Raw genomic sequence first — 72089 nt, 5'->3', positions numbered from 1 at the left:
TTGTTTGGTTATGATGTGAAGATGCAAATGCAAACATAAGATAGACAAAAATAAGATAAAACAAAAGAAATTGTTAGTACCACTTCACAACAAAAACATAAAAGTATTCATGAAAAGAAAAAATCCTACCCAATCATGGTATCTACCCTGACATGCTTTGATAGTAGTTCCACTGAGACATATTTTCTAACCCCATGTTCGTTTAACATATAAATCCCAACCTCATGCCATTTAGTTCGCATGCTTGTTTTAAAAAATGAACCTAACCGCATACTCTTCTAATTCTTATGCTTTTTGCAAAATAAATAAATAAATTCAAGGAAAATGTTAGATTGAGTTTCCCCTTTGTGATTGTTGAAGAACAATGGACAAAATATCAATATGAAACGGTCAAAGTTTCGGTATTAATAACAGGGTCCTCGAATTGTCCTTTGTTGGTGCCCCCTTTGGCATGCCAGACCCTTGATCCTCACCCATTATAGTCTTAAACAGGTCGAGTTCAATTCGAGAGGATGCATTTTCCCATGTCCATGCGAGGGCTCTTAATGTTTCACTCATAAACACAAGGCATATGTACCCCAGAGGTTACTTGCTAAAGCCCATACGGAGAAAAATAATTTTTCTCACATAAGCGTAGCGTTCATTCCTACCTAACAGGAGAGAGCACAATTAGAAGACTCTAACTATTCAAATGGTTATAGTTGTGTGAGGGGGAACTCACAATCCTTTGCCTCTATTAAAAAATAATCAAACTAAAAAAAGTCAGAAAACTAAAAAATGTAAATCACACATTAGTACAACTAATAAATAAACAATGTATGATGCGATGTGATGCAAACAAAACGTAATGATCAAAATTTAAATATCATTCCAATTTATCATTTTTAACTAAAAATATGATGTATAATCGATTATAGCCTGACTCTCTAATATCCCTAGTGGAGTCACCAAGTTGTCGAAATGATCCTTAAATTTTTTAGGGCTATGGCGGGGAAACGGTCCAACTTAATTTTAGGAAAATTGAGTTTTAAAATAAAGAACAAATAAATAGATTAAGAGTCACCATCGACCTTTGGGTTAGGTAGGTCGAATACCTAAAAATATCTTTTAAAATAATTTTAAGAAGAATAATTTTAAAAGATAAAAAGTGATTTGTGTTTAACCATAAACATATTTTGAAAAGGGTTCGGGAGTCGACTATGCGTGGGGAAGGTTTAGCACCCCCACAAAGCCTGAAATCAGTACCTAAACGATTATACATCATCTGAATATTGAAATTGGAAAATTTGAATATACATTTAAATTATGATCCTATTTTATACGAATTAAAAGGAGTGTTATATTGTACAAATAATTCTCAAAAATACCTTCCTTGTCAGTTAAGGGGCATTTCCATGGATTCTCCATACGAGATAGTATTGCCCTAATTTTTAATGAATTACATACATTAAATAAATCAATTAAAAAAGCATTGAGATGTAAAAATAATATATGTATTGTTTTATACGAACAATTCTTGGAAATGAACACCATGTTAGTTAAAGTACGCTTCCTTAAATTCCCTGTACAATATGTTATCCCAATACAACATGCATTTACAGTAAAGAGAAACTGACGAGGACTTAAACAAAATACCATGAATACAAGAAGCTTAAATGCAAGTAATAGGAAATTAATCGAAAATGTGAATGAATACCAAAGTGAAAAGATAGTAACTTTAAGGATTAAATTGTAAAACTAACAAAAATCATAGCCATAAACAAAAATATCACGGTAACTAGGTACTAGAATCATAATAAAACCAACATTAACATTAAGGACTAAAATGAACATTATTAAAATAAGGTACTCAGATTGAAACAAGCGTAAAAATAAAGTAACAAGTAGAAATGGGACTAAATTAAATATTCGTCAAAATATAGCATATAATTCGAGTATTTAAACAGTGACCTCAAAGTAAATACATGCTAAAATTAAGAGGGTCGAAGCATAATTTTTCAATTTTCATAAGCCTAAAATATTCTAACATACAAAATCAATAAAATTATAAAATCAGGACACCAAAATTAAACTAACAACGAAATAGTCTCAGTAAGTGATTAAGGTATAAATAGGCCTAAACATTCAGGGACTTACACATAAATAACCAAAAAATTAATATTGGGATACAAATCCGGAAAATAAGGAAATCGGAACAAATAAAAAGGCTAAATCCAAAAATAGTCCCGACAAGTGACCATTATGTAAATAAGGGGCAACAGTTAAGGGACTACTAAAAAATTAACCCCTAAAGTTTGGCTATATAATCCACTTTTTTTAAACCATTCTCATCCTAAAGCTTAAAAAAAACTCTCTCTCAACTGTACATACCTAGGTGAAACTGGGGAAATACTCCACCGTTGACCACCGCACTCTCCACGGCCCCCGACAGTCGTTCGGCACCAAATTTCATGGGAAGTCACAACATGAAGGTAGGAACCCAAATCCAGCCTTAGTTTTGCGAGATTCGACTCCTAACTTTATGAAAAAAAACTTCAAATGATTCGTATTTGGGTATTCTGATCTGCTTCGGTCACCGTTGGATCTGGCTACTCTTGAGGTATGTTGTTCACGTCGCCACTGGGATTCATTTCACCGGTCGAATTAACCATCCAATCACCAGAGTTGCCATCATCGAAAACACAAGAGTAAGACCATTTATATTTTCGTTTTCCCCTTTCCTTTCCCCTTCTTATTTTTTGATTTTTTCTTCTTTTTTTTACTCCTCGCTGCTTTTGTTTCAATTCAATGTCGGCATTATGAACTCCAAATGATGAAAGGGTAAGAGGTCTTTTACTTCTTTTCTCTATTTTGCTTTGCTTTTGAGATTGCTTGCTATATTTGATTGTAGGACTGAATCGGGTCTTGGGTAGAGGTAATGGATATGGATACTTTTGTGTTTCGAATATGGTTTAATGGTGATGAAGGGTGTAGGAAAAATGTTTCGGGTTATGGTGGTAGACAGTGAAGGGTGGTGGCTTGTTGGTTTAGAGGAACTTGGTGATGGAGGAGTTTTGGCCTGGAGACCTAAGCTCCCTTTGTTTTCCTTTCCGTCTTTTGTTCTTTTTCAGTTCATTCTTGAAAGATGCCCCCTGTTTCCTTTTTTTCAAAAATGTTCTTCTGTTGTCTATTTCGAATGAAAATGTTACAAGGAAGAAAATGGAAGAGATGAACCCAATCGGGACCGAGAGAGAAATCTGGGGAGAGACGCCATCTACAATTATTGTCCCCCTATTTTCGAACCCTCTCATATTTTTTATAAAATGAAAGCTACATTTTTTGTTTTGTTGATTTTTTGTAGCTGAGTTGGGATCTGGTGGAGTTGGTGGTGGCGTGTATGGGTTTTTCAGGCCATGGTAAAGGGCTAGTGATTGCCCCGAATATTAAGGAATTTCCCCCTTTTTATTGTATGATTGATTAATTTGGGTTGTTGATGTTTGAACATTGATGATGTGACCGACGGTGTTGGCGTGCTCCAGTGATGGCTTGTCGGTCGACAGTGGCGGCGACAGTCCTTGTTGGCGGCGACGGTGGTTGGAAAATAGGGACTTAGGGTTTCAAACCCTAACTGATTTGGGTCTGTTGGGTTGTTTGGGCCTAATGGCCCTGTGTAATTGGGTTGTAATATAATTTCGGGCTTCGGGTTGGGCTAGTTGGCCTTTTGTACTTTGGGCCTTGTTGGGTTTGAAATTTGGCCTGCCATAGAAATAAAATAAATATAAATAATAAATAATAATAATAATTGTCCGGACGAAAACGGGTGTCGACATACATACTTTTTAATCCCAACATCATCAGCTCCATATTTTTCTTTTAATGTGTTCTATATGGACTTGGCATTGTTATCTTTGAAAAACATATCGAATAATTTGTTAGCCCTATAACTTAACAAATATCCTCTCACCATCCTATTATATTTTTCTAATTTCACCTTGATGGTGGTATCCGTAACGAGGTTAGTTAGATGATCTACAGTGGCTTCATAGGTGGCATTTATGGTATAGCATCTGTGACAACTTCAATGGTGATGATGGATGGATTGAACAATACATAATCCACTTCAATTTGCTCAAAGAAGATGATCATCCTTTGTGACAATCAATGATAATTTGTACCATCAAGTGATTCAAGCTTAGAGAGGTCAGGCACAATCTTATTCAACATTTCCATTTCAACAATAGTAATTATTTTACTCTAAATTGTTGGAAATATATTGTACTAATGCAAGATGAAATATTATCACTAACTGAAAACAAAATAAAGTTTGATCGTGTCGTGGAAGAACCATGACCTTAGAAACAAAAGCGTCCTGATTTTTTTAATCCTCGAAATGGATGCTACCCCTGAAGTTAACAAGATCCTTCAGGATGTTGTAAACCCAAAATCTAAAGTAGAAATCGATGGTACTCTTCTTCTTGAAAAATCTTTGAAGAAAATAAACAATGAGAGAAAAACTCTTTCAGATAATTGTGAGAAATGATTGTGTTTTAGATAAATTGAAATGAACACGAATTCATTTTATTTATAGGTTGAGATAAGCTAAAAAAAGTCCAAGAAATATTTCATTAAATGAAATTAATGGGTTGTCTCCAATCAACTCTAAATCAGATGTAACACTCAAATCAATCACTATGTAATTATAATAACAACCCTAACAAGAATGAAAAACAATAGTTAAAATACAACCCTAATATCATTAACAGACACTAAAACTTTCACACCAAACAACCTATAAATACCAGAGAAGCTCTTCATTCTGAATTTAAAACTTTATAAGAAAAACATCAAGAATTTCTCAAAAAATTTATACATGCTCATTACGTGTCGAAGACACATAATTACCATGAACCACGAACAACAAATCGATCAATTGATGGCAACAATGAGTGCACGCGAGGGACATGTCTATCAATGCTGAACAAAGAAAGGAGAAATGTATAGTAAATAAATCATCATTATTCTCATTTTACTTTCCATGTGAGATTTAACTTTGTATTATTTATCTTTTCTAATATCTTCTAGACCCTTTTCAAAAGGATCAGGGTTTGATTCTTAAAAGTAACATATTGAATTTTTTATTTTATTCTTTTAAGGTGGTGACTCGAGTCACCATCTTACTGGTAGAATGAAATCATTAAAAATACAACATCAGTGTCGTCGTTAATTTTTTAACAGCGAATGATCAAAACAGAAACGTAAAGTTAAGTATGATTTTGAAAAAAATAATAGTTGAATGTCCAAAACAGAAACATGAGATTAAGTGAGTGACTAAATAGTTAGTTTACCCAAGATTATATAAAAGAATGAAAAAAAACACCACTAAAATAATTAGCATACCCCCCTTTTTTTTGGATTAACATAGCATACCCTTAAATCAAGGTAATTGGATAATTCCCAACTAAATGGGACTCGTTTGATTAGTGACACCAAATTCAAAAGACTTTTTTTTTAATACAATGCCTAAATATGATTCCAAATCCTTCTTATCAACTTAATATAATAAATAAAAATATAACTTCCTTCTTATCAACTTAAAAGTATTGAAGTCTTGGGGGGCATGATGAAGAGCTTCATTTTCAGCTTTAATTTCAAAAGGAACACTTAGCTATATTCTTTCATTTTAATATTGAAGTAGGCATGAATATTCAAAGGTATTACGAGCTAGCCTAAGCACATGTTCGAAGTGGTTAAATGTTAATTAAAATAATAATAAATGAATGTTTAAGGTATGCACCTTAAACCAATACCCTTTCGACGTATACTCCAATATTCCGTTTCATGTAATTAAATATTGCATGTAAAGAAAGTGAACTACTGTAAAAAACTCAACAATTACATATATATTATGATGCACTGTTCGATACAAATTTATATTACTACCTATGAACCTCCAGCTTTGTGAACCCTTGTATAAGTAAATATATTTGTGCGAATTTTTGGAGATGCAAATGTAAGATTCATACAAACTCTCAGACATTGCATCCTGTAAGTAATCATGTATCGACCATTTATTATTATCGCGAACACACCCTCGTAACATCACCAATGACCACGTGTTGACACATATGATCTTCTAGTCTAAGCCCTCTCACCCTAAGACGTCTAATCAGTATTAATGACACAACAACTCCTTATTGACACATATCCAGAGCACTATAAATACACATCCAACGGAGAGTAGAAGGGAAATGCACACTTCTTCACTATACATTCAATGATAATGTGACATTACTTTATAGTGACGTATCAACGTCATCTTTAATTTTTTAACTGTTGATGTCCAAAATAAAATCAAAACGTAACAATAAAAGCATTTTAAAATAAAAATTAGTTAAGTAATTAAAATAAAACATATGTGATCATTGAGATACTAAAAATGTAGTTTACCCTTAAGAGGGAATTATCATTTATCAGGCTAACAAAAGTTGCAAAAGTAAGAGAATAATCCCCAAGAGTAAGCTATTGGCTGCACGTAACCCAACGCTATCTACTTAAAACTAACAAACAAGCTTTTAGTCTTGGCATTTACAGACAGCTCCATGTTAGCGCCGATCGATGCGTTTCCCGATACACCTCTCGGCATTTTTGATGCAACCCTCGGTCGAACCATGGTCCCCCCAGCTCCACCACGCTCGGCGTCGGCGCCACACTAAAACTCCACTATGGTTGTTTTGGGGACAAATTATGAATATAATAACAATTAATTGTACTGTACTTCCTTATCATATGAACTAAATTTGAAATTATTTTATAATTAAATCTTGAAACAATTATTACTGATCCAATCAGATAATTCTATCAATCATGTGCTTAGTTTTTGTTATATATCAATTAGTGACATATGTCTACATTTGTTTTTATTTATTTATTTTATAATAATTGTTATTTGACTTATTAGTCGTAGATCAAATACTGTAAAAATATATTATGTTTATGTAGGTTGTAACATTCCTACTTTCGGTTTAGTAATTTCGAGTTGATATGAGTGAGTTTTAGATAAACTAAAGTGTCCATTAAGAAGCTTTGGTTCATCTGGGCTGGTTTGGATTGGGTTTGAGCCTATTAACACTTAAAATGTATTTTTGATCTGAGTTCAAAGCATGAGAGACCAAGAATGCAATTAACCCCTAAAGTATTTTAAAAGCTAAAAATCGATTAATATTGGTGATGTAAACAAGCAGAGGGCCATGTTTTTCCTCACCATTCATTGTCTTGTTTCTGCCTTCTTTCTTCTTCATCTCCCTCGAGTGTGGAAAGAGAAAATGAGAGAACTTTGTAGGCTAACACCTCTAGTCCAAATTTGGAAAGGTAAAAGGAGAAATCTCTACCCTTAGAGCTCTCATTCAAGCTCCCAAACTTAAGGTTTGTTCATGGTGGCCATAGTGAGGGTTTTAAAGGAGGTTTGAGTTTTATAACCTAAGGGTGGTTATGGTCCGTTTTTAATGTTTATAATCACGTGTCTACTTCTCCTAAGCCTTTAGATGAGTTAGTAACTTATTTTTTGCCTTGTGATTAGTGAAAGAGTTAGGTGGAAGTTAAAAAAGCAAGGGCAATGAGAAGTTGGTGCTTGAGTGAACTTGTGGTTGTCCCTCCAGCAACTAGCAGTAAGGTAACACACCTCTAACTCATCTATAATGCTTGTAGATCACTATGTGTGGTTTGCGTGCTTGTTTAAGTGCATGGGGCGTAAAAAGGATGCAATTGTGTTCATAGGGGAAATGAGATGTTTTGATGTTATTCATGCTTAAGAATGGCATATTATGATCTCCTTGATCTTACATAAGCTTTAACTAATGTTTGATGGTCTTGGGGAGGCTTTGGATAAGAGTTGGAGCATTTTACTCGTGAAAATAGAGTTTTTTGGGTTTTGAGTATCGATATTGTTCATCCAGTACATATATTGTTCGTTTGATAGGCCAGAAATAGAGGGTTTTAGGCAGGTAGTATAAGTACTATGTTCATAGGGTATCGATATTGTTCTTGGGGTATCGATACCTAAGGCGAGGGTATTGTTATTAGAGGATGTTTTTAAATTTCATAATGTAAATTTGGTACCGATACTCGAGGTAGTATCGATACCACCAAAGAGAAGTATCGATACTCTAGGTAGGGGTATCAATACTGAGGTATTTTTCTAAACATTGAATTCAAATTTGGTATCAATACTAAAGGGAGTATCAATACCTTAAGAGAGAAGTGCCAATACTCCACATGGGGGCACCGATACTAAAAAATTATCCCAAAACATCGAGCGTAAAAATGGTAACGGTACCCCGGATAGGTATCGATACCCAAGGGTTGGTATCAATACTATTTGTTTTAGTATTAGTATCATTGGATAAAAAAGTGACTTATGCCTTGTTTCGCATAGGGACTCGAGTGAGGGGTCTATGGTGGTGAAACCATATTAATTATTAAAAGCTTGCAAGTGGAACATTAAATAAATTGTGTGTTTTGCATAATAAAATTATGAGATAATAGTCCACAAGACTTATGCTTTTGTTTGATATTTGAGAAACAATGAGAACATCTGAGTTACTTGTGTATAACGATCTTCTAATAGTTTAGGAATATCTGAATATATATGATTCAATGTTGGGGAACTATTAACGCTAGTTGGACGTTGCTATGATATTTCATGACCTAGATACGTCCCAAGTACTTTAGAGGAGTAGGCTAGCTGGGTAAGATACTGATGATATATGACCTATATCTCACCTAAGGTATTTGGCAACGAGTGCCATTTGGGAGTAAGACACTGATGCTAGGTGACCCAGGTCTTACCTAATGTACCTTTCGTAAGAAAATAGGAGTGTGAGTTCCGTGATGCTAATGTGATCCCGAACTACACAGTGATGCTTAAATGTGTTGTTTGTTTGATGTATTTTTGTGCTTATGACAATACATATTAGCACGCTCATATAGTGAATGCATGTAATATAGTATAATTATTTGTGTTGTACTGAGCTTGTAAGCTCAACGTTCAGAATTTGTTTCCGTGCGCAGGTTCTTAGTTGTCGATTCAAGGAGCTCATTGTCAGACCATAGATTCCAGACTTGATCGAGTATCAAAGTACATCTCGGATATTTAGTGGGTATGTATTTTCATAGACCTTATGTATATTGAGTCGTAACTCTTTTTTTATAACTCTTGTATTTTTGGGATGTATTATTGGGAGCTCCCCATTTTTGTAAACATATTACACTTTGGCGTTAAACCACGTTTTAAATGATGGATGTTTATTTACGATTATAATATCGACTTAAAAAATTGGTTAGTCACTTCGGTGGTTTTATGTAACATCTGAATCCTCTAAATTTCGGGTCGGACCGAATTAAGGTGTTACATCGACTAAATATTGTAAAAGAATATTATGAAAATGTATGTCACCATTTGTTCGTAACATATTAGTTTTTATGTTTTTTTATTGACTTATATTATAAATAAGTACTTAAAGTATATCATTTTTTTCCATATAAGTACCTAAAGTATTTTTTGGTCAAAATAAGAACATAAAGTATAAATCAAGATAAGTAACCTAAAGTAGCTTTTTTTTACCAAAATAGGTACATAAAGTATTCAATCTTTTTTATTTAAGTTCTAGAAAAATTGACATGTGATATTAATTAAAGAATAATTTAGGTACTTAGATGTACGAATTGAATACTTTAGGTACTTAGATGAACAAATTGAATACTTTAGATACCTATTTTGACAGAAAAGATAACTTTAGATACTTATTTTGACCAAAAAGTACTTTAGATACTTAGGTAAGAAAATGATATGCATCAAGTACTTATTTTGAATATAAACTTTTTTGTTTACTATTTTCTTCAATACTAACTCCCTAACCATTAGCACCATTAAAAAAATTCTTTAATAAACCAACAATTATTTGGTCTAGTGGTATGAGGTTAATCCTTTAAACAAAGTCAAGAGTTTGAATCTTGACATTTGCGAATAAAGTAAATTGAGTCGGGAGGATCGTCCATGTAGTGAGCCATTGTAAAACTCGATTTAGAATAGTCAATTAATAGATCAGTATAAGATAATATTTGTTCAAAATTCAATAAATTAATCGACAATGAACGCACATACCTTGTAGACATCGTTGCTTGAGCCCGACATCTCTAAAGAAAACAACACTTATTTTAACCACTAAAATCTTGATGAGTTTTGAGCGTATTTCTTCTTTATTATTAATACCACCTTTCTTTCTTCTTTATCTCTATCTTTATCTACTCTCTCTCTCTCTCTTTCTTTTAACTGAAAACTTATGGGCATAATATCAAAAAATATCCTAACATTTGATTAAATAATCATTTTGACTTTTAAATTTATTGGGAGCATTTTGGCCCTTGACATTTCATTTTAAGGCAAAAGACCCTAATGTTTGACTAAATATTGACTTTTGCCCTTATTTTTTTGGAGTATTTTGACTCATCAACGTTTTATTTTAAGGTAAAAGGACATCTATTTTTAGCGTTGATCGTTTGTTGACTAATAATTTTCAAATACGAATGGGCATCTTTGTCCCAAAATTAAACGCTGGGAGCCAAAATACTAAAACAAATATGTGCCAAAGTAAATATTTAGTTAAATATTAGAGACATTTTTGTCATTATGCCAAAACTTTAACTAAAGCGTTACTTTTTAGGCTTAATTAAAAAATAAGTGCCTAAATTATACCTCTTATTAATTTTGTGCCTAAAAATTTTTTTGGTCAAGGTAGGCGCATAAGGTTTCTCTGTTAATATTTTAAGTGCATGATCCATCACATATGTTAAAAAAGCTGTTAATCACTCAAAACGTGACACATATCTCATTTATAATTTTCTTTTAAAAAATTTAGTTAAAAAACTGAAAATAATTAATTTTTGAAATATCCAAAATTCTCTTAAATCTAAAAAACTCTAAATGATTCGTAATCTTAAACCCTTCCACACTGACCGCTACCATCACTGTCGGAACACTCACTACTATCCTGTCATCCCTTGTCATCGTTATAATCTTTTAAAATCTTAAACTTAAATTCCTAAATCTCTTTAAACCTTAAATCTCAAATACTCAAACCATATAAATTACAGTGTGTAAGAAAGGAATTTAACAACGATTAAGAAAACAATTCATGTCTAGTCAGCAATTTAGTTGCTAGGCTGAGGGATACGAATGTATTAAGAAAGTAAGTGAACTCCCTCTAAGCAGTACAAATCCTAAATGTTCACTACCATCGTCATTATCATCGTTGAATTTCATCAATTCGTCGTTAAATCTTTACTGTCGGCCATTTTTTTCGTCGTTCAAATTTCCTACATCTCTAAATTTAATTAGAGTTTTAGAGATTTAAAAATTAAAGTTTTATGAATTTTGAGGTGTTTTGTGTAAAATAGGAAAATTTATGCTTTTTTTTTTAATTTATTAATTTTATTTTTTAAAAATTAGGAAGAAATTAAAATTATGTCAAAGGTCAAACATTGATTGATTAACTATTTTTAACAACCATTAACATATATTGACAAAAAAAAACTTTAGATACTTAAAGTTACCTAGAGATATAGTTTAAATTTTTTAATTAATCCTATTTTTTATATCTTAATAAATAATTTTCTTTTTACCTTCAAATCGTATATATATATATATATTTTAAGTGTATTATATACATGATATTGTAACTATGGGTGTTTAAAAATACTCGATCCGGATGATCTGATCTGTTGACCCGTCGACCCAGTTAAAAATTTTCGAGTATTTATATTGAAAATACTCGAATTTCCAGATCGGATACCCAGCCCGCTATTTTTCCTGGGCTTTCGGGTCGAACCCGGGTCACAAAATACTACTTAATCGGATACCCACTGACCCGATACCCGATACCTTTTTAATTTAATTTTAATATATTTTCATATATTTCTTTAGTTTCATTTTCTTTATACTTTTAATATTTAAGTTTTATATTTGAATTATACAATTTGAATTTTTAAACTAGTGCATAATTTTTTTAATTTGAAAAAAAGGAACCGAGTATCCTATTACCTGAATTAGTGGGTACTCTAATTATGAAAGTACCCGACTTACGTGTACCCTGATGTTATGAGTCGGGTCATGGGCTGATTTTTTGATACCCGGACAACCTAAGTACCTGATACTTCAAGTACCCTGTTTTGAACACCCCTAATTGTAATCATGCTTGTATATCTTTTTTCTTTCCATAAACCATTTTAATTCCTCAAATAAGAGGTAAAAAAGGGAAAGAAATAACAATCTTTTTTCTAAGTGTATATCTTTTAATGTTTTTATATTATAAAGAAGTTACTCATATTATTTTAACTATCAATATCTTTAAACCATTATATTTATTCTTTTTAAAATATATAATAATTATACTTTTTTTTAAAAATAATTTGGGGTGATTAAGATAGTATATATTTATAACTTTCTTAACCTATTGACAACGCACACACACTGCAGATTCAATTATTTAAATATAGAATCTCTAAGGAGAATAATCTTCCCTTTTATCGTTGATGCTACTTGATATGTTATATATTAATTATACTTAATTATATGCTCTAATTAAATGGACATTCTCCTAGAATCTTGACTTTATTATTGCTAATGCTCATGCTTTGCTTCATTGTTTATTACAAAGATGTGGCAAATGCGCGTCTTGGTAAGTATCCACTTTGTGGGCTATACTAAAAGTTTTATGCAAAGCATCTTTATAGATTTGTTTAATGAATGCTATTATTACCGGTGATTCTGAATGCAATACTAAAAATTTAGGTGATGTTTCATTGTTGGGCCTATAGGGTTCTAATGGCTGTGATTAATGAGTTTCCGAGAGGGCCATTGACAACATTTGTTTTATGGGGCTGCATAGAAGTCTTAATATCTTGTTGAGGAGAGGAAGGAGCTTTGTTGCTTTACTGGGGATTAAATTACTGAAAGATCACCTACAAATCATAAATCAAAATCGTACAACGTGAGAAAACTGTCTATAAATGCAAATCGCGTATCCAAATCCGATACGAGGACCCAAAGCAAGGAAGATCACTATGATAACAAATAAGCGCCATCTTGATTAGTCGTGATGATGTCAAATTCAACCTTAAAAATAGATAAATGAAAACAACGATTAATTGAATGCAAACGTAGTAAAAGGCATGGAAAATCAGGGATGTAAAATCGGGTAATCGTTCAGGTTTCAGTTGGATCCTGTCAGGTCGAGTAAAATCGGATACAGGTTAAGTCATGTAAATTTGATACTTCAACTCAGATTAGGTCGGATCCAAGTCAAATCAGGTCGGGTCATTTTTAGGTTGATTTGACACCAGGTATAGTTCAGGTTCAGGTCGGGTTATTTTCAGTTCGGATCGATGACAGTTCAGGTCCGGATCAGTTAAAAAGCAAGTTAATTCAGGTTCGAATGGACTTCAGGCAGATCTCGTTCAGATCGGGTCACATCATTGGCAAATAAAATTCAGGTCAGATCTCTATAAGATACAAATAGAGTTCAAATCGGGTTAATTTTTATTTTTGGTTTAATTATTTTCGTCTTTCGCGAACGTTGAATTGCAATTTGTAATTGTATATAATTTAGAATAAATTACTAAGAATATAAATAATCATGGTTCAATTTTATGAAAAATACAAATTTAAGAACTAAATTGAACAAATATGAAATTACAAAATAAAATTTTAATAAATTAAACAACACACATTATAAGGGATCAAATCGAAATAATTTTAAATTGTGAGGTTGAAATTAATACAAAAAATACTAAATTATTCACATTTAAAAAGTTATGGGCCAATTTTAGATGCAAATATAATTTTAAGGACTAAATTGAACAAATATAAAATTACAAATAAAAATTTAAATAAATTAAACAACACATATTGATGAGGGATCAAATCAAAATAATTTTAAATTGTGAGGTTGAAATTAATACAAAAAAGTACAAAATTATACCCATTTAAAAAGTTATATATAATATAATTTACATATGAACTATATATAAAAACTATATAAATTATAGTTTATATATAAACTATATACTATAGTTGATATTTATATATAAACTATATAAATTATATAGTTGATATATGAACTATAGTTTACATATGATATGAACTATAGTTAAACTATATAGTTTATATACTAACTATAGTTACATATAAACTATAGTTGCATATAAACTATAGTTTACATATGAACTATATATATAATTTATTAGTGAACTATATAAACTATTTATATAGTATATACTATATATAAAAACTATAGTTTATATTTATATACTACATACTATAGTTTATATTTATATACTATATATTATATATATAAACTATATATACTATATAGTATAATTTACATATGAACTATTTATAAAAACCATATAAAGTATATACTATAGTTGATATTTATATATTATATAATATAATTTATACTATATTAATTCAAAATATATATTATATGTATGAATACTATATAGTTGAATACATTAATTAATAAATGATTTATATAGTATATATTACATATATAGTTTATATATACTATATAGTTTACATATGAACTATATAAAAAACTATATATATAAAGTATATGGTATATACAAACTATATATTATATAGTTATTAGTATATATAAACTATATAACATATATAAACTATATATTATATAGTTCATTAGTATATATAACCTATATATTAATTTATTAATATAGACATATATATTAATTGAAAGAATTGGAAAATATATAAGGAATTGAACAAATTTTAAATATGAAGCTTAAATTAATAAATTGTAACATTAAATTTGGACTAAATTGAAGAAATTTGAAATATGAAGCTTAAATTAATATATTGCATCATTAAATTTGGACTAAATTGAACAAATTTAAAACTAGGAGACAACACTACAATGCCAAATAAAGTTAAAAAAACATGCAGATCAAAACCCAAACCCGAAACCCAAACAAACTCGTATAAAAGGCAAACTTTTTCATTTTCAGCCATTTTCCTTTCTTTTTCTCAGTTTGTTATTTTGCTCTCTCTATCTAACTCTCCAATTCTCTCAAAATCCTCTATATTCTCTCTAGAAATCCATCTGTTTTCATAACTTGTTCATCCGTCTTCATCCCAAAAAACCCTCATTTGATCTTCAGAAACACCAAAATCCAAACCATTTCGTGTTTTTTTCGATCAAACACCCAAAAATTATCTCATGTTCATCCGTGTTCATCTCAGTTATTCCCCAACCCATTATTTGATCTTCACAAACACTAAAACCTAAACCCATTCCTATTTTTTTCGATCAAACACCCAAAAGTTCATCCATGTTCTTTCTCAAACCCTTACAAACACACCCAAAACTTTAAACCAACTTGGTTTTTTGGATCAAACACCAAACCCAAACATCCGTTCGTCCTTGTTCATCTCGAAACCCTTCTTTGATCCTTAGAAAACACTAAAAAACTGAAACCCAAATTGTTTGTTTAGATCGAACGAACCACTGTTCATCTTCCCTAACCAAAACCCAAACCAGGACCCTAACCAAAACCCAAACCCAAACTGAAACTGGAACCCAAACCCAAACCCAAACTCGAACTCGAACGAACCCAAATCCAAACTATTTGAAACCTTTATTTTTTCTACGGTTTCATGGATAGTTTGTCTTACGAGTTGAATTATCCAGGTATGTCTCATTCCTTTTTTTTCAATTTTTCAATTTTATTTTAATATTCGAATTAATATATTATTTATTTGTTTTGTAGGAGAAAACCCAACAGATCAGAATGAAGAACATTCTGAAAGAGGTAAACTGCCCATTCATTTTTTTGTATATTCTTTATATATATATATATATATATATATATATATACTGGTATAAAGCTGTTGATGTAAATGATATACTGTCAGAAGCAGTTGATATCAATAAATCATCTAACAGGAAGGATAAATGTTCAATCGAGTTCGGGAGAAGAACTTCTCCTATTTGGGAGCATTACATCTTCATTAAATTTGTCGATGGTTCTGTTTATGTCGAGTGTAAGTATTGCAAAAATAAAAGGTATAAAGTTGATTCTTATATTGGTACATCTAACCCTAGAAGGCATACTGAGAAATTTTAATCTTATAAGGAATATCTTGTTGAAAATCCTGCTTTCGAAAGTTCTTTTGATAAAAAAACAAATAATGTGAATTGTTTACTAAGGCTATTCTGTGTCATGGTTTATGCATATAATATTGCTGAGCATGAAAAACTTAGGGACTTGCATCATTACCTTAATTCCTCTGTTAAGGATATATCTAGGTATACTGTTACTAAGCATTGCATGTTGGAGCATGAAAATCATAAAAAATTGCTTCTTGATTCAATGAATATTGTTTCAAGTCGTGTTTATTTTACATGTGACGGTTGGTATGCCTGCACTTCATGTTCTTATTTTGCCCTTGCTGCTCATTATGTTGATAATAACTGGAAACTTCAGTCTAAAATACTTAATTTTCGTCGTTTTCCTCCTCCTCATGATGGTGAGTCAATATTTAAGTTTGGTAAAAAGATGATATGTAAGTGGGGTCTTGAAAAAAAAAGCATTTACCATTACACTTGATAATGCTTCTGCAAATGATAAAATGGTCAGGAGACTGAAAGATGATTTGAATGTCATTTCTCCTTTTCCCTACAATGGTAAGTACTTTCATATAAGGTGTGATGCCCACATTTTGAACTTGATAGTTCAATAAGGTTTGAAGGCAATTGATTCTTCTGTTATTAAACTACGTGGGATTGTTAAGTTTATTGATTCTTCTGATTCTCTACTTTGTGCATTTGAATTAGTTGTTAAAGACTATGATTCTTCTTTCTCTAGTAAGTTAGTATTGGATGTTCCTACTCGATGAAATTCTACTTACTTGATGGTTTAGAGGGCACTTGAGGCTAGATGCTTGAAGGAGTGAACGATATGATGAGTCTTACATCAATTTGCCTCTTGTCCCTCATAATGGAGAAATTGACTTTGATATTTTGGATTATTGGAAAAATCAAAGTATTTCATATCTGGTACTTTCTCGCATGGCGAGAGATATATTGGTTATTCCAATTACTTCAGTTGCATATGAATCTCCCTTTAGTATGGGGTCGAATTTTGACAAATTAAGAGATAAACTCTTACCTAAAAATGTTGAGATTTTTGTAACAACTCAAAATTGGTTGTATGGTTTTGAGTCGGGGGATAAGGATGAAGAATATCTTACTGTGGTTAACGAGTCTTCTATGTAAAGATAATCCAAATTGTTTTTTTATGTTAATGTCAATAATATTTCAAATTGTTTATTAATTATGTTGAGTTAATCGATCGACGAATCGGCCAAGAGGGGGTGAATTGGCAATAAAAATTTTGGTGGAAGCTTTTGCCGAAAATTGAAAATAATTGCACATCGATTTTAGAGTGGTTCGACTTTCTCAACCAAAGTCTACGTCCACTACCTTAGCTATCCACACTAAGGATTTTCCAAAAAATTCACTAATTTGTTCTTTCTTTTGAGGACAAAGAGTAACCTTACAACTCCCTCAAGAATTATACCCCAAATTCTTGAGAACACTCTCTCCCACAGAGAAATACACAAATTTGCAAACTTACAAGAAAACCTCACAAGGTAAGATGTTTGCATAATTCTAGAACAAAGAAAGAACACTAAAAATAAATACAATTGAGCACAAATGGTGTTCTTGAGAGAGAAATGAATATTGAATGAAAAATAGGCTTGAAATGCTCAAACTTGAGGTTTGATGCTTTCTCTTTGATTCTCTAGCTTCTCTCCTTAATTGTTTTTTATCAATGGATCCTAAGCTTGTTTAAATACTCCTTGGATCACTTATGAACGTTGGGGATCATTAGTGGAGTCAGTAGAGCCGTTATTGTGTGAAAATAATTAATAAAACAATTGGGAGCGTATGGTGCATCGATGCATAGTATATATGCATCAGTACACTATGTGTAAAATTCAAATATTTCGATTGTTGGAAGACTTAGTGCATCGGTACACTAGGGGTGCATCGGTGCACTAATTACATTCAATGTTTCAAATGAGTCTGGAGTGCATCGATGCTTGGTCTATGCATCGGTACACAAAATGCATTCGATGTTCAAAATATTTAAGAGTGCATCGATTCATGGCTTGTGCATCGGTACACAAAATGCATTCGAAATGGGTGTGCATCGATGCATCAATGTAGTGCATCGGTACATCACTTTGTAAATTTGATTTTTGGCTCGAATTTTTGTTCGAAATACATTGTGAAAATTGTTTCAAAAATATTTTAAGTATAAAACACAATTTTACACTTTAGTAAGGATTTGAAATTGATCTTTAAAAGACTTGGAGTAATATTTTTGATATTTGAATAATTAAATCGAATAATCATTTGTAAAATCTTAAAATTCATTTGTACTTAATTTGTTATATCGAAACATCAAAATGTTTTCAACAATCTCACCCTTTTTGATATAACAAAACACTTGAGTAATTTTAAGATTTTCTTTCAAAATAATTTTGAAATCAATTTTGAAAATTACTCCATCTTACTATAACACATCTTTCTCCCCCTTTTTGTTAAATCAAAAAGACTCTATAACGTTCTAAACAAGGTTTTGAAAATTTTGCCAATTGATAATAAAGAAATATGGCTTAAGCTGCTAAGATAAAAGGTAAGAGAAAGGTTAGCCATTAGTTTCATAATTCAATATTCATAAACAAATATGTAATGGTAATTGGTCATAATGCAACTAATATGTAAATGATGCAAAACTAATAAACATTAAGCTCAAAATAAAAATTCAAATTAAACCAAATATATATATAGTAAGTTCAATCATCCAAAACATTCAAGTTTAAAATAACCAATATGACAAATTCAAACATCCAAAATAATCCAAAAACATAAAAAATGTTCAATCCAAGCAAAAACATAACAGGGCAAGGCAAGGTAAGGTTTAATCCATAGAAGGATTGGGAGAAGGAGGAGGATAACGTGCTCATATCTCGAGAGTGAGCACATCTAAACGTTCGTTTATCTCCCATTTTTAGCCCCCATAGCAGTGAGATGGGACTCAATGAATGCAAACCTAATATCAAATGTCTCAAAAAATGATCGAAAATTTGGAGGCATTTGATCCTCTTGCTGTGATGGAGCTGGCTCCTCCTCAGGTACATGTTCATCAATGTCGCGTATAAGAGCTTCAAGCTCTGGATCATCATCCGTTGCTGGTGTCGGTGGAGGTGGAGCTCGTGAAGAACTAGCTCTCGGTGTTAGTTCAGTTGATCGAACCCATTGGCCAGTTTCCTTATCTTTTTTCCATCCCAATTTCTTTAAATAAGTGAGATTAATTTGGTTTTAGAGAGGGATTGGAATATTAAGAGTGACCCTAAGACTGAGTTTGATAAACAAATTACTAAGGAGACAAACATAAACTAAGGTTTCTATATTCTTAAAAGGAACAGTGTTTACGGTATCTACTAACTCACTAAAGATGATCTGTGGCAGATTAATTTTCTTATTATGTTGGATACAATGTATTCACCATATATCTATGTTCCTAATAGATGAGTACCTACCTCTAGATGGCCTAAACCACCAATAGATCATCAAATGTAGAAATCGATCGTGATGAGTTCTTAAGGTGCTAACACCATCTTTAGATTTATAAGGTGATGCCATAATCTTCTTTTCATTGTATAAACCTAAGTTATCTAGTCCAAAATGAGTAGCGATAGTGTCAGATTCAATAAAAACAAATTGACCTAAAAGATAGGAACAAATTCCTATGGTTTTGGATCGACGTTCGTTTTGGACACATTCCGCATTGGAATAGAAAATGCAGACTAATTGATGATAAACAATAGGTTTGAGTTGAAAAAGTGTATCAAACTTCCAAGATTTAAGAGTAGGAAGATATTGGAAATTTATATCTTCAGTAGCTTGGATCGAAGGGATTATTTCTTCCCAGATTTTATATGACTCAAAACAAGTATGATACCTATGGTAGAAATCTTGTCTACGGCCAGGTATATTAAAACATGAGTTTATAATGGTCATATTTAGGTCATTTGGGATTGGATTTGGATTGGGTGGAGGAATAAGAGGTCGGTTTTGACTTGAACTACTCGATGAAGACCTAGGACGTTTAGGATTTGACATGGTTTAAGAAATCGGAATAGGATGAATACCTACAATTTTGAAAAACACAAGTATGCAATATAATCAATCCCAAAACTCAATTGAGTCTGCAATATTCAAGTTCCTCTAAACCGAATCCTAATGGGCAAAGTTTTGAAAACTATTTGGAAAATAATGTTTGAAAATTATAATATGTATAGTTTTCATGAAAACAACATAATATAATCAAAAACATCAATTAATTTATTTTTTTAATTTCTAAATTTTGGAAAATTCTGATTTTTTTTTTACGAAATTAGTTGTAGAATCTAGTTTCTAATCATTATACAATCAATGCCCAATATTTATTTCAATCTAGAACTAATCAAAACTAGACCTAAGTTAAAAAATCAATAAAACAGGGGTTTTAGAAAATATTACCTTGAAAATTCGGATTGAGAGGATTTTGTTTTTGATTGCCCTAGATTAATGATAATAGCAGGATTTGAAGCTGAAATATAACTGGATTCTGACAAAAAATTGTTGTTTTGAAGCAATGAGGAGATATGGAGAGGAAAGGGTCGAACGATGGTAAGAGTTTATGAGTTTAGGGTTTTGAAAAATAAGAAGATTTTAGGGATTTAGTACCCAAAACCCGACGGGTGTATCGATGCACAGCAGAGGGCATCGATGCACTTTCAAGGAGTGCATCGGTGCATCTTCATGATGTATCGATGCACATTCAAGGGATGCATCAATGCATTGTCTAGTGTATCGATGCATTATGCACAAAAATGTCAAAAATCCGTTTTAAGCATTCGAAATGCTAAATTAATTAGTTCTAGTGGTATTGGAAACTCATATATTGAAAATTAACTATGTTCAATCAATCAAATCTATCCTTAAATATTATTTGAACGTATAATTATTTTTCACTAAAAATCATAAACTCCCCCTCACTAATAGCAAAAAATGCAATCAAAAATATTATTTTTATAAGAATTTTTCAAAACTAGTTAAAAGTTCTAAACTTATTTTAAACACTAAGTGAAGATAGGTCAGTTAAACCTAATTCTCTCCTAAGTGTCCAAAATCTTTCTTTATCTAAAGGTTTTGTAAAAATATATGCTAATTGGTGTAAAGTATCAACAAATTCTAGAACTACATCTTCTTTAGCGACATGATCTCTAATGAAATGATGTCTAATTTCAATCTGCTTAGTTCTAGAGTGTTGGATGGGATTTTTAGTGAGACAAATATCACTAGTATTGTCACACTTGATAGGTACGGTACTAACTTCAATTCCATAATCTAAAAGTTGTTGTTTCATCCATAAAACATGTGCACAACAACTACCAGCTGAAATGTATTCCGCTTCAGTGGTAGATAATGCAACACAATTTTGTTTCTTTGAAAACCAAGAAATCAACATATTTCCTAGGAATTGGAAAGTACCGGAGGTGCTTTTCCTATCTATTTTACATCCTCCATAATCCGCATTAGAGAAGGCATGCAAGCTAAAGCTAGAGTCTCTAGGATACCAAAGTCTTAAACTAGAAGTGTCCTTAAGGTACCTAAAGATTCTCTTAACAGCTAGTAAATGGGATTCTTTAGGACATGATTGAAATCTAGCACATAACCAAACACTAAACATAATGTCCGGTCTACTTGCGATTAGATAAAGCAAAGAGCCAATCATTGACCTATATAATTTAACATCCACACATTTACCTCTTTCATCTTTGTCAAGCTTTGTAGAAGAGCTCATTGGAGTGGCATGAGGTTTCCCATTTTCCAATCCAAATTTCTTGAGCATATCCTTGACGTATTTTGCTTGATTGATGAAGATGCCATCTTTTCTTTGCTTGATTTGGAATCCCAAGAAATATGAGAGCTCCCCCATCATGCTCATCTTGAATTCACTCTGCATTAGCTTAGAAAATTCTTGGCAAAGAACATCATTAGTAGAACCAAATATTATATCATCAACATAAATTTGAACTGCTAATAAATCTTTACCTTTTCTCTTTAAAAACAATGTAGTGTCAACCTTCCCATTTGAAAAACTCTTTTCGATTAAAAATTTTAACAATCTTTCATACCAAGCTCTAGGAGCTTGTTTTAAACCATAAAGTGTTTTTGTCAATTTAAAAACATGATCCAGAAATTTTGAATCTTCAAAACCAGGAGGTTATTCCACATACATTTCTTCTTTTATAAAACCATTTAAAATGGACTTTTAACATCCATTTGATATAATTTAAATTCAATGAAACATGAAAATGCTAATAACATTCTAATTGCTCCCATCCTAGGTACAGGAGCGTATGTTTCATCATAGTCTATGCCCTTTTCTTGAGTATAGCCTTGTTCTTTACTATATTACCACCTTCATTAAGCTTATTCCTAAATACCCATCTAGTGCCTACAGTAGATTTATTACTAGGTCTTTCAAATAATGTCCATACTTTACTTCTCTCAAATTGACTTAACTCTTCTTTCATAGCCATAATCCAATGTTCATCATTTAATGCTTCTTTAATATTCTTAGGCTTTATGCATGAGATAAATGCAACATAATTACAAACATTTCTAAGAGAAGATCGAGTTGTTACCCCTTTTGATGGATCACCTATTATTTCACCATCCTTGACATAGTTGTACTCTCTTGGGTAAGAGACTTCTATTTCTTCAATGGTTGGATTCTCAAGAACATCATAAGTTTCCTCATATTTTGTTTCTTCCTTTAATGATGGTTCTCCAACGTCATTTGTGTTTATAATATCTACATCATCATTCACAAAAGAATCCTTTCTCGGAAGGGGATTATCATCGAAAACAACATGTATAGACTCTTCTAAAACTAAAGTTCTTTTATTAATATATGATAAGCTTTAGAATTTAAGGAATAATCGAGAAAAATTCCTTAATCACTTTTAGCATCAAATTTGCCAAGATTTTCTTTTCCGTTGTTTAAAACAAAATATTTACATCCAAAAGGATGAAAATAACTAATGTTAGGCTTTTTATTTTTGAAAAGTTCATATGGAGTTTTCCTTAAAATAGGCCTAATCATTACTCGATTAATAACATAACAAACGATATTTGTGGCTTCTGCCCAAAAATATTTTGGTAAATTGTTTTCATAAAGCATAGTTCTAGCCATTTCTTCTAAAGTTCGATTTTTCCTCTCAACAACGCCATTTTGTTGAGGGGTTCTAGGTGTTGAAAAATTATGGCTAATACCATTAGAATTACAAAATTCAGTAAATCCAAGATTTTCAAATTCAATACCATGATCACTCCTAATACTAGTTATGGAGTAACCTTTTTCATTTTGGATTACTTTTGAAAACGTGATGAATTTTTCTAAAGCTTCATCTTTAATACTTAAGAATAGAACCCAAGTATATCTAGAATAGTCATCTACCAAGACAAATCATATTGTTTTCCACCCAAGCTAGTAATCCTAGATGGCCCAAAAAGATCTATATGGATCAATTGTAATATTCTACTAGTTGATACATCATTAATGGACTTAAAGGAAGTTTTTCTATGTTTTCCTTTAGCACAAGCATCACAGATTTTATCAGTATCAAATTTTAGCTTTGGCAACCCTCGAACTAAATCTCCTTGAATTAGTCGTTGTAAAACACTCATGATAGCATGTCCTAGTCTCCTATGCCATAACCAACTATCATGTTCATCCTTAGCAACTAGGCATAAATCAGTCATGTTTATAGAATCTAAATGCACCATGTATATGTTACTTATTCTATGACCAACAAGCATAATCCGATTAGATGCAATGTCAATGACTTTACAACCATTAGTGTCAAACATGATATTGTATCCCTTATTGCATAATTGACTAATAATCAATAGATTATGCTTTAACCCATTCACATATAAAACATTTTAAATTTGTATGGAAGAGGTATTATCTATAGTACCTATACCTTCAATGTGACCTTTTGAGTTATAGCCAAAAGTCACATCTCCTCCATTTTTATCGTTAAGGTCTATGAACCGGCTCTTGTCTCTGGTCATGTGTCTTGAGCATCCATTATCAAGGTACCATGAGTTTGAACTTGTTTCTTGTGCCTTGTAGCAATGCTCCTTTCCCCACAAACATAGATAATTTTTTTATTTGTGGTACCCAATTTCTTTTGGGTCCATATTCATTAGTCTCCAAAATTCTAGTCCCCTTATGTATCCATTTATGTAGGATATCTTTATCTTTAGTAGTAATGAGTTCTTTAGAAACCCATATACTTCTAATGATTTTTCCATTAGAGGTTCTTAGGGGACCTTTATGATTGTAGTTTTTAAAACTTTTTCTAACAAAATTGTTTTTTGAACTTTCTCCTTTTTCAAAACGTTTTAGATCAACTTTACTAAAAGAAGCTTTAAGATCGTCAATTTTCTTTTGATGATCATCATTTACTCTTGAAAGTAAGTTATGCAAATCGGTATTTTTCTTTTCAAATTCATCTAATTTGATTTGCAATTCTTTGATCTTACTTTCAATATCATTGTTGGTTTTGGACATAAGACTATTTTCATTTTTCAATTTTGAAATATCATTTTTGTATTTTGAAAATAAAGTCTTATAATTCGAAGCCAACCCATTATAATCATTTAATAACTCATTCTAAGATAAATCATCTAAATCAAATGAGTTAGAGGTTACCTGAGACTTTTCCCCGATGGCCATCAAGCACAAATTTGCAACTTCTTGATCCTCTTCATTGGAACCTTCTTCATTGCTCCATGTAGCCACATAAGCCTTGTGCTTATTCTTTGATTGACCCTTTTTCTTCAATTATGGGCAATCATATTTGACATGCCCCAACTTTTTGCATTCGTAGCAAATGATAGGGTCTTTCTCATTCGGTTCATTTTTGAAGCCTTCGTTTCATTTAAATTTTCTTCCTCGGTTAAGCCTCATTAACTTTCTGAACCGTTTGGCAAATAATGCCATTTCCTCGTCATCTTCATCCGAATCACTCTCATCTCTTATGGATTTGAGAGCAACTCCAACGTTCTTCTTCTTTTTCGTCTCCTTCTTTGGTTCCTTAATCTTCTCGAGGTCTACCTGATCTTGAAACATCATTTCATGAGTGAGGAGGGAACCAATTAACTCTTCGAGAGTTAAATACTTTGGGTTCTTAACCTCGATGATTGTCGTCTTCTTTGATTGCCAAGATTTTGGAAGGGAGTAAACTAAATTCCTTACAAGCTTTTCATTTGAAATGATCTCTCCATATGATTTGAAACCATTGACAATCATGAAAAATCTATCCGTCATAGCTTTGATGTCTTTATCCGGTTTCATCCTGAAATTTTCATAGCTATGAGTTAAAAGACTAATTTTAGATTCTTTTACCTCATCTGTCCTTCATGAGTGACTTGAAGTTTATCCCATATCTCCTTGGCGGTTGTACAAGATGAAACTCTCCCGTATTCATCTGGTCCAAGAGCACAAAAATTAATGTGGATAGCCTTTGAGTTGAGCTGGAACATTCTTGTCTCTGCTTCACTCTACAATCTTGAATGAGTGGAAGGAATGAAGTATCCATCTTCTATGATATTTCATGCTCTCATGTCACTTGCTTGAATGAAGCATCTCATTCTATTCTTCCAATAAGCATAATTAGCTCCATTGAAGAAAGGAGGCTTGTTGATAGGCATAGAATCAAGACCAAAGTCGTAGTTTGAAGTGGAGGCCATTGATGACTTGAATATCGATCTAACTCTTCCCGAATCGACTCAAGAGGCGATTAAACCTTCAAATGAGTGAGGCTCTGATACCAATTATTGAGTTAATCGATCGATGAATTGGCCAAGAGGGGGTGAATCGGTAATAAAAATTTTGGTGGAAGCTTTTGCATAAAATTGAAAATAATTGCACAACGATTTTAGAGTGGTTCGACTTTCTCAACCAAAGTCTACGTCCACTACCTTAGCTATTCACACTAAGGATTTTCCAACAAATTCACGATTTTGTTCTTTCTTTTGAGGACAAAGAGTAACCTTATAACTCCCTCAAGAATTATACCCCAAATTCTTGAGAACACTCTCTCCCAAAAAGAAATACACAAATTTGCAAACTTACAAGAAAACCTCACAACGTAAGATTTTTGCACAATTCTATAACAAAGAAAGAACACTAAAAAAATAAATACAATTGAGCACAAATGGTGTTCTTGAAAGCAAAATGAATATTGAATGAAAAATAGGCTTGAAATGCTCAAACTTGAGGTTTGATGCTTTCTCTTTGATTCTCTAGCTTCTCTCCTTAATTGTTTTTTATCAATGGCTCCGAAGCTTGTTTAAATACTCCTTGGATCACTTCTGAATGTTGGGGATCATTCGTGGAGTCAATAGAACCGTTATTGTGTGAAAATAATTAATAAAATAGTTGGGAGTGTATGGTGCATCGGTACACTAAGTGTAAAATTCAAATATTTCAACCGTTTGAAGACTTAGTGTATCGGTACACTAGGGGTGAATCGGTGCACTAATTACATTCAATGTTTCCAATGAGCCTGGAGTGCATCGATGCATGATATGTGCATCGGTACACAAAATGCATTCGATGTTCAAAATATTCAAGAGTGCATCAATGCATGGCTTGTGCATCGATACACAAAATGCATTTGAAATGGGTGTGCATCGATGCATCAATGTAGTGCATCGGTACATCACTTTGTAAACTTGATTTTTGGCTCGATTTTGGTTCGAAATACTTTGTGAAAATTGTTTCAAAAATATTTTAAGTATAAAACACAATTTTACACTTTAGTAAGGATTTAAAATTGATCTTTAAAAGATTTGGAGTAATACTTTTGATATTCAAATAATCATTTGTAAAATCTTAAAATTCACTTGTACTTAATTTGTTATATCGAAACATCAAAATGTTTTCAACAAATTATTTTAATTTTCCTTTTAAATTTTTAGGGTGTTTAATGGTCACTGAAACTATTGGAATTGGAGATTCTGTCTTCTTTATTCCCTTCAAAGGTGACTTAATATTTTATATTTATTATGTTTATTTAATAAAATTTTCAAATAGTTCATTAATAATTCTTTTTTTATAGGGTGCCTTACAAGAAACAATACTTGGTGCTTGATTCTGCTTTATATTGTTTGCTTTTGTTTGATATTGCTTGCTTCTACTTGATATTTGTAAGTGTTTGATAAAGTCGGAAATGTTTGGCACTGTTGGCCATCGAATTCCCATTGGCTTTACCACTGATTGTATGCTTTCTTAATTGAGGATGCTTGCTAAATTGATGCAATGATGCTTGCTGAATTGGTACATTGATGCTTGTCGGTTGTTGATGTCTATTACTCACTGATGCCATGTAAATTATTGTTGTTGGTCTGACTTAAATCAATTTTTGAACCTTATAAATTTTTATCTAAATAGTTACTCATGTGGAATTATGTTGGTGGCATTTTGGCTTTTAAAGCTATAAAGTAGCCCATAATTAAACATATTGGCAGCATTTAGGTATAAAGGCTCGATGATGATATGTCTGGTAATATAGTTAGGCTTTTAGCCTTGTAAAACCTTAGCTATAAGATCTAAGAGCATTTTTATTTTTGTTATGTTATTCAAGTTTCAAATCTTTAATAAGTTTATCATTTCAACTAATATATTTTAATTTTAAAATTTCAAGTTAAGTTATACTTAAATTATTAATCAATTTTCATATTAAAAGTAAATTAGATTTATTAATATTTTAACTCAATTTATATAATTTAATAAAATCATGTTCAATAAGACAATATCTAAATTTAATTTAGTGATTATAAATAAAATTTATAATATAAGAATTATAAAGAATATAAAGAATTGGAATTAATATAAAAACCAAATTTATAGTATACAAATTATAATTAATATAAAAACTAAATTTCAAAAAGTAATCATATTAATTTAATTATCATAAGTTTATTATAAATTTAAAATAACATAATTATATTAATTGTAACTTATTATTTATAAGTTGGGACAATATCAGATCACTTTAACAATATGTCAGATCATTTACAGGTTGAGTCAATTATAGGTCAAGTTCATAACAGGTCAGGTTGAAAACAGGTCGGGTAATACCACTTATTTACCAGGTCAATCTCGGGTTCGGGTTCATATTAGTCAGATGCAGTTTGGGTTCGAGTATCATATTTTCGTTTCAATTCGGGTTCAGGTCATTCTCAGGTTGGGTTCAGATCCACAATTTCCAGATCCAACTCAAGTTCAGGTCAACATCAATTCCGACTCAAGTCGGTTTCGGATCGCCACAGCGCAGGTCAAAAACAGTTTTGACTCTAGTCGGTTTCATTCAATTTTATAGGACGGGTTAGCTTTTCACACCCCTAGGGAAAAGTGCCATAAAGGCACATAAAAATGTGTCAAAGAAGTAGAGTTATTAAAAATTAAACAATAATAAGAAAAATACAAAGATATGATTTAAGAAAATAAAAGAAAAAGTAAAGAATATCAGAGGTCGATGACCAGCACCAAGACTGGTGTCGCTATTGACCAACATAGATGAAAAAGAAAAGGGACTAGCGGCGCACCTCAAATGAGAGAAAACTAGGTTAAAAGTTACAATATCTTTATTTTAAATGAAAATTAACTTTGTAGCTTTGAATTAAAATTTGTAATAATGGAAACATGCACATAATATATAATGTATAATGTTATTATAAAGTACAACATAAAATTAAGTGACCAACTACATTACATGTGCCACAGGTATTAAAATTTTATGAAAACAAAAGTTTATATACTATAAGTTATATTTATAATTTGACGAGGAATAAATTATAAATACTTATAAATTGATTTAATATCTAGTTTATATAAAGAGGTAGTTGTTCCCAAGAAAAATATCTAACTTGTATTAATCTTATCCTATCAAAGAATTTTTATAACAATAACAAACATAGGAAGATCATCACTAACTTCTAGGTAATCACCATCTATTAAGGCATACTTTCACAGATATAATATTATATTATATACTTATAAGTCCCTTTGAGTTTATTAGGTCTCCCAGCAGGTAATTATAAATGTTAAGTAAGTCCAAATTTTCATAGGATCTAATACTAAAATAATTGGATAAATACTGATTATTTATAATGAAACAAAATTCATGTATCTGAGATTTCTTCCCCCCCCCCCCCCCCAACAAAGTCAAACCAAGAGGCAAAAACTAGGAAAGGGACACCCAAAGGCCACTAGCCAGAGCTCTTGCATTCTCCAGAAGCAAAATCAATACAAACTATCAAGCACACTGAAATGCACTACGTCGAGGAGGCTCCTCCATCTTTCTTTCCGGAAAGAATCATCGATATATGGAGGCCTCTGCTGAATGCTTGATTAAAGAGAATGCGAGTTTGGAATTCGGATACCGCTGGGAGCCATGATAGAAAGGCAATGGGCGTAAAGAGCACTAAGCCTATCATGAAGTCATATGCTCTGGCCAGCTCCTTCATTGGCTCCCATAGTAACTTATGCAGGCAAGGCCTGCAGGCTTGCTCAACCTAGGAAGAACAAGGAAAAAGAATGTTAAATTAGTGAACACGCACATATATCCATGAAATATCCACTCTTCCTGTTTCTCAGCTCATGGAAATCATAATCTTATATGCTTTCTCTAGGTACAATATTTCAATGGCATGTACATTCCAACAGGGTTTTAGATGTTAATGTAAATAGGTTTAAAAGAGTGGGATTACTATTAATTTTTTCAAAAGTTATCATTAGGAAATTCATCAGTGTAGTTTGAAAGTTTTAAGACATGGACAATATTAAGCCAGAAAATTTTGGCATATATAGAATCAGAAGAATATAGCAGCAATAGGTTGGTCATCTCGATGGACAAGAGCATATCATTTTACTGATTACCAAAATATTTGTTAGCTGTGATATAAATTTGGGTACACTTAATAGGTCATGTTAAATGTTTCGAAGCACTTCCAATTACAATGCACTTTGTTTGAAAGTGAATATCAAACAAACTTATCAAGTAAAATGTTTTGGTGGTTATACCATGAACTCTAATGCAAATTTTCCTTTATTTGTCTGGGAAAGGAAGGAGAAGATTGATTGACAGAATAAGGCTTAAAGAAAGTTGAAAGGACTTACAAGAATGAAACCACAGCCGGTGGGCATGAAGGCAAGGACAGATGCAAATAAATCTGACAAAGTGAGGCCAAAGAGTTTGAATAAGATGATCATGATTGCCAAGAAGATGAGGAAAAGAAGCCCCTTCAGCATTCTGAGTGGTAGCTGGAGGTCCATATGAAACATCTGTAGTCTACGTACGGATACAATCTGCAAAGAACATGCGAACAGAATTCCAAATCAATTATATGTTTCTGTCGATAAATTTCAGAAGAAAAAGGGACGGGCGTCAATATGGAACATACGAACATTTGAATTTCTGTTTCACCTGTTCTCAAAAAAAATGCATTCAATATATCCAATGAATGAAAAAAAGGAAAATATAAGAAAATAAACAATATGGAATAAACTGTGAAACGTGAACAAGATTATGCCTAGCGTCTGCACAGATTGACACTTTGACTATGGAAGCATTTTCCAGCTATAAACGGTGGGAACAACTACAAACTATTATTAGAAAATTTCATTTCATATTTTGTCTTTTGTTCAAGCAAATTCCATTGACCTAGTCCTCGTAAGATTTACTTCATAATTTCAATGTCATTTGCATACCTTTGGGACTATGAGTATTACTAAAACAGCGCACCAACAGAGTCCGTAAACCTGCAAACAAAATACTTGTAATAAGGGTTATGGTGGTAAAACCAATCAGAGAGCGGCTTAAATTCACATTAATTTTGAGAGGAAAAAACAGTATATAGTTTTCTAGTATTAGCTTATTATACCAGCAAACTCCTGCTGTGATAGGCTATATCAAGGTGGTAGACTATTCCAAACTGGTAGAAGAAAAAACGAAGTGCAAGAAGAATTTCGAGGACCCTTCCCCTTATGCTTGTGTATCTAAGGTGGTCTTGTTCTTCATCCCACCATGACTCCCAACTGTTCTCCGGCTGGATACCAACACCACCACGAATTCCCATGCACCGGTTCCAATCTGCCCAGTCATTCACTGTCTTTTTCCATTCAAAACCAGATGGATTGAATATAGAGGGAGCAAATAGCCAAGATCCTACTAGGAACCACATTGAAAAGGTGATGAACAAATAAAGACTGGAATTGCGATATGATTCTCCATAGACTTCATATATGATAAGCAGTAGACTCAGTTCCGATGCTTTCACAAAGTGACTTCGTGAGTAAAGCCTATAGTTATCAGCAAACTTAGCATGTCGAACAACAAAACCACGCCCAGTAGCTCGATATTTAGAACCTCCATGCAAGATTGTTCTACCAAAATAATGTGCTTTTGTTCCAAGCTGGAAAGTAAAGAACATAGAAGCTAGCTGCAACTGCATAATGATAAAATTACCCAACGCAGCACGGAACCCTTTCTCCAAGCCAATCTCCATTAACATAGGCAATACCAATAACATGCCCATCTGAATGAAAGATTGTGTAAGTAAAGGTGCTTCCAGGGCATTGTTATGTTTTATTTGTGGATCCTCTAGAATCTCTCTTTCCAATCCAGTCATAACCATGTACAAACGCCCGTAAAGGAATACATACACAACAAGGACGACAACCTGAATCACATTAAGGTCAGAATCACAATAATTTTCCAATTATAGAAGAGTACAAGCAAGAACACAGATAAAACCAGCAATAAGTGTTAGTATTATCCAGGTGCCTACATTTATAAGGAATGAATGCCAGATCTCATTAACTTATTTATAGTTTAGATTATACATATGCTAATATGGGAGAAACTTAAAACCTCAATATTAAGTTCACAACCCAAACAACACTGAATATTTTTCGTACAGTGAGATACCAATATGACACTAAGGTTATGTAATGCATCACATCACCTAAAAGTTTATCTAGTCAAAATTTTAATTTTTGAAGTAGCTAAGCTAATATAAATATGGGAAACAATCATATATTCACATTATACCATGCTGTTAAAATAGAAGCCGACTGTTGTAAAGTAGAATGATAGCATTCTGAAGAAGTCAAACTGACATCCAAGTCGGTGGACATCACGACTAAGTGTTTGTTCCCCATTTCCATTTGCAACTTTGGCCTCAAAAAGTGATATCTGATTCATCCCCACATCACGTCCCTTTCCAACTTGCATATAATCATGATGTGTCACAGACCCAAGACGAAGAGTTGAATTGAACCCTGAAGAGTTTTAAGCAATCAGCCAGTATATCAAATGCATGATATTAGTTACTTCAATAGCTGATCATTACCTGCAAATATGTCCTCACTTAAGTTTATAGTTTTTGAAGCTTTGCTTATTCCACCCCTTGTTATGTGGAAGATTCTGTCAAATATATCAGGATGACCATAATGGAGTCGTACCCTGCAAAGATAATCATTTAAAGAAACTGCACTGATTAAGATAGAATTAAGTAGACTCGGGTAAAAAAAAAGTTATAGATTTGAATGGAAACAATTAACTACCAGCGTATTTGAGAATTAAACTTCAGTGAAAGCAAAGAAATAGTCCGTTGTACCATAAAAAGCAATTCCTAATTCAAAGTTACTACAGGTCCTTTGTATTTAGATTCTTTATTAGTTTTAAACATAGTCGTGAAAGATTTAATTTGAGATGTGAGAATCAATATAAGAGAGGATTAATTATCAGTAAAAACTGACTATAAATCACTGTTATTATATGAGTTCTTATAATAACATAACTGTGGAAACTCAAGAGAATAGTGAGTGTTTTTCTATATCATTAAGATAAATAAAATGATGTTTACAGAGTCTATTTAAAGACTTGGGTTACAAGAGTTTAACTACTACTAGGAGTTATTTAAACATACAAACCTTGTGTTCTGTTATAAAAAGATAAGACTTTATCTCTATCACTAATTTCAAATAAAATCTAATATTTACTATGGTAACAATTCACAATAACCACCATCTAAGCTCCTCTTGAAAGCTCAATTTCAATGAAAATATTAATAGTAATTATGCATGATGATACAGAAGCACTGAGACAGTTATCAGAACAACGTTGATTTTACCTCAGAGGACTTGCGAAAAAGCGCTGGCCAATAGTTACAAAGCTGGTCTCTTGATTGGACATAAACCAAGCAAGTGATACCATGAGTTGGCAGATCAGCGCAAAGGCGGGAATTGATTGTGACATGTTCCTTATTGGGGTCGTTTTGAGTATGTTTCAGTCTTTTGGCCATAACTTTGGCTACAGGTGTCAGAATCGCGCATAAGACCCCAATCCGGAAAGCTCTTTTCGACGCGCACGCTCTCCACATTGAGCTACGCTCCATGTGGCCTTTTTTTCAACCTCAAATTCTGCCGTTTTCCCCTCCGAATCACTAGATTTAGTTATTTTTTACTATTTATGGTAATATTTCGATTGTTAATTAGGAAGTCAATTTAAATCCGATTTAGACCGGATTTTTGGGAGATTGCTTATTTTATTTCGAATTTCAATTTAGAGTGATTTTCGGGATTTTGCTATTTTTGGCAAAATTCGAATAAATACGATTTTTGCTATTTTTGGCAAAATTCGAATAAAGACGATTTTTTTAGCTATAACAGTCCGGCTTGTGGACTGCTTTTGACAGTTATTGATTTTATAATATTTTATTAAACCCTAGAGACTTTTTTTCTCTGGTTTTTGGGCGAATTTTCTCTTGTGAATCGTCTGTCGGAGCTAGCCTACAGGATAATCACTATTCTGTCTGGCGTCAACATTTTGCGTATTGACAATATTTACCAATCAAGATCAGTAAAACCTATGAAGAGAAGTGATCATGCTAACCTTCCCGTAAAGACATGCTCTCTTAAACCTAATATTGTAGGTTTTTGCGAGCCATGGGAATGCGGGAACTCTTCCAATACATTTCTCATTTTAAAAGCCTCTTCAAAGTAATTGTCCTAAAAACAAAGAGTTAAAAAACAAAGAGTTAAAGCCCTGGTGCAGATTTCTAAGAGATTTGATTCCTTGAAAGACAGAAGAAAGGCAACTACCTGGTTCATGTCTATAGTCTGCAAGGCCTCTTCACGAGTAAATATAATGGCGTGATTTTGATTTTCAGGTTTCCCTTCACCAATTTTTGTTGGAAGACCTGGAAGTTTTATACGGTATATTTCCTAGAAATCACATGCAAAGCCATGTTGTCATAAAAAATAGTAACATAAGAAGATATAAATATTAAGCATCTAAGCATGGCATTTTTTACCATATTGACAATTGGAATATCAAGGAATGGCAGAAGCAGTTAAAATTTCAAGTAAAACCATAGAAAACAGGGTGTCAAGTAATGCCATGGTATAATAGATATAAACCTTAATCTAGCAATCAAAAGGGCATTCTTATTCCCACAATATTTTATGTGCATACTTCTTACTTGTAGCCATCACTCTAATAGAAACTGACTATGACAGCGAAATGCATTGAAAACAACAAATATTTCTCTTTCAAAAGTTCTCTTTCATTCTCTTTCAACAAACTCTTTTCTTCCAAAATTCTCTTTTTCAGCACGTGTGCTACTTCAAGGATACTAGAAAGGAAAAAAATTCTTTTGATTCTATACATAGTAAGGATAGAGGAGAATACAATTTCTTCTATCATAAATCTAGTGGAATTTGCACTAGTTTCATGTTTCATTATGTCTTCAAGTTTAGGTTATACTTTTACATTTTGGCATCTCACTTGCTATTAGTAGATATGAGAGAGGTTATAAACCATATGTGAGGAAATATTTAAGATATTTTCATAGTTGTAACTTACAACTAATTTATATGCATAATTATAATGGATTACAACAGGAAATATATTCACTCACGCCAACAGGAATCAGATTCATACAATTTTTAGAAAAAAACCTATCAGGCCCATAATTATTATATTTGATCAAGGATTGCCAGATTCCTAACATGGTAGACATTAAAAAAAAAAGATTTCTAAACAAAATTCCAACAGAATATTATTTTCATATCAAACTAGCACTTACTCTTTCATGATAGGTGTTCGTATCACCCTTGAGAAGAACAGAGTAATAAACTTTCTTAGTTTTTCCCTCAGTTTTTTCCATCACAGGTTCCTCTACTTCATCTATGTAAAATAACTTACATTAGCAAAATAACTTACATTAGCAAAAGATTTAGAATATCCATTTGACGAGGATCTTTCAAACGTTTGAGAATTCCATATATCTGACAAGAAACAACATAGGTGAACTTCAAATCAGGTAATACTTTCTCTCGAACATGATCATCGCTTGAAATAGCTGCAAAGGAAGTCAAAATAAAGTTAGCAACTATATGTCATAAATTATTAAGCTGAACTGAAAATACTGAATGCAAAACACTGGAGATGACATTTAGAATTTTCATCTCAAGTCTAAGTAAACCATAATCCATTACAATCAGCAAATTCCATGGAGCACTGAAGTTCTAGAGCCTTCTTGTAGTACATCATCCCTCTTACTGGTAGAAAACACAGCCAAACATAGTTGTGTCAAACACCAAAAATTAACAATTAAATTTAAGTTATTGTATGAAAGATTGCTAATTGACCATCACTGCCCAAACCTGATCTAGAGAGTGTCTGTCCTCTGTAGCTCACCCACTCGCGAAGACAATTTTCTTGAGGTTTGTTGTTTATACGCTCCAGGAAATTGGTCCATTCATCTAGTTTACAGGCATTGCTAACTCAATTCACGTTTTTCCAATTAGGAAACAGTTATACAGTAATGGATAAAGAACTCACCTGGATAAATCGTCTTCAGGTAAAACAGAATTGATACCCCATCCTCATTTTCTTTCTTAAGTTCTTCAATAGAGTAAAGAACTTCTTCTTTGTAATGTGGCGTCAAAACACTGAGACAATAAATTGCAAGAATAAATTTTTGTTAGTGTTCCAAGAAGGAAGTTTACAGCCATATCTTTTCCAACTACCGGCTTATAGCATCTAGGTATTATTTTGTAAAGAATCTTTTTTTGATAAGTAGGTAGGCCTCGTTAAAAACGCCCTTCATGATTAATGGAGCACAACGTACTCCTTAATCAGCAGAAGGAGAAAAAGAGTGCCTTAATTCATTAAAATCCGAAAGGTACATATTGTTTAAAAACAAAAAACACCCTTTACAATAATCAACCCAAATCCTAACAAAAGCCTAAAAGAAAGCTGTGTAACTAGCCAATACCAACTTTAGCTAAACTATCAGCCTTAACATTGGCTGATCTAGGAACCCATCTAATAATACCATTAAGATCTCTTAACAAGATAACAATGTCTTTCACAAAGGCTCTGTAAACAAAAGGACAACAATCATAATTTTTAACCCACTCCACTGCTAGTTTACTGTCTGATTCAACAATTAAGCGTTCTTTAAACCTCTGATGAATAAAAGCGAAGAAAGATAAGCCCTTCTTTATTGGCATAATCTCAATCAACAGAGGTGGACCTGGACCAGTTGCCTCTCGGAAAGAACCCATCACCGAGCCATCCTCAACTCTTAGAATGCCCTCAACACCACTTTTCCTCCAATCTCCATTCACTGCTGCATCGACGTTCAATTTTATAAATCCCTTTGGAGGAGGAGACCAAGACACATTTTTGATGATCGAAAGCCTTGAATTAGAACAACAGTCCCCAATAGTTGGATCAGAAATGAGAGAGTTCTTTAAAATAGCCACATTATCTAATTTAGCTAAGAACCAAGTAGCCAACCTACATCTTGCCATAAAAATAACTCCATCTGATCAACCCTTCCCCCATCGAACACAATGTCATTCCTAGTTTTCCAAATCGTCCATATAACCACTCCCGGAATAAAGGACCAAATTTTAGAATTTAGGACCATTTCTTCCCAAGCTACCATAAAACTTTGAGCATTATCCTGCAGAACCGAACACACTCCCCAAATTTTCAGAAATTTTTTCCAAAGATTCCATGCCACAGTGCAATTGAAAAATAAATGTGCTGAAGATTCAACCTACTCTTTACAAAATGGGCATGCAACATCAACAATAACTGAAACTCCTCTCCTTTGTAATTCTTGCTTTACTGCCAGTCTATTATACATCACCTGCCACATAAAGACCTCCACTCTAGGAGGCACTAAACCTCTCCAAATATATTTCATCCAAAAGGATTCTGTTGTCGAAACAGGATAACACGACTTCACACTAGACTTGACAGAATAGATACCTTCCCCATTCCCTTTCCAAACCAACCCATCTAACAAATCATGGGAAAGAGTGATATTGTGAATTATCACCATAAGATCAGAAAACTATTCGAGCTCCCAGTCACTTAGATTTCTTCTCAATTGAACATGCCAAGACCAAACTGATGACCGAAACTCTCCAAACTCATTAAGCTTCCCATACCTATTTAAAGATAGAACAAACAGTCTCGGGAAAACTACTTTAAGAGGGAAATCAATCGCCCAACTACCAAACCAAAAACTAATGCTCTCTCCATTGCCCACCCGTACTTTAAACATACTTCGAAACTTAGCTCCAAACTGATCCTCTTTGAAATGATTTTGAACTACCGATTTCCAAATCCAAGAAGCATGTGCAGGAAGTTTATCCTTGAACAACAAAGATCTAACGTCCAGATTGTACTTACAGCAGATAACCTTCTTCCACACAGACTCTTTATCATTAGCAAACCTCCACGACCATTTTCCTAGGAGAGCTCTATTCATATAATTAAGTTCGAAAACACCAAGACCCCCAACACTTTTGCCAGAGCACACTGTCGACCATTTAATCCAGTGAATTTTCTTTACCTCTACCCCTCCTCCCCATAGAAATCTGACCATGATGGAATTAAGTTTAACAATCACCGAAGAGGTAATTTTAAACAAGGACATGAAATAGGTGGGTAAAGAGCACAAAACAACCTTCAATAAGACCACTCTCCCTGCCATTGACAGAGTCTTCGCCTTCTATCCTGCTAACTTTTTATAAAACTTCTGCACAACCGGATCCCACATCTATATAGAATTTATCTTAACACCAAGCGGCAGTCCCAAATATTCCGAAGGGAAATGGCCGACTGAACATCCAATTGCATTAGCCCACTGCAATACTTCTTCCTCACTGATATTTATACCAAATAGTTTACTTTTAGTAAGATTCAGTTTGAGGCCTGACATTACTTCGAAAACCCGTAGAACCCTCTTAACATTAAGAATTTATGTCTTCGATGCAGAGCAAAAAATTATTATATCATCTGCGAATTGCAGATGAGATAAATTCTAAGAAGCCTCATCTTTGCTAACAACCAGACTATAAAACAGACCCTCAGTTACTGCCTTTGACAACAATAAGTTAAGCAACTCTCCAACGAAATTAAACAACAACGGAGACAATGGGCACCCCTATCTAAGTCCTCTCGCCATACCAAATTCATCCATAAGTACTCCATTAACTAATACAGACACCGAGGCTGTTCTAACACATTTCCTAATCCAGCAGCACCACTTCGATCTGAACCCTATTTTAGTCATGACTTTAAATAGAATATACCAATCAATCGTATCGTAAGGCTTCTTAAAGTCTACCTTAAACACAACCCTTTAATTCTTTCTTCTTCCACAAGTCAATTCATTCATTCGCAATAAAAGAACAATCCAAAATTTGTCTACCCGGAATGAAAGCATATTGTGAATCACTAATAATATCATCAATGCAACCTCTTAACCTTCTCGAAAGACACTTGGACAGAATTTTATACACCCCTCCTACTAGACTAATAGGTCTGAAATCATCAAGCCCCCCAATATTAGAACCCTTTGGAATGAGAGTAATGAAAGAATGATTAATGCCATTCTCCCAATCTTTTTCCAAGTAAAAATTATGGAAAATTTTCAGAATATCACCTTTCAAAGAGGGCCAAAATTTCTTTAAAAAACCCATATTCAACCCATCTGGGCCAGGAGCTTTGTTGCTATTACACGAGTTTATGGTTTCCCAAATCTCATCTTCCGTAAACTCCTTCTCTAGCATAAGACTCTGCTCCATAGAAATTCTTGAAAAATTCAACTTTATATCCTCCACTTCCAAAGTTGAACTACAATTGTAAGCTTTGTAAAAATGCTCTCTAACAGCTGACTTGATAAGGACGGGATCTTTGATAATTTCACCTTCAACATTAATAGCATTCAAAGAATTCCTCCTCCTCCTAATGGTGGCACATGTGTAAAACAATTTAGAATTTCGATCTCCATCTTTAACCCACATCTCTCTTGACTTTTGGAACCATATTTGTTCCTCAATTCTGTATAGTCTCCAAAGCTCATTCCTCAAAAACCTCAACTCTGCTGGACTACCATAGTCTATGGAATTTTGGTTTTGCTTAAACTTATTTTCCAGTTGGTGAATTTTGTCTTCTAGAGCAGAGATATCATCACGTGGAAACTGTTTCCTATCCCCAGACCATCTCTTAATAGAAACCTTTGTATTCTTAAGAATACTCAAAAGACCAACTTTTTTCTTGTCCATCCTGAACTTCTTTATGGACTCTGTAATCTTCTCCTCAAACTCTTCCTCAGACATTAGATAGTTCAACAGCCTAAAAGGTATTTTCCCCCAATTGTCTACCCCACTCTCCATAATTATTGCATTATGATCAGAGATAGATTTAGGTAATAACAACTGAGTGATACTAGAAAAAACTGCAGAGAAACTAACATTAACCAGAAACCTGTCAAGTCTGACAACAGTGGGATAATACCGGTTGCTGCTCCATGTAAAATTCCCCCCAATTAAAGGTAGATCAATTAACCCCGTTTGCTGAATAAAAAGACTGGAGATTTCCATAGAATTCCTGTTCTGAGTAAGACCCTCCTTTTCTTCTTCTATTAAATAGGCATTGAAGTCCCCTCACACACAAAAAGGAATGTTGAACCCATTTAAAAACAGTCCCAGTTCTTCAAAAAAAAACCCAGCCTTTTCTTCTTCCACAGATTGACCATAGACATTTATGAAACCACATCTAAGTTGATTGGATTTGAACTTCCCGAAAACAACAATAAACCTGCTGTGAACATACTGATATCCTTTCTCAAAAAAACTATCATTCCAACAACTTAAAATACCCCCTGAAGAACCTGTTGCTGGTGACTCAACGACCCCTTGCAACTTATTCAACCCACTTCTCCTTAAGAAAGATTTTGGTAAAATCTCAAGTTTTGTTTCTTGTAAAAAATAGAAACGTTGGTTTTTTCTCAGAAACTATTTTTTGAACTGCTCTCTGTTTTTTTTTTTTGCCCAGCCCCCTAACATTCTAAGACAACATACATAACTTTGGCATCATATTTCTATTTGATAATACCAAACCCAATCCCAGGAATAACCCACGAACTCAGGAAGCCCCACTCAAGCCTTTCTCCAAATCAATAATTTTTTGCAGAAAAGTATTTCTCCCTTACTTAAAAGATATACCCAAAATCTTGATGTTCTCTCATGTAGCCATAGCTTCTTCCAACAGAAAAAAAAGGCTGATGCGGACAATGTAGAAACAGCAGCATGATCTAATGCATCCCTAATGAGGGATCTTTTAAAACTCCTCCCCCTTATACCATTTCTGTCCCCTTCTGTAAAATCAGCAGCCTCCAAAAAATCAGAATGATATCCTCTTGGAATTAAATCCCTATCCAACTTAATACTACTCTCCCCTCCTGATACATCCAACCATATATTCCTTTTCTTGGATCTACTATAAACTCTCTTATGACTTTTAATAAACTTTCTTCCAACCGGGGCACTTTTCATGGATAAAGAACTTTCAGAACGAGTATGAGAACCAATTCTTATCGTTAACAACTTTAAATCTGCATCAGACCCTTGCTCCTCTCTAATTGGGCCTGTGAGCTTCTAATTCCTTCCTCCTTATTTCTAATGCCCAGCAAATTCTCCCTTTTTACTACTCCCCAGTCTTGGAAAAACTGTCACTCCTTCATTAATGCCTTTCCCTTCCAAGCTTTTTATTGGAAACTGTAATTCTCTACCTGCTACACCAAACCCAGCAGACGCTCCCTGATCAATCCAAATATCAACTTTTTGACGAGCTTCCTCAACTAGTCGAACTGGCCCTGGCATGTCAGAAAATTGTGTGTTGTCATCTTCCTCCTCTGTGATGTGATTGACTTTGCATTTTTCATCGGAAAATTTTTCCAGCGAATTACCAAGAAAAAATATGAAACATGTGAAGTAGATCCCAGCTTAGAAGTCACATTGAATGATCTTCCATATGATCCTAAAGTAAACACTTCAGGGGCGTCAAACATACTTGCTACCCTAAGCAAAATTTTTACCATCGTGAGATCTTCCCTAATTTTATTCGAATGATATATACCCTCCATTGAGCCGCCTCTTCCTGCTAACTTCTCCAGAAAATTCTCTTGCCAACATAGTAGAGGAACACCATACAACTCAACCAGACAATAAGCCATTGGCACTCCACCTTCATTCAACATAGGTGCCAGCTGGTCGAACCAGAACCATAATTCCTCACTTTTACTTACCCATGCCTCCTTCATCAATTCCTCAGATTTGAAAGTAACAACACAAGCATTCCATATATACCCCCAGCTCGCAATATGAATTTCAAAACCTTTATTTGCCAACGCTCTTTGGACTAATTCCATATCGAAACTAAGTTTAACAATATCCGTGAGAGATCTTTTCACCCAGTTTGAACTTTGAGTGGGGCATTTCCCAAATATTCTTCTTCCCCCTCCCCTTGTCAAAACTATCATCTCTAATTCCCATTTGCTCCGAATGACACTTCTGCGTGCTACTCGACAACAAGACATCTTTGTATGATCTATCGTCTCTTATACTTCTCGGAATCTCGGTCTCATCAAGTGGCTTAAATTTCCCTTCTGTGACCTTTCCTTGAGAAACAGTTAATGACCGAGATGTACCAGCAACCCTTGGACTATTTTTCTGATATTTTACGACTCCAACAAAAACTTTCCTCCCATCTATCCACAACTCATTCACGTTTTCAACTGCCTTCCACATTCATGACTCATTACTAAACTGAATAAAGGCGAACGTGGAAGATTTATACTTTGGTTTGTTCATCACATTTGGAATGAAGACTCACTCCACATGACCCTGGTCAAGAAAAAGATTCCTTAACTGATATGATCGCCAATAGCAAAGACCCGGAGATGTACCCAAGTGGCCCCATCACACGAGCAAGGGCTAAGGAGTTTCAAGCATCCATGGAGAGTATGTTCACATCAGATTTGGAACGTGATGAAGAAGGAATAATAAGGGAGGAACACTTTACTTTGCTTATGCATGAATTTGCATGAGAATTTAAAGTTTGCATAACATTCATTGCATTTAATAAGTGTGATGTTCATTCAAGCATGTATTGTATTTAAATCATCTAGTTCATTCATTAAATTAGTTCATTTATTAGATTAAATCTTAATTGTTTCATGCATGTTTTCAATTAAATATTGAATAAAGTTCACCTTTATGTCTAGGTGCATGAAAGAAGTTGAATGGTTTCATCATATGCAAGAATGTTAGTCAGAATGTCTTCCAATTCTGGATGCGATACAGATGTGTTTGGTTCTAGAAATCAATTTGAAATTATTCCTCTATCTCTTAGCTTTTCAACGCCTTTTGAATCACCTTAATCCGATATCGGGAGCTTGAGATATGATCGATTTATTGAAGACAGAGCAGGCTGGAATTGTTACGGAAATTTTATGCATTGATAATTTGGATGAGTTTGAGACAAGGGAGAGTCTTTTCAACTTCTACCAAGTGACAAGCCATTGAAGGACTCTTAATTCACCTATTAAAGGCATTCAAAGCTGATTATTATCATCTAATTTCAAGGGCTGTTCATAATCTTCAAGGGAGCATGCAATGAAGGGTGATTTAATTCACTTATCAAGACAATTTTCAGCATGGAATAGCAAGAGTCTTCCTCCCCTTGGACGAAATTAAGGCCAAATTCAGCTTCAAATTGTCTATATTCATCCCAAAATGATCTAGAATATTCATCCAACTTTTAAGATAAGAAGACAAAGCATTCAAGTGCATTTTATTGCTAAATTGATGAGAATGTTTTCATCTTTTGAGTCTTTTCATATGCTTCTTAGAAATACTATAAATAGGCACCTTTGGGATCATTTGTAGACACATTTTGAGTATATAAAACATCTTTGAGAGGTTTCTTTCATTCTTGCTCTCTTGTAGAACTTTATCGGCTTCAAGATAGTCTTGTAGTCTTCATCCATTTCCTTTTGTTATAGCATTGGTTCCTAGCTCATATATAGCTAGTGGGTCACGTTCCATACCCTACCATTTCGATTCCATTTTTTATATTGTTGGTTCTTAGCTCCAAATAGCTAACGGGTCACAATTCACTTTAACCTTACAACACTTACCAGGACAACAACATTTTCCACGACAACACCATTCATACTTCACCATCTATTTTCATTATCATTAAACCACAACAACCATCGCTCTTCCATCACCTTCAAACAACTTTCTCATTTTTTTCATTTCATCATTTTAATTATTATTTCATATCATTTTCCTTCTTATGTTTATATTTATACAATTTTAGAGTTCAAGCTATCATTACGGGGTTTCTTACTAGAATCACGATCGGACATTCTCATATATGACTCGAAAAAAATAATTGAGATCATATCATTTGGTATTAGAGCTAGTCGATTCAGTAAGCGTATCATTTTTCTCTCTTCCGGGTTAGTAAAAAAATAAAAAAATATAAAAAAAACTAAAGAAAGAAAAAAAGTTTAAAGAGGGGGGGAGTAATTCTTTTCATCTTTAAAGAAAAAAAAATATTTACTTCATCTTTACATTCAATTATTCAATTTTTACCTTTAGTTACCATCTCTTTTCCTTGTAGCCAATTTAATTTCACTATCATTACTACCAAACCATAATTGTTTCAGCCGAAGTCCACTAGACCTTGTAAGCCTTGAGGAAGTTCCCAAAAGGACTTGAAATCAAAGCACGATTGGTAAAAGGCAAGAGTGATCATTAAGGGTAAAAGCCATCTCGAGTGAAACCCGAGTGGGAGTGACTTTTCTTGGAGTGTTTGGTGAGGTTTTTTTGTTGTGTGAGGTTATTTTTTTTATTACTAATTATGTCTCATCATTTAGGAGACAATTCTCAAGTTATAGGTACCGTTGAACCAAACCTACAAATGCAAGCCGTGGTGCGTGAATTGACTAGGATTTTGAGGGAAGAGTTGGAACCTCTCCATGAACGTATTGACCGTATTGAAGAAGAGCATACGCAAGGATTTCAAGAGCAAGAAGATGTCAATCAAGGAGGAAATGAAGAAGTTGAAAGACCAGAAGAAGATCGTGCATCACAACAAAGAATGGGAAATCGAGGTATAAGGCCTCAAAGGTTTCGTCCATTAATGGATGATAATCTTGTTAATATCAAGATTTCCATTCCACCATTCCAAGGCAAGACGGATCCCGAGGCTTACCTAGCATGGGAAAAGAAGGTAGAGTACATCTTTGGGTGCCATGATTATTCCGAACTCAAGAAGATAAAACTCGCTGCCCTTGAGTTTATGGATTATGCACTAATATGGTGGGATCAATTGACATCAAGTAGGACACGCAATGGAGAACATCCTATCACTACATGGGATGAAATGAAAGCAGTGATGCGAAGGAGATTCATTCCAACCCACTACCATCGGGAGCTATTCAACAGTCTTCAAAACCTTTCACAAGGTAACCGAAGTGTTGAAGATTATCACAAAGTAATGGAGGTGGCCATGATTCGAGCTAACATCGATGAGGATCGAGAAGCCACAATGGCAAGATTCATAGTGGGACTTAATTCGGACATTGCGAACGTGGTTGAGTTACAACATTATGTGGAAATAGAAGACATGGTGCATATGGCCATAAAGGTGGAAAAGTAACTCAAAAGGAAGGGTGCCACACGATCTTATGGGAGTGCAACTTCAAAATGGGGGCAAAGTTCATACAAGAAGACTCATCCATTCTTATCCCACGAAAGAGGATGACCACCCAAAGGAAGTAAGCCCATTACCGAAACCATCAAGGGTAAGATTGCCGCCACTCCAAATCGTTCCCGTGACATACAATGTTTTAAATGTTTGGGGCGTGGACACTTTGCAAGCCAATGTCCAAATCGCAACACCATGCTTCTTCGAGATGATAGAGAAGTTGAATCGAAATAAGAAGAGGATGAGAATGAAAATGCTACCATTGATGACGAAGAATTAGAGCATGCCGTGGAAGGAGAGGTTCTTATTGTCAAAAGGAGCCTAAACGTGCAATCCAATGGAGGAGATGAACAACATGAAAATATCTTCCATACTCGTTGCCACGTTGGAGGAAAGGTATGCTTTGTTATTATTGATGGAGGTAGTTGCACTAATGTTGCTAGTACCTTAATGGTAGATACACTTGGCTTGGCAACAACAAAGCATCCACAACCTTATAAACTACAATGGCTCAACGATAGAGGAGAACTCAAGGTGACCAAGCAAGTTCGAATTGTTTTCTCCATAGGGAAGTACAAAGATGATGTGTTATGTGATGTCGTACCAATGCACGCAAGCCATTTACTACTTATAAGGCCTTGGCAATTTGATAGGAGAGTGATCCATGATGGTTATACCAACCGGTATACATTCACCCATGAGGCAAGGAAAATCACTTTAGCTCCACTTTCACCAAAGCAAATACATGTAACCAAATTCAATTGAGAGGAAAATTTGAAAAAGCCAAAGAGAGAGAGACCAAAATGGAGGTAAAACCAAAAGAGTGTGATAAAAATTAGGGAAGGAAAATTATCATTCTTTCTAAAGAGAGAGAGTTGAAAAGTTGTTTAATGACGGCAAAGGAAGAACTTGTGCTCATGTACAAGGAAAAATTTTTGAACACTAACTACCTTGATCAAAATTTGCCTGCTTTTGTTGTGTCTTTATTGCAGGAGTTTGATGACCTATTTCCGGAAGAAATACCAAGTGGGTTGCCACCTATTCGTGGCGTAGAACATCAAATAGACTTTTTTCCTGGTGCCGTCATTCCAAACTGACCAGCATACCGAAGCAACCCCGAAGAAACTAAGGAATTGCAAAGGCAAGTATCTGAGTTGATGGCAAAAGGCTACATGAGGGAAAGCCTTAGCCCATGTGCCGTGCCGGTTCTACTTGTGCCAAAGAATGATGAAACTTGGCGCATGTGTGTGGATTGTCGAGCGGTAAACAAAATTACGATAAAGTATCGTCACCCTATTCCTCGCTTAGATGACATGTTAGATGAGCTTAGCGGTTCTAACCTCTTTTCCAAGATTGATCTTAAGAGTGGTTACCACCAAATACGAATGCGAGAAAGTGATGAGTGGAAAACAACATTCAAAACGAAGCAAGTTCTTTATGAATGGCTGGTTATGCCTTTTGGCTTAACTAATGCACCAAGCACATTTATGAGGTTAATGAATCATGTTCTTAGGCCATTCTTGGGTAAGTTTTGTTTGGTTTATTTTGACGACATTATAATATATAGTAAAACCATGGACGAACATATTCAACATTTGAGGTCAGTTTTATTTGTTTTGAGGAAGGAAAAATTGTTTGCTAATTTAAAAAAATGTGCATTTTGTGCTGATAGGGTTATTTTCCTAGGTTTTGTTGTGAGTTCTGAAGGTTTGCAGGTTGACAAAGAGAAGGTTAAAGTCATTGAAGAGTGGCCACGACCTACAAGCATTTCTCAAGTTAGAAGCTTCCATGGACTTGCAAGTTTTTATTGGAGATTCGTCCCAAACTTCAACACCATAGCCGCCCCACTAACAAGTGTTATTAAGAAGAATTATAAATTCTTTTATGGGTAAGATCAAGAGAAGTCCTTTAATATAATTAAAGATTGTTTAATACATGCCCCTTTACTTGCTCTACCTGATTTTAATTTAACTTTTGAAATTGAATGTGATGCATCAGGTGTAGGAATTGGAGCAGTCTTGTCTCAAGGTGGATGTATTATAGCCTATTTTAGTGAGAAATTAAGTGGAGCTATGCTTAATTATCCTACCTACGACAAAGAGATGTTTGCTCTTGTGAGGGAAATGGAAACATGGCAACACTACCTTTGGCCTAAGGAGTTTCTCATTCACACCGATCATGAGGCGTTGAAACATATTCGGGGGCAACATAAACTCAACAAAAGGCATGCCAAATGGGTAGAGTTTCTTGAAACGTTTCCATATGTTATCAAGTACAAGAAAGGTAAGGAGAATATAGTTGCCGATACATTGTCCCGAAGGTATGTTCTTTTAAACACTTTGGAATCTAAGTTGTTGGGTTTTACTTTTATTAAAGACTTATATGTTTCTAACTCTAATTTTGGGGAAATTTACAAAGGTTGTGAGAAAGGAACGATTGATAAATACTTTAAGCATGATGGTTTTCTATTCAAGGAAGGGAGGCTATGCGTCCCTCAAGGTTCCATGCGATAATTGCTCACTAGGGAAGCCCATGGAGGAGGATTAATAGGACATTTTGGGATTGCAAAGACTTTGGCTATACTTCAAGAACATCTATATTGGCCCAAAATGAAACGAGATGTGGAAAGGTTATGTGAGCGTTGCATTACTTGCAAGAAGGCCAAATCTAAAGTCATGCCACATGGACTTTACACACCACTACCCATACCGGAAGCACCATGGATGGATATTTCAATGGATTTTGTGCTAGGGCTTCTACGCACAAAGAACAACAAAGACTCCATCTTTTTAGTTGTTGATAGATTTTCCAAAATGGCTCATTTTATTCCCTGTGACAAAACTAATGATGCCTCACATATTGCTACTTTGTTTTTCAGGGAAAATTTAAGGCTACATGGTATACCAAGACTATTGTGTCTGATCGGGATGTGAAGTTCTTAAGCCACTTGTGGAGAGCCCTATGGAGTAAGATTGGTACTAAGCTACTATTCTCCACCACTTGCCACCCTCAAACGGATGGTCAAACTGAAGTGGTGAATCGAGTACTTTCCATGTTACTTCGATCTATCATTCGGAAGAATTTGAGAACATGGGAGGAGAGTTTACCACATGTGGAGTTTGCATACAACCATTCAATCCATACTACTACGGGGCGTAAGCCTTTCGAAGTAGTGTATGGGTTCAATCCATTAACACCGATAGACTTGTTACCATTACCTGTTGATCAAATTGTGAATAAAGATGGACTTAACAAAGTTGAGTTTGTTAAGAAGCTTCATCAACAAGCAAGGGAGAACATTAAAAAGCGAACTAAGCAATATGAGCAGCAAGCAAATAAGGGTCGTAAGCGAATTACTTTTGAGCCAGGGGATTGGGTGTGGCTGCATATAAGGAAAGAAAGGTTTCCGGCACAACGAAAGTCCAAATTAATGCCTCGGGGAGATGGACCATTCCAAATAGTCAAGAAGATCAATGACAACGCCTATCAATTAGATCTTCCAGGTGAGTTTAATGTCAGTGCAACCTTCAACGTTGCTGACTTGTCTCCTTATGATATAGGTGATGATTTGGGGACAAATCGCCTTAAAGAGGGAGGGACTAATATGATCGCCAATAGCAAAGACTCGGAGAAGTACCCAAGTGGCCCCATCAAACGAGCAAGGGCTAAGGAGTTTCAAGCAGCCATGGAGAGTATGTTCACATCATGTTTGGAACGTGATGAAGAAGGAATAATAAGGGAGGAACACTTTACTTTGCTTATGCATGAATTTGCATGAGAATTTAAAGTTTGCATAACATTCATAGCATTTAATAAGTGTGATGTTCATTCAAGCATGTATTGCATTTAAATAATCTAGTTCATTCATCAAATTAGTTCATTTATTAGATTATATTTTAATTGTTTCATGTATGTTTTTAATTAAATATTGAATAAAGTTCACCTTTGTGTCTAGGTGCATGAGAGAAGTTGAATGGTTTCATCATATGCAAGAATGTTAGCAAGAATGTTAGTAAGAATGTCTTCCAATTCTGGATGTGATACAGATGTGTTTGGTTCTAGAAATCAATTTGAAATTATTCCTCTATCTCTTAGCTTTTCAAAGCCTTTTGAATCACCTTATTTCAATATCGGAAGCTTGAGATATGATCGATTTATTGAAGACAGTGCAGGCTGGAATTGTTACGGGAATTTTATGCATGGATGATTTGGATGAGTTTGAGACAAGGGAGTCTTTTCAACTTCAGCCAAGTGACAAGCCAAGTGACAAACCATTAAAGGCATTCAAAGCTGATTATTATCATCTAAGTTCAAGGGCTGTTCATATTCTTCAAGGGAGCATGCAATGAAGGGTGATTTAATTCACTTATCAAGACAATTTTCAGCATGGAATAGCAAGAGTCTTCCTCTCCTTGAACGAAATTAAGGCCAAATTCAGCTTCAAATTGTCTAGATTCATCCCAAAATGATCTAGAATATTCATCCAACTTTGAAGATAAGAAGACAAAGTATTCAAGTGCATTTTATTGCTAAATTGATGAGATTGTTTTCATCTTTTGAGTCTTTTCATATGCTTCTTAGAAATACTATAAATAGGCACATTTGGGATCATTTGTAGACACATTTTGAATATATAAAACATCTTTGAGAGGTTTCTTTCATTCTTGTTCTCTTGTAGAACTTTATTGGCTTCAAGATAGTCTTGCAGTCTTCATCCATTTCCTTTTGTTATAGCGTTGGTTCCTAGCTCATATATAGCTAGTGGGTCACGTTCCATACCCTACCATTTCGATTCCATTTTTTTATATTGTTGGTTCTTAACTCCAAATAGCTAACGGGTCACAATCCTCTTTAACCTTACAACACTTACCACGACAACAACATTTGCCACGACAACACCATTCATACTTCACCATCTATTTTCATTATCATTAAACCACAACAACTATCACTCTTCCATCACCTTCAAACAACTTCCTCATTCTTTTCATTCCATCATTTCAATTATTATTTCATGTCATTTTCCTTCTTATGTTTATATTTATACAATTTCAGAGTTCAAGCTATCATTACGAGATTTCTTACTAGAATCACGATCGGGCATTCTCATATATGACTCGAAACAAATAATCGAGATCATATCATTAACTCTCTTCTAGATACTCTCTTGCTAAGATTGTCAACGAAAACAGTCCAACTCTCGTCGGAGGAAAACTGACCTTTTCCACTTTCTCTCTCCTCTTTTCTGACTCTCTCACTCATGACTCTTTACTTGTACCTTGAGCTTTTTACTTTTTGTAAAGAATTACCCTGGAGAACTCAACCAATCATGAAGCAAGAATTGTAGACTAACTTTTTAATAGATCAAAGTAACTACTAGTGGAGACCAACCACAGCTAGCTTCTAATATAACATCTCAAAATTGCCTATAGTTACTAACTTGAAGGAACGCATGTTACTGACTTTTGATGCACTTCGCATATTCATAAATAAGGAATTTGCAAAAAAAGTGATTCGACGACGGGCCTCTGAATTCTGAGGCACATCAGTGGCAGATTCCTTGACAGTCAAAAGCAAATGAAGCCTATTGACCTGGAGAAAATTTTAGAACTTGATAAGAAATATATATCTATTTGACGTGTTAAAATGGTATTTTAAAAAACTGTATTTCAGTACCTTTTCACTCCAGTATTCGCTTTTGACATCACTAGTATTTATCTTTCTAAAGCTCTGCTTTTTATAGTACTTGTTAGTGATTTGGTTGTTTTTCAGATCTCCTTCGAGAGAAGATTTATCATCAATCATCACAACATCAAGTATTATAATCTCCATGATATCCTGAAGAGCAATGGTGATTTGATTCTTGAATGCTTTATCATCCCGTTGTTCAGCCATCTGTCACATAAAAACTCAAGAAACAGATTCTTAATACATACAACCAAGAGCAAGCGAAGGGGAAAAAATTACAGAAGGGTAACACCAGCAAAACAGAATGAGCTCAATTATTACCAAGATCTCTAGGAGCTTCTCCAACTTTACAGCCAGCAAAGGCATGGCACACACGTTGAAGTTTTTCAAAAACACCTTTTTATCTAAACTTTCATTGGTAGCACCGTAGACATCCTCTACAATCCTATCCCAGAAGAAGAAAATAGGAAAACAATCACAGACCAGTTGGCATTATGTCCAAAGTTCGAGCAGATAGTACAAATGCTTATTACTTCTTGTCATCTTCATCTTCTAGAAGGAAACATACAATATGCTTGAGTTTGTAATAAAAGTCTCGTATGGCTGCATAAGTATATTTATCTCTCCCAATAATTTTTCTTAGCTCAGCATCATCCTTCCCCTTGAACTCTTTTGCCATGTTTAATGCAGCAGGAATCTGTCGTCTGTAGACAGAAAAAAAACATGTAAATCTAAGACTTTACAATTGCATTACATCTAATGTTCAACAAGAGTAACACTCAAGAATACTTACTTTACTGGCTAACAAGAAGAGTGGCCACTGAACCTTAGACTCATCAATTGGAAAAGAGGGTAAAAGCAGCAAATTTCTGTCCCTGGAGGGGAGAGGCAAACAGAGTGATATTAAAAAGTTTGCATGCACACGTGTCTTACATTATGAAATCTACAGGAAAAAGAGGCTCTAACCTATTGCTAATCAGATCCTCCATTCGCATGGAACATATAAACTCATTCCACATCTGAGAAAATTTTGCCATGTTCTTTGGTTCTTTCGTAGTGCGCTGGGAAATTAATAGTAAATATGTTTAGCCCAAAGAAAAAAGGGTAAGGTTGAAGGTCGTGAAAATATAAATTGATGAAGATCACGCTGCACACGTCTCCTACATTTGCCTTGAATGTGAACAAAGTAACATAACTCACAAAATTTAAGACTCGTTGTGCAGACAAGTTAGAATAGCACTACCCAGTTTTTTGCCTTTGCATCAGGGCCTGATGGTAGCACAAAACAGCGGTCAAAAGCTGAAGGCATAGATTCAAATCTGGACTGCAGCATCCCAATTGTTCGAATCTGTGTAAAGACTGGAAGAAATGATAAAATAAACTTCAGTTTCTATAACTTTATCAATTTATCATTAGCAGATTTTCCAGAACAGTGTACTAATGAAGTGGCCTAATACCTCACCCAAGTGTCTGAAAGCTCCTAGAGCTCCGCCTAAAAGAGTAGAAAAGATGGCGTACCATATTTGAACATCCATGAAATAAACCTTCCAGAGAAATGCACTCTTAGATAATAGTACAGTTACATGGTAGAAGTAAGAATTAAGCCTATGGTATACGATTTGTAAAACCGAAGTTATTAAAAGCTTACTTGCTAGGACAACTGGAGCCCATATTGCAATAATGACTCCCATATTGTGCCTTTACTATATAAGATAAGAGACTATGAATTAGTATAACTAAAAAGATTTTAGAGCCATCACACGGTGAAAAAATAAATAAATAACACAATAAGAAAGAATATTATATTACCATTTGGAACAAACTTATACAACAGGTAGTCATTTACATCTATCTTCATGATTACCTTTGTTGGTCGAACAAGTGGCAATATCTATTGATACCAAAAAAACAGGTTGTCAACAACTATAACTTCAAATAATTTAAATAATTTGATGGAAATGTCTGCAAGATCAATACTTTGCATATTGGAGCAAATGAATATGTTCACACTAATTGAAAATTCTAGTTATCTTAGAAATAAGCTATGTATTTCCGCAAATGCAAGAACTGGAGAAAGAAAAATTATCTCCAATTTCAAAAAATACAGCATGCTTAACATATTTATCTTATGTATATCATGTCAAATAAGAAGACAGTTCGACATGTAATTGAAACTGAGGACAAAATCTTATGCAAGCAGCAAAAAAAATCCACAAGAAAGGGTCAAAGCAATGCCTTTAAAACCTTCAAAATTGGTCAAACTTCTCAGTATACAATAGATTGGTTCCAAAAAGAGATTCATTTCTTGGAACCAAAATATACTTGGAATTGACCTGATAATCCAAAGGAACAACATGATTCCATTCTTAAAACTGAGACATACAAAACAAATAACAAAAAGAATATAAGAACGCATAACTCTTCAAGAACAAGTTAAATAACTTTAAACAAAAGTAGGGAGAAAAAGACAAATAAAACCATAGCATATACCTGGAAGTAAAGAAATGTTATTCACTTAATGCAAGATGTTAAACTTAAAAAACTAGAACAATCTACAGAACTTTAAACATGGCTAGGGAGAAAAAGATAAATAAAACCATACTTTAGAAGTGAAAATGTCCCCACGTGCATGCCTCTTCCAACATAAAGTTTTGGCTGCAGCAACGGAAAATAAAAACATGGATAAATTGAATGATTAAACTAAGAAAATAACCAAGGAATCTGAGAGAAAAAGACTAACAATGACCACACAAAAGAAACAAAAAAGAATGATATTAATGATTAAAAGCAATAATGCTGATATACTAACCTGAGCCCACCACATAATATTAATTACTGGCCAATCTGATATCTCCATCTTTTCCCTCAAAGGTTGAAGCAAGAATAGTATAATACCCAGTACATCAGGTATCATATACAATGCAACGAGATAATTATATAATGATTGATTTTGTGAATCTCCAGTCCATTGGTTAAGGAACTTCAATAGTCCTGTTGGATCCTTCACAGAAGTGGAATATGCTACTGGCAAAACTACTACCCAGATAGATGCCACCACCAATTTCAGAAGGTAGCGTAGTTGTTGGCCAAGTTCGGAGCACCTCCAAGCATGGATACTGAGAATTATGTCCAGAATAGCTGCATGAATTGGAAAAGCCAAAAAATACTTTATAATTAAACTATCAGTACCAAATATGATCCGATTAAAACTATCTTGACAGTGGGATTTGTAATTAAATAGCTATATTAAGACAAAGCTAAAGTCATAAGTGACTAGAAGTTTTCAGTATATAGTTGTCAATTTGACAATTACGAGATGGCCTTCATAAGAAGAGAATATTCAAAAAGAGCACAAGTAGTATCTCGCAGAAAACTGAGAATAGAGTAAGTAATGAAAATGCTCAATATTCTTCTTAAGACATCTTCAAAACTAGATCCAGAATGTGTCCATGCAACAATTATCATGGCCTAAAAAAACTATCATATATGCCATCAATTTCTGGAAAGTTATCAAATACTAAAGCATTAAATTGAAAGGTGAGGTCACCTGCAAAGCCATTATGAAGAAAATCCACATTCGGTCAAAACTTCTATAAAGCTGCCAAAATGTGCGTACTTCAACAAAATTAATTTTGGGCTTCCACTTTCCATTATTGAATTGGTTCCCAGCAAAAAATTGGTTCAGAATCTGTATAGAATATATGGACATGAACTCAAATCCTAATTGAATGAACCATACATAAAGATAAATACATCTCAGATATTGATATATATTGTTAGAATCAACCATGTAGAAGTCTTGTTTGTTTAGAAGTGTTTTATGATAAAGATAAATACATCTCAGATATTGATATATTGTTAGAATCAACCATGTAGAAGTCTTGTTTGTTTAGAAAAAATCTATTAGAAGTGAGCAATTCAATTTATTTAAACTACTGTAATCACCTAAATTCAATAATTAGATTTCTATTTCATCACATCTTTTATTCTTTCCCTCTTCTTCAGTTTATTTCTTTAGATTATAACATGGTATCAGCTTAGGTTTTGTTCCTGATCGGAAAAATTTTCGCCCATTAAACATGAAGGCAAACCCTACAGGTTTAGCCGAGATAACAAACCCCTTCACGCATAAATACGCTATCAACAGTGCTGCTATTACAAAAGTAACATTTGGTTCAACCAAGATTACTAGACCTATCACTCATGCCTCTGATGTTAAAAGTGTTATAGCAGGTGATTTGCAGAATATTCACCTGGCCTAACGTGATTCTTGATTTGCACGTACTATAAAAAGCCTCGTCATACCAGGGAAAAGTGTTGGAAACTTCATTGCAAGCCAACTGACAAACCCACTCGACTATAGTAAAAAATCAATGTGACCATCGAACTTTCAATTGAATCAATCAGACCGGCCAATTATTTAATTGGTTCAATCAAATCACCGACCATTAATTTTTAATAGAGGCGGTGATGTGTTCATTAATAAAATTGACATAATTATATATATTTGGTCCTTAATATTTACATATTCTATCAATTTAGTCACTATTTTAATTCAATTAAATAAATTTAACTATCTAATTAGAACATGACACGTGTCAATATATGATTGAAAAGTTTTATTGATGAAATTTAAATTATTTAATTAAATAATTTTCTATCCAATCATGTGGTGACACATGTCACCACTAATTAAAATGAAAATAAAGGGATCCAACATGATTACAAATAGAATCAAACCCGTGTAAGGGCAAAAGCTATCAAGCGCCCAAACTATTGGGCCAAAGATCCCTAATGATTTAAACTTACAACAATTTGTATTTGACTTAAAAAGTTTGTTAATAATAAACAATTAAACAAATTATTTTTTAAATAAATTATTATTTAAATTAATTGTAAACTATTTTTTTGAATTAAAAATATTCAATTGTTATATAAATTAAAAAAAAAATTTAAAAATTTTCCTTAATTCGAAAATTGACCGAATTAACCTAAATTTGTTTGGTTCGGTTAATAATTTTTAAATAAATTTTGATTCGATTAATGCTTAAAGAAAAAAAATCGGTTAATTTGGTTCGGTTAATAATTTTTAAATAACTTTTTGTTCGATTAATGGTTAAAGAAAAAAATCGGTTAATTCTGTTCAGTTAATCAAACCAAAATTTATTTCAAAATTATTAACCGAACCAAATTAACCATTTTTTAAAAATTATTAACTGAATTAATCGAAGCAAAAATTTGGTTAAATCGGTTTGGTTAATCGAACCAAAATTTATTTGAAAATTATTAATCGAACCGAATTAATTTGAAAATTATTAACCGAACTGAATTAACTGATTTTTTTTAAATTATTAATCGAATTAATCGAAGAAAAAGTTCGGTTAATCGAACCAAAATTTATTTGAAAATTATTAACCAAACCGAATTAATTTGAAAATTATTAACCAAACTGAATTAACCAATTTTTTTTTAAATTATTAACCGAATTAATCGAAGCAAAAATCCGATTTAGTTAATCGAACCAAAATATATTTGAAAATTATTAATCGAACTGAAATAATCGATTTTTTAAAAAATTATTAACAGAATTAATCGAAGTAAAATTCAGTTAATTCAGTTCGGTTAATCGAATCAAAATTTATTTGAAAATTATTAACCGAACCGAATTAATTAAAAAATTATTAACCGAACTGAATTAACTGATTTTTAAATTATTAACCAAATTAATCGAAGTAAAAATTTGGTTAATTCGGTTCGGTTAATCGAACCAAAATTTATTTAAAATTATTAACCGAACCGAATTAACTAAATTATTTTTCTTTAACCATTACTCGAACCGAAATTTATTTGAAAATTATTAACCGAACCGAACAAATTTTAGTTAATTCGATCAGTTTTCTAATTAACCAAAACTTTTTAAAAAAATTTAATTTATATAAAAATTGAATATATTCAAAAAAACATTTTACAATTAATTTAAATAAAAATTTGCTTAAACAAATAATTTGATTATTTTTTTATCATTAACAAACTTTTACATGTCAAATATAAATTGTTGTAAGTTTAAATCATTGGGGATCTTTGGCCCAATGGTTTGAGCACCTAGTAGCTTCTCCCCCTTGGCACAGTTTTGATTCCCCTTGCAAGTATGTTGGATTCCTTTATTTTCATTTCAATTGGGGTGATGACACGTGTTACCACTTGATTGGATAAAAAAATATTTAATTAAATAACTTAAAATTCATAAATAAAACATTCTAATCATATATTGACACATGACTAAATTGATAGAATATATAAATATTAAGGACCAAATATATAATTATGCCAATTTTATTAACGAACACGTCACCACCTCTGTTAAAAATTAACGGCCGGTGGTTTGATTGAATCAATTAAATAATTGGGTGGTCTGATTGATTCAATTGAAAGTTAGGTGGTCATATTGATTTTTGACCATAGTTTAAGGGTCTCCCGTGTAGTTTATTCATAAATATATCTGAACTAATGTCACCTATTCTAGAGAGGAGGATTAGAACCTCATTCAACTATTCTACCTCTTCCTTGGAAAATCATTAAACCTAGTTTAACTAAGGGTTAATTAAGGCTTTTTCCAACTTAAAGTGTTAAATTATGAAAATTAAATAACTTAGGGCTAAACCTGATAGTGGAGTTTCTAATATTAATTCTAATTTATTTTAACCAAATATTGAGTTGAATAATCAAAATGGTCCTTCGGGGAATATTAAAGCGCAAGCCAAATCGAATTATTCCTTAAATTAACTGACTAAAGTGAAATAAACCAAAAGTGGAAACTCTAATTAGCCTAATTAATTGTGTAAAATAAATATCTAATTAAAAATTTTGAGAACTAAAGTGTGAAAAATCTAAATCTAAAGGCTCGATTTAAAACTAAAAAATTAATTCTATACTAAACTACAAAGCATGTAAAACTAAAAGCAAAATAATAATAACAGTAACCAAAACTAACTAAAAGGTGTAACACTCCTAACCCGTACCCGACCCGGATACGAATCTGAGGTGTCACATTGACTTTTTAAAACACATGTAATTAAGAAATAAGAAAAAAATTAAAATTTTTGATCAAGATAAAAAGTATAAACCTTAATTTAAATAAGAAAATCATTTCACATTCACATTTACATAAAACTTGATAATGTACAGAGTTACAAAATATATAAGTTTACAAAATAGATAAGAGCAATTTCAAATTAAACGTATAATACATGCAATCAGTTTACAAAATTAACAAAAACCTACATATAATTTGTCTTGATCTAATATTCACGATATGCTATCCTCGAATACTCAATCTTCTGCTTTCTTCAAACCTACGCGTGAGGAAATCACGTGCTAAGTCGATGACTTAGTGAGGCAAATACTAATAGTGCTAACTTAGTAAATGAAATCTTATTTGTTTTTATCAAAACATTTTACAAAGAACTCTCATTACTTTCCATATCAAAAGTATACTTATGTATATTATTCACTTTATTTCAAATGCCCAATGTATACTACTGAGAACTCTAGGTATTTGAGCACATTGAGGTTGTGCACTAATACTGTCACCACAGCTCGTAATTTTCACCGAAGTGTCACATAATGTCCCGAAGGACCACATAGGATTGCACCGAAGTGTCACATAGGTTTTCACCGAAGTGCCACATATTTGTCCCGAATGACCACATAATTGTCCCGGAGGACCACATAAAACCCTCGACTCTTGGCATACCAACTATACCTCTAATCCTCATACATATACCTTAGGCTATTAATCACATAATTATTTTCACTTATTATTCGAAGTATCTCTTATTCACATAGTCTTTTCACATACTTGTTCAAAGTCACATTTCCAATATCATATAATCATAAAACATAGCTTATATAATATAATTTAAATAAAACATTGCAATGTAACATAAAGGAAATTGTAAAGTTTTAGATCGAAAACAATGAGGTTGGCTTATCGCAAGCCTTCCTCAATTCTATTACAAAACTTTGAAGTTACACTCACCTTTGCCTCACTGAAGTCCTAAGCAATATCCTTAACACTTTGGAATCGGTACTTAATAAGTCGAGGTGACCGGAAGTTGATTATGATCAATCACTACACAAAACAATCAAAATCAATATTGTTCGTCAAATTGCTTATATCCAATCAGAATAACTTATGATAAAAGAAACCCTAACTTTTCCTTCATGCATAGAAGTATCGGTACTACCTCTCCAGTACTGATACTTCCCTTCAAGGGTATCAATACCTCCTTAAGGTACTGACAACTGTCGTTTTCGATGTCAAATAAAAATCCTTCTTCTGGATCAATAAATAAGGAAAAACGTAGTACAGAGAAGTAAGGGTCGAATCCACAGGGATTTAGAAAATTATAAATTTATGTTTGATTTGTTTAAGACAGGCGTGAAAGTAGTGAATGGGGGGTTTTGATAAAAAAATGATTAAGTAATAAAAGAGTTTTAAAAATGGTTAAGGTAAAAAAATGATAAAATAAAGATTGTAAATAGATTTGGTAAAAACAGCCTCAAGCTTCGCTTTGACTCAATTTCCTGTAGATCATTGAATTAGATTTTCCCTTCGGGATTCATGTCGGTTACTTTTTCTACAAGGGATATCCCCGTGACTCTGTTTGTATACCGAATACCCAAGGAAATATTTGATTTCGGCTTCGAAAATTGATCTAATCAACATCAATTTGTCGTAGATTAATTATCGTTTAAGTTCATGGCGACCGACTCGGATTGTTGCTTCTATAACCGTTAATTTCGATCTCAATTCTCTCTTGGTGAAGATATCTTGCCAAGTGTGTTCCTAGGAAGTTGAATGTACTTTCTATAAGGCGAATCTTCCTCCCACACGTTTAAACGCAACAATAATCTAGACCAAAGTCTATCTTTTATTTAGAAAAAAACTATTTTGATTTTGAAAAATAAACGCATAGATTGAGAGAGTTATTCCGAATATATTAAGGGCCTATTTTAATTCTCCCGATGGAATTGAGTCATCGCTTTAGCTCTCGGCTTATGAAAAATTTAGCTAAGCATGCCAAAAGTCATACTTAGCATGTTTAAAAATAAGTTGAAAATAAAAGTAAAAGCGAAAAACTTGAAAAGTAAAATAAAAGAGAAAGCTTTAATAAAACTAGAAAGAATAAGAGAATTGTAATATGAGATGTGTGTTTAGGCTTACCTCAAGAGGATATTTATATCCTCTCAAAGCCTAAGGGTAAACAAAGAAATTAAAATAAAATAATCCTAAAGATAATTGTTTTTTCTAAATTCAAACTTTAAACTAGTCTCCTAATGCAACTCTACTCATCCATCTTCCAGAAGGAGAGATGAGTAGATCTATTAGAAAACCGCTGCTGACTGGACCTTCTAGAAACTGCCACGTTAGACCGCATCGTACCCAGAGTCGTGGCCATGTCTCCAGCCGTGACCAAATAATAAAAAAATGCAGAATGCACCCATTTTATCACTAATTCTGGAAAGTAAGACCCTGCACGAAAATAAGCATAACTCAACCAAATCAGCAACAATAAATCCACAAGATTGAAGAAATAACGAGTAAATATTAACTATTATGAACACTCATCAAATTCCCCCTCACTTTTCTCATGCTTGTCCTCAAGTATGATATAATCAAATCTATCAAAAATTCCATTTACCGTTCTTTGTCAAGTTTTACATCCGAGGAAGCAAGGTAGAAACCACAATAACTATTCAAGTCAAGAAATCAATCAATTGAACATCACCGATTAGAATAAGTCAAGTTCAATTTTAATATCCATCAATTCATTAATCTCAATGCTTATAACTCAACACCTTATCGGGATTCGCTCAAATCACTCAATGTGTTTGGGGTAAAGAAACGCTCAATGTCAGAATCGACACGATATTACCATAGGCCTGCAAGTAAATCAAATCTCCACTACTAATAAAAGATGCATAATTCAAAGGATATTTTATTGGTTGTAACGGGGCTTAGGTTAAGGTTGGGAAAAGGTTGATTAACATGGCTAGAATTCAAGGCAAGAAATTAACAAATAATAAGCTCAACTCCATCAAAACATTAAGCACAACAAGATAAAAAGAAAAACTATCGAACAACAAAATTCTTTTTCGAAATGCATTTTGATTTTTTCTTTTTCACACTTTTGTTGTTTTGTTCTCCATTTTTTCATGTCTTTTTTCTCTCTCTTTTTTTTGAACATCATCTTTTTTTTGTTTTTTGTTTTTTTCTTTTTCTAACTGCAGTTTTTTTCTTTTTTTTCTCGATAGAGCATACAATGGTTAAATTATTCACTTGCCCTAAAAAGGGTAGAAAAGAGGGATAAAATAGGCTTAAAAGTGGTTAACTAGAGGGAAGATGCATAGGTAGACAATTTATTAGGGGGAAACAGAATGGTTAATCCTAATGTACCCAAATCACTTTTAAGCATCATGTTCATGTGTAATCTCGACAGTATTTAACATGCAGGTTCTGGAATACCAATGCCAAATTCGACACACTCAATCCAACAAAAATGAGAGTGAAAATGATATGCTCGTAAAGGCTCAAATCTCACCAAATTGTTTCATGCTTTGATCTTAGCATATTTCAACCAAAAAAATCATGGAATATCACAAAAGTACCAATTTGATCTCAATTAATGCTATCAACTATCAAGAACATCCTAACCTGAACAATCATGTATTCCCAAACAAGAATAACATTCCAAATATATTCAACAAGACAAAGAAATTCAACGAAATTTCCGCAAATCCAACCAACACATACTAGAATCAAAACATAAAGATAAGTAAAAGGGAAATTCAACCTACACTATACTCCCCCTCACTTAAAGCATTTTGCCTCAAAACATAATATTAAAGTGCAAGAGAAGGAATATAGTACTCACTGGATTTAATGTCGACCACAGCCTCGGCCTCGGCCGTGGTGGAAGACACTGGGACATAGATAGGAGAGAATCTCAGTGATGTTCATCTCAATAGAATGGAGACGACTGTGGACTTCATCAATCTGAGACTGCATATCCGGGCGAGGTGCTGCAGGTGACAGTTGTGGCACATTACAACGAATGAAAACTCGTTCGCTGCGAGGAGTGAGGACACCCGGTGGAACGAAGTATGGTGCACTCGAGGTTCCAGCAAGTAAGTCCATCGAATCCAAGCATCGCTCATCTAAAGCATCTGTAGAGAAAACATAAGTAAACCGTGTAACGTCAAAATTAGCGATGCGAAAAGCTAAATGCATAATGTAAGAGCCAAGGATAAGTGGACGGCGGACATGCACCATAAAAAGAATAGTTCAACTCGGCTCAAGGAGAAAGAGGAGTCATTCCGACCGGAATAATTGCAAGCGAGGAAGTGATGGATGTAGCACAAGGCCGAGTCGTGGATAAGATGAGCTCAAGTCGAGCGAACGTTGAACGTGTAGCCGACCAAGCCGGTAAGAGTCTTATAGGCCATGTCGGCATCGAAATCCTGCGGAATCTCAAGTAAAGCAGTTAAATACGCATGATTTGTGACATCCATCATGAACCCCATAAAAAGATTAAACTCTAATATAGACATTGAAAAATAACTTCCACATAGTCATAATGTAACCACATCAGGCGAATTAACATTGAGAAGATGTTGCAGCGAAAAATTAAAAGTGGCATAAAATTAAAACACAAGTTCATAAAACATTTCACTTTTAATCATCGGATAGGATGTCCAACTAATGGCAGAAAAATATGCGTGAATAGACTCACGTATATGCAATGTTTTAAAGTGCGAGTCGGAATTTACTTAGCTACACGGAAAGGATGATGTCTTACCGACTCAAAACATACCAATTCGTCTTCGAAAAATTATAAATACCTATGCATCGTCTCTTCAGGAGGGATAACGTATGACCAACCCCTTCGGTGGCATTCTGGATTTTCATGGATAGGTAGTGGGCTGTCAGGGGCATCACCTGGGCTAGAGGAACGGTTCAGCGAAACATAACACCCGGTTTACTGCCGAAAACTCGATGTTGCAGGTGATGGATCTGGGGGTGGAAAACCGGCAGTAAAGTCCTCTGTAGAACCATAAATAAGATTATACTTTAGCAATGGTTAAACCAAAATAGGACTAGAGTTTACCTCGTGAGCATTACCCGATGTTGCCGAATGCATCGAATACGATGGGTAATTCGTTGGTTACGGATGAGATGATGACATTACTACTATCGGTATTGAGTGGAATGATGGAGATGGGGAGCGCAATGGTAACGGACGACCAGAGGTGTTTGGCCCAGGGCGAAACGACGCGATTTGCGCAAACACCGAATGATATGGCGATGTTGAAGCTGGGCCACGGCCTTGCGTCGGTTGAACAGGAGGTGGTGGTGGAACTGAGTCAGAGTCGTTGGGTAACTCAACGAACGCTGACACATTGGAACGGCGACGTCCTCCAAGGATAATGGGCAGAGGAGCGTTGGTGTTGTCGGGTCGGTTTCGCGTACGCACCATCGTTAAGGGAAAAGGTTGAAGCACGTTAGCAAGGAAGAAGTTGTGCGGTAGTCCAACGATGGTAAGGATCAGAAATGAAATGGTGGTGTGATTATAGGGAATGAAGGAAGTGTTTGAAGAAGATAAGGAGGTTTGGGGAGTTTTACTTATTGAGTTAATCGATTGACGGAATCGACCAAGAGGGGGTGAATTGGCAATAAAAATTTTGGTGGAATCTTTTGCAGAAAATTAAAAGAAATTGCACAGCGATTTAGAGTGGTTCGACTTTCTCAACCAAAGTATATGTCTACTACCTTAGCTATCCACACTAAGGATTTTCCATAAATTCACTAATTCGTCTTTCTTTTGAGGACAAAGAGTAACCTTACAAACCCTCAAGAATTATACCCCAAATTCTTAAGAACACTCTCTCCCAAAGAGAACAAATTTGCAAACTTACAAGGAAATCCTCACAAGGTAGATTGTTTGCACAATTCTAGAACAAAGAAAAGAACACTAAAAAATGAATACAATTGAGCACAATAAGTGTTCTTGAAAGCAAAATGAATATTGAATGAAAAATAGGCTTGAATTGCTCAAACTTGAGGTTTGATGCTTTCTCTTTGATTCTCTCTTGATTCTAGCTGCTTGATGTTTCTTGTTGTTGATCAATGGCTTCTAAGCTTGCTTAAATACACCTTGAATTACTTCTGAATGTTGGGGATGATTAGTGAAGATAATATAGCCGTTTTAGTGTGAAATCAATTAATAAAACAGCTTGGAGCGTAGGGGGAATCGGTACCCCTTAAGGGGAATCGGTTCCCTAAGTGTAAAATTAAAATATTTCGACCGTTGAATTAGTGAGGGGATCGGTACCCCCTGGGGGGAATCGGTTCCCTCCGAGCGTACTGGAATTCTCAGAGCCAAACCATTCAGGGGGAATCGGTACCCCCTTGGGGGGGAATCGGTTCCCTCTGAGCAATCTGGAATTTTTGGCTTTAAAACGGTTCAAAATACTTTGTAAAATTATTTTGAAATTGTTTTAAGATTAAAACTTAATTTTACACTTGAGTAAGGATTAAAAATGACTTTTGAAAGATTTAGAGTAATGTTTTGATATTCGAATAATTATATCGAATATACTTAGAAAATCTTTTTGGAAAATCTTAAAATTCATTTAACTTAATTTGTTATATCGAAATATCAAAATGTTTTCAACAATCTCCCCCTTTTTGATATAACAAAACATTTTAGTAATTTTAAGATTTTGAAATCAAGTTTTGAAATTACTCCCCCTTACTTTAACACTTCTCCCATTTAAAACATTTAACATTTAACACTTCTCCCCCTTTTTGTTAAATCAAAAAGACATTTTAAAAGAATTTAAACAAGGTTTTCAAATCATTTAGCCAATTATATATATAGTTTAAGCTGCTAAGATCACAATCAAGAGAAACGTTAGCCATTAGTTTCATAATCAATATTCATAAACAATGTGACATGGCAAAATTGGTCATATATCTAACATGATGTAAATGATGCAATAAATTTAACTAAACCTAATATATAAATTCAAACATCCAAACAAATCCAAAGTCTAACAATCCTCAAAATCAAACATTCCAAAATATTCAAAATGTTGAAACAATAATCTTTTAGTTCAAAGTTCTAAAGCTAAACACAGAATCAAACATCCGAATCGGAAGGAGGAAAGCGAGCTCGCATAGCGGCCATCTCATGAGTGAGTTCATTACTACGAGCGTTGGTTGCTTCATTGTTTGCACGCATCTCCTGAAGAATTTCCAATTGTTGAGCTCCCATTGTGGATAAATGGGACTCTATAGAAGTAAAACGCGAATCTATTGTAGCATATCGAAAATCGAATGTCTCCATAAAAGATTAAAAATATGGAGGCATTTGATTCGTTTGTTGTGCTTGCTCCTCGGGCTGCTCCTCGGGCTGCTCAGGCTCATCTTCAGCTTCATCGATGTCTCGCATTAATTGTTTAAGCTCGGGATCGTTGTCAGCTTCTGGTGGAGCTCGTGAAGAACTAGCTCCCGGAGTATTTTCAGAAGATCGAACCCATTCACTGGTTTCCTTATCCTTTATCCATCCTGCTCTCGTTAAGGAAAGAAAATTAATTTGTTTCTTTAGAGGAAAGACGACATCTAGACCTACTCTAAGCCCAGCTTTAGAAAAAAGATTACTCAGAATGCGACCGTAAACTAGAGATGAACATAGTTTCTTGTTAGGAACAAGATTTACGGTTTGAACAATTTCAGCAAAAATGATATGAGGTAGGTTTATTTTAATACTGTTTTCGAAACAATGTAACCACCAAAGATCCAAAGCTCTAAGAGTAGAATAACGACCTTCGGATGGTCGAAACCACCAAGAAATCATTAGATGAAGAAAACATTCATGAATGTCTAAGACACTCGCACTATCCCTTCTTTTATAACGAGAACCTAAAATTTATTTTTCATTTGAAATACCATCATTATCTAATCCTAATGCCTTGGCTATGTAAGCCGATTCAATATGTAAGAATTGTCCTAGGAGGTAGGAACAAACTCCTATGGTTTCGGTTTGAGCTCGATTTTTGACACAAATGGCATTAGAATAAAAGATGCGAACAAGTTGATGATAAACTATAGGTTCAAGGTCACAAAGTTTATCAAACTTCCACTCTTGTAAAAGAGGAAGATATTTAAAATTAATATCTAACATAGCTTGACGAGAAGGGATACGTTCTTCTCTAATTTTGTAAGAGTCGAAATATTGAAAATACCAAAAACGATGATTTCTAGGACCAGGATGATTGAAGCATGAATTTTGGATAGTTATGTTGGGATCAACTGGATTAGGATTAGGAATTGGAATTTCAGGAATAGGAGGAGGATTTGGAGGTGGATTTGGTTGACGGTGTGAGCGACTAGATGATGACCTAGCACGTTTAGGATTGGACATGGTTTAGGAAATAGGAATAGAATGGATAACCTGCATTTTAGAAAACACATGTATGCAATTCAATCAATCCCAAAACTCAATTGAGTCCTCAATATTTCAAGGTTCTCTAAACCAATCCTAATGGGCAAAGTGTTTGAAAACTATTGAAAAATAAGATTTTGAAAAACAATATATGTATAGTTTTCATAACAACAACATAATTCAATTAAAAGACAATAATTTGAAAAAAAATTTATTTCGAAAATTTCAAAAAATTTTTTGAAAAATTCTCGTGTTTTTGATGAAATTAGTTGTAATATCTAGTTTCTAATCACTAAACAATTAATGCCCGATCACTATTTCTATCTAGAACTAATTAAAACTAGTCCTATGTTCAAAATCAATGAAAAATAGGGAGTTTAGAAAAATTTACCTTGAAAGATGAGATTGAGTGGATTTTGATGTTGTTTGCACGATTTTAATGATGCTAGCAGGTTTAGAAGATGATATTTGAAGAGAATTCCGATTAAAATGTTGTTTTGAGGCAAAGTGGAGATATGGAGAGAGTAGAGATGAGAAACAGCGATAATGAGAGAAGAGGGTTTGAGCAAAATATGAGGTTCTGCTCGATAAAACCAGAACCCCAGGGGGGTATCGATTCCCCTGTGGGGGTAATCGGTTCCCCTTCAAAGGGGGAATCGGTTCCCTCATGGGGGTATCGATTCCCTCTGCACAAAAATGCTAAAATCCAATTTTAAACACACAAAATGCTAAATTAATTTTCTCTAATGGTATTGGCAACTCATATATTGAAAATTAATCACGTTCAAACAGTCAAATTAATCTTTAAACTATATTTGAACATAAAGTTAATTTTCATCACGAATAATAAACTCCCCCTAACTAATAGCAATGAATCCAATCAAAAATTACTATTCTAAGCATTTTTCATTTAGTCTTAAAAGTGCTAAAATTATTTTAAACACTAAGTGAAGATAGGTTGGTCAAACCTAATTCTCTCCTAAGTGTCCAAAATCTTTTCTTGTCTAAAGGTTTTGTAAAGATATCCGCTAATTAGTGCAAAGTATCAACAAATTCTAGAACTACATCTTCCTTAGTGACATGGTCTCTAATGAAGTGATGTCTTATTTCAATGTGCTTAGTTCTAGAGTGTTGGATGAGATTTTTAGTGAGACAAATAGCACTAGTATTGTCACACTTGATAGGAATGGTACCTACTTCAATTCCATAATCAAAAAGTTGTTGTTTCATCCATAAAACTTTTGCACAACAACTACCAGCTGAAATGTATTCGGCTTCAGTGGTAGATAATGCAACACAATTTTGTTTCTTTGAAAACCAAGAAATCAGCATATTTCTAAGGAATTGGCAAGTACCGGAGGTTCTTTTTCTATCTAATTTGCATCCTCCATAATCCGCATCAAAAAAGGCATGCAAGCTAAAGCTAGAGTCTCTAGGATACCAAAGTCCTAAACTAGGAGTGTCCTTAAGGTATCTAAAGATTCTCTTAACAGCTAGTAAATGTGATTCCTTGGGGCATGATTAAAATCTAGCACATAAGCAAACACTAAACATAATGTCTGGTCTACTTGCAGTTAGATAAAGTAGAGATCCAATCATTTGACCTATATAATTTAACATCTACACATTTACCTCCTTCATCCAAGTCAAGCTTTGTAGAAGAGCTCATTGGAGTGTCATGAGGTTTCCCATTTTTCAGTCCAAACTTCTTGAGCATATCTTTGACGTACTTAGCTTGATTGATGAAGATGCCATCTTTTCTTTGCTTGATTTGGAGTCCCAAGAAAAATGAGAGCTCCCCCATCATGCTCATTTCGAATTCGCTTTGTATTAGCTTAGAAAATTCTTGGCAAAGAACATCATTAGTATAACCAAATATTATATCATCAACATAAATTTAAACTACTAATAAATCTTTACCTTTATGCTTTAAAAACAATGTAGTGTCAACCTTCCCTTTTGAAAAACATTTTTCAATTAAAAAATTTGACAGTCTTTCATACCAAGCTCTAGGAGCTTGTTTTAAACCATAAAGCGTTTTTGTCAATTTAAGAACATGATCTGGAAATTTTGAATCTTCAAAACCTGGAGGTTGTTCCACATACACTTCTTCCTTCATAAAACCACTTAAAAATGCACTTTTAACATCCATTTGATATAATTTAAATTCATGAAAACATGCAAATGCTAATAACATTCTAATTGCTTCTATCCTTGCTATGGGAGCGTATGTTTCATCATAGTCTATGCCCTCTTCTTGAGTATACCCTTGAGCAACAAGTCTAGCCTTGTTTCTCAGTATATTACCACTCTCATCAAGCTTATTCCTAAATACTCATCTAGTACATACAATAGATTTATTACTAGGCCTTTCAACTAATATCCATACTTTACTTCTCTCAAATTGATTTAATTCTTCTTGCATAGTCATAATCCAAAGTTCATCTTTTAATGCTTCTTTAATATTCTTAGGCTCTATGCATGAAATAAATGCAACATAATTACAAATATTTCTAAGAGAAGATCGAGTTGTTACCCCTTTGGATGGATCACATATAATCTCATCATCCTTGACATAGTTGTACTCTCTTGGATAAGATACTTCCCTTTCTTCAATGGTTGGATTCTCAAGAGGATCATGAGTTTCCTCATTTTTTGTTTCTTCCTTTGATGATGGTTCTCCAACGTCATGTCTAACGTCATTTGTATTTATAATACCTACATCACCATTCATACAAGAATCCTTCCTCAGAAGGGGATTATCATCGAAAACAACATGTATAGACTCTTCTACAACTAAAGTTCTTTTATTAAATACTCGATAAGCTTTAGAATTTAAGGAATAACCTCAGAAAAATTCCTTCATCACTTTTAGCATCAAATTTGCCAAGGTTTTCTTTACCGTTGTTTAAAACAAAACATTTACATCTAAAAGGATGAAAATAGCTAATGTTAGACTTTTTATTTTTGAAAATTTCATATGGAGTTTTCTTTAAAATTGGCCTAATCATTACTCGATTTACAACATAACAAGCAGTATTTGTGGCTTCCGCCCAAAAATATTTTGGCAAATTATTTTCACAAAGCATGGTTCTAGCCATTTCTTCTAAAGTTCGATTTTTCCTCTCAACAACACCATTTTGTTGAGGGGTTCTAGGTGCTAAAAAATTGTGGCTAATACCATTAGAATTACAAAACTCAGTAAATCTAAGATTTTCAAATTCAGTGCCATGATCACTCCTAACACTAGTTATAGAGTAACCTTTATCGTTTTGGATTACTTTTGAAAATGTGATGAATTTTTCTAATGCTTCATCTTTAGTACTTAAGAATAGAACCCAAGTATATCTAGAATATTCATCTACCAAGACAAGTGCATATTGTTTTCCACCCAAGCTAGTAGTCCTAGTTGGCCCAAAAAGATCTATATGGATCAATTGTAATACTCTACTAGTTGATACGTCATTAATGGATTTAAAAGAAACTCGCTTTTGTTTTCCTTTAGCACAAGCATCATATATTTTATCATTATCAAATTTAAGCTTAGGCAACCCTCGAACTAAATCACCTTGAATTAGCCGTTGCAAAACACTCATACTAGCATGTCCTAGTTTCCTATGACATAACTAACTATCATGTTCATCCTTAGCAACTAGGCACAAATTAGTCATATAAATAGAATCTAAATGCACCATGTATATGTTTCCTATTCTATGATCAACAAGCATAATCCGATTAGATGCAATGTCAATGACTTTACAACAATTAATATCAAACATGACATTGAATCCCTTATCACAAAATTGACTAATACTCAATAGATTATACTTTAATCCATTCACATATAAAATATTCTTAATTTGTATGGAAGAGGTATTACCAATAGTACCAATACCTTCAATGTGACCTTTTGAATCATCACCAAAAGTCACTTCTCCTCCATTTTTGGCGTTAAGCTCAATGAATCGGCTTTTGTCTCCGATCATGTGTCTTGAGCATCCACTATCAAGGTACCATGAATTTGGATTTGTTTCCCGTGCCTTGTAGCAATGCTCCTTTTCCTACAAACATAGATTAATTTCTAATTTTTGGTACCCAAATTCTTTTGGGTCCATATTCATTAGTTTCCAAAATCCTAGTCCCCTTAGGTATCCATTTGTGTAGGATATCCTTATCTTTAGTAGTAATGAGCTATTTAGGAACCCATATACTTCTAACGATTTTTCCATTAGAGGTTCTTTGGGGACCTCTATGATTGTAGTTTTTAAAACTTTTTCTAACAAAGTTAGATTTTGAATTTTCTCCACTTTCAAAACGTTTTGTTCCAACTATATCAAAAGAAGCTTTAAGATCATCAATTTTCTTTTGATGATCATTATTGACCTTTGAAAGTAAATTTTGCAAATCCAAAATTTTCTTTTCAAACTCTTCTAATTTGATTTGCAAATCTTTGATTTTACTTTCAAGATCGTTGTTGGTTTTGGATATGAGTTTATTTTCATTTTTCAATTTTGAAACATCATTTTTATATTTTAAAAACAATTTCTCATAATCTGAAGTCAACCCATTATATTCCTCTAATAACTCATCATAGGATAAATCATCAAAATCAGATGAGTTAGAGGTTACCTTAGAATCTTCCCCGAATGCCATCAAGCAAAAGTTTGTTACTTCTTGTTCCTCTTCATCGGAACCTTCTTCATCGCTCCATGTAGCCACATGAGCCTTGTGCTTATTCTTTGATTGACCCTTTCTCTTCAATTATGGGCAATCATATTTGACATGCCCCGACTTTTTGTATTCATAGTAAATGATCAGGTCCTTCTCTTTTGGTTCATTTTTAGGCCTTCATTTCGTTTGAATTTTCTCTCTCGGTAAGGTCTCATCATTTTTCTGAACCATTTGGCAAACAATACCATTTCCTCATCATCGTCATCTTCATCCGAATCACTCTCATCTTTTGTGGATTTGAGAGCAACTCCAATGATTTTATTCTTCTTCTTCTCCTTTGGTGTCTCTTCAATCTTATCGAGTTCCACCTCATCTTCAAGCATCATTTCATGAGTGAGGAGTGAACCGATTAGCTCTTTAAGAGTTAAGGACGTTAGGTCCTTAAACTCGATGATTGTCGTCTTCTTTGATTGCCACAATTTTGGGAGGGAGTAGAATAACTTCCTCACAAGCTTTTCATTTGAAATGATTCTCCATATGATTTGAGACCATTGACAATCGTTGAAAATCTATCCATCATAGCTTTGATATCTTCATTTGGTTTCTTCCTGAAATTTTCATAGCTATGCGTTAGAATACTAATTTTAGATTTCTTTACCTCATCGGTACCTTCATGAGTGACTTGAAGTTTGTCCCATATTTTTTTGGCGGTTGTACAAGATGAAACTCTCCCGTATTCATCTGGTTCAAGAGCACAAAATATGATATGGATGGCTTTGGAGTTGAGCTGGAACATTTTTGTCTCTCCTTCACTCCACAATCTTGGATGAGTGAGAGGCTTGATATATCCTTCTTGTACGACATTCCATGCTCCC

The 72089-nt window shown here is 33.7% G+C and overlaps 1 pseudogene; it reads right to left on the bottom strand.

Annotated features, from left to right (window-relative positions):
* Positions 1–29442: 29442 nt before the first annotated feature.
* LOC120182500 lies at positions 29443–62327 on the bottom strand (annotated as a pseudogene).
* Between the last annotated feature and the right edge of the window lie 9762 nt (positions 62328–72089).

This window comes from Hibiscus syriacus, unplaced genomic scaffold (genome assembly GCF_006381635.1).
Source record: "Hibiscus syriacus cultivar Baekdansim isolate YM2019G1 unplaced genomic scaffold, ASM638163v2 tig00112673_pilon, whole genome shotgun sequence".
Classification (NCBI taxonomy): domain Eukaryota; kingdom Viridiplantae; phylum Streptophyta; class Magnoliopsida; order Malvales; family Malvaceae; genus Hibiscus; species Hibiscus syriacus.
The sequence above is the reverse complement of the archived record's forward strand: the minus strand, read 5'-3'. Positions and strand labels throughout refer to the sequence as shown.